At 39.5% G+C, this 67956-nt stretch overlaps 9 protein-coding genes and 1 long non-coding RNA gene across 16 annotated transcripts; 4 read left to right on the forward strand and 6 right to left on the reverse strand.

Moving 5' to 3' along the window:
• Window positions 1-683: 683 nt before the first annotated feature.
• Window positions 684-10284, reverse strand: cib2 (calcium and integrin binding family member 2; the record flags this gene model as incomplete). 2 transcript variants are annotated; one of them, XM_080874284.1, is made up of 7 exons in its annotated part: window positions 684-1488; window positions 3336-3531; window positions 3609-3756; window positions 5500-5611; window positions 7409-7443; window positions 8709-9110; window positions 10239-10284. In XM_080874284.1, the coding sequence occupies 6 exons, from the start codon at window positions 8757-8759 to the stop codon at window positions 1467-1469; spliced, it is 564 nt and encodes a 187-aa protein (XP_080730410.1). In that variant the 3' UTR covers window positions 684-1466. The 2 variants fall into 2 exon arrangements, with proteins under 2 accessions (XP_080730410.1, XP_080730409.1); XM_080874283.1 differs by lacking the exons at window positions 8709-9110; window positions 10239-10284 and having other exon boundaries at window positions 7409-7584.
• On the forward strand, window positions 9800-13817 carry lrrc61 (leucine rich repeat containing 61). 2 transcript variants are annotated; one of them, XM_080874281.1, is made up of 9 exons: window positions 9804-10047; window positions 11009-11104; window positions 11184-11330; window positions 11442-11502; window positions 11667-11752; window positions 11833-11898; window positions 11994-12062; window positions 12210-12335; window positions 12440-13811. In XM_080874281.1, exons 1-9 carry the CDS (start codon window positions 10020-10022, stop codon window positions 12544-12546), a joined length of 786 nt encoding a protein of 261 aa, XP_080730407.1. In that variant the 5' UTR covers window positions 9804-10019; the 3' UTR covers window positions 12547-13811. The 2 variants fall into 2 exon arrangements, with proteins under 2 accessions (XP_080730408.1, XP_080730407.1); XM_080874282.1 differs by lacking the exon at window positions 12210-12335 and having other exon boundaries at window positions 9800-10047; window positions 12440-13817.
• Window positions 13818-14238: 421 nt separating this feature from the next.
• idh3a (isocitrate dehydrogenase (NAD(+)) 3 catalytic subunit alpha) lies at window positions 14239-20354 on the forward strand. 2 transcript variants are annotated; one of them, XM_080875934.1, is made up of 12 exons: window positions 14262-14330; window positions 14653-14718; window positions 15198-15260; window positions 15389-15472; window positions 15669-15783; window positions 16083-16270; window positions 17896-18029; window positions 18115-18217; window positions 18327-18391; window positions 19132-19216; window positions 19336-19488; window positions 19580-20354. In XM_080875934.1, the coding sequence occupies exons 1-12, from the start codon at window positions 14304-14306 to the stop codon at window positions 19661-19663; spliced, it is 1167 nt and encodes a 388-aa protein (XP_080732060.1). In that variant the 5' UTR covers window positions 14262-14303; the 3' UTR covers window positions 19664-20354. The 2 variants fall into 2 exon arrangements, with proteins under 2 accessions (XP_080732061.1, XP_080732060.1); XM_080875935.1 differs by lacking the exon at window positions 14653-14718 and having other exon boundaries at window positions 14239-14330.
• An 820-nt stretch (window positions 20355-21174) lies between these two features.
• Window positions 21175-25810, reverse strand: acsbg1 (acyl-CoA synthetase bubblegum family member 1). Its single transcript, XM_080874579.1, has 14 exons — window positions 25682-25810; window positions 24988-25055; window positions 24634-24902; window positions 24439-24527; window positions 24166-24286; window positions 24012-24092; window positions 23773-23922; window positions 23408-23584; window positions 22944-23125; window positions 22594-22827; window positions 22244-22461; window positions 21934-22073; window positions 21526-21772; window positions 21175-21358 (listed from the first exon to the last, which is right to left on the reverse strand). The coding sequence occupies exons 1-14, from the start codon at window positions 25714-25716 to the stop codon at window positions 21282-21284; spliced, it is 2088 nt and encodes a 695-aa protein (XP_080730705.1). The 5' UTR covers window positions 25717-25810; the 3' UTR covers window positions 21175-21281.
• A 659-nt stretch (window positions 25811-26469) lies between these two features.
• Window positions 26470-29243, forward strand: dnaja (DnaJ heat shock protein family (Hsp40) member A). 2 transcript variants are annotated; one of them, XM_080862658.1, is made up of 8 exons: window positions 26470-26577; window positions 26927-27068; window positions 27526-27700; window positions 27807-27911; window positions 27998-28225; window positions 28322-28552; window positions 28675-28775; window positions 28881-29243. In XM_080862658.1, the coding sequence occupies exons 2-8, from the start codon at window positions 26937-26939 to the stop codon at window positions 29094-29096; spliced, it is 1188 nt and encodes a 395-aa protein (XP_080718784.1). In that variant the 5' UTR covers window positions 26470-26577; window positions 26927-26936; the 3' UTR covers window positions 29097-29243. The 2 variants fall into 2 exon arrangements, with proteins under 2 accessions (XP_080718784.1, XP_080718785.1); XM_080862659.1 differs by having other exon boundaries at window positions 26516-26596.
• Window positions 29244-29472: 229 nt separating this feature from the next.
• Window positions 29473-31801, reverse strand: LOC308384247 (small ribosomal subunit protein eS27-like). Of its 2 annotated transcripts, none has more exons than XM_080862715.1 (4): window positions 31695-31801; window positions 31122-31230; window positions 30230-30340; window positions 29473-29679 (listed from the first exon to the last, which is right to left on the reverse strand). In XM_080862715.1, the coding sequence occupies exons 1-4, from the start codon at window positions 31698-31700 to the stop codon at window positions 29651-29653; spliced, it is 255 nt and encodes an 84-aa protein (XP_080718841.1). In that variant the 5' UTR covers window positions 31701-31801; the 3' UTR covers window positions 29473-29650. The 2 variants fall into 2 exon arrangements, with proteins under 2 accessions (XP_080718841.1, XP_080718842.1); XM_080862716.1 differs by lacking the exon at window positions 31695-31801 and adding an exon at window positions 31487-31651.
• A 937-nt stretch (window positions 31802-32738) lies between these two features.
• On the forward strand, window positions 32739-35754 carry LOC308384239 (ras-related protein Rab-8B-like). Its single transcript, XM_080862703.1, has 8 exons — window positions 32739-33045; window positions 33586-33646; window positions 33750-33810; window positions 33906-33983; window positions 34133-34222; window positions 34336-34401; window positions 34495-34545; window positions 34641-35754. Exons 1-8 carry the CDS (start codon window positions 32922-32924, stop codon window positions 34731-34733), a joined length of 624 nt encoding a protein of 207 aa, XP_080718829.1. The 5' UTR covers window positions 32739-32921; the 3' UTR covers window positions 34734-35754.
• A 214-nt stretch (window positions 35755-35968) lies between these two features.
• LOC308384215 (transient receptor potential cation channel subfamily M member 1-like) lies at window positions 35969-43096 on the reverse strand. The gene is made up of 19 exons (XM_080862656.1): window positions 42993-43096; window positions 42761-42861; window positions 42092-42268; window positions 41859-41993; window positions 41690-41740; window positions 41432-41572; window positions 41308-41337; window positions 40920-41212; window positions 40573-40801; window positions 40355-40486; window positions 40135-40266; window positions 39918-40046; window positions 39572-39823; window positions 39303-39477; window positions 38614-38634; window positions 38389-38533; window positions 38087-38292; window positions 37463-37595; window positions 35969-37377 (listed from the first exon to the last, which is right to left on the reverse strand). Exons 1-19 carry the CDS (start codon window positions 43048-43050, stop codon window positions 36033-36035), a joined length of 3885 nt encoding a protein of 1294 aa, XP_080718782.1. The 5' UTR covers window positions 43051-43096; the 3' UTR covers window positions 35969-36032.
• A 1323-nt stretch (window positions 43097-44419) lies between these two features.
• LOC308384226 (transient receptor potential cation channel subfamily M member 1-like) lies at window positions 44420-46620 on the reverse strand. 2 transcript variants are annotated; one of them, XM_080862681.1, is made up of 6 exons: window positions 46487-46620; window positions 45986-46199; window positions 45553-45677; window positions 45300-45471; window positions 44799-44973; window positions 44420-44707 (listed from the first exon to the last, which is right to left on the reverse strand). In XM_080862681.1, the coding sequence occupies exons 1-6, from the start codon at window positions 46487-46489 to the stop codon at window positions 44563-44565; spliced, it is 834 nt and encodes a 277-aa protein (XP_080718807.1). In that variant the 5' UTR covers window positions 46490-46620; the 3' UTR covers window positions 44420-44562. The 2 variants fall into 2 exon arrangements, with proteins under 2 accessions (XP_080718807.1, XP_080718808.1); XM_080862682.1 differs by having other exon boundaries at window positions 44572-44973.
• Window positions 46621-46622: 2 nt separating this feature from the next.
• On the reverse strand, window positions 46623-49159 carry LOC308384262. The gene is made up of 3 exons (XR_013969288.1): window positions 48696-49159; window positions 47374-47450; window positions 46623-46682 (listed from the first exon to the last, which is right to left on the reverse strand). It is a non-coding gene; the product is annotated as an uncharacterized lncRNA (long non-coding RNA).
• Window positions 49160-67956: the final 18797 nt, after the last annotated feature.

The raw sequence follows: 67956 nt of genomic DNA on the forward strand, positions 1-67956 counted from the left end.
ATCAAACGGTATCTCTGCGTGTGACTTTTCTGTATTTGAGCACCTCAGCACTTGGCCAAGGCTGTCTTTCAACTTGTCAAGACCATTTTGCAATCATTGCACTTGCCAAAAAGAAAGAAAAATCAGATTTAAGCCTCAGCCGACCCAATCTCCTTAGTGACTGTGAAGGTCTGCATGTATGGCTATACCTATCAACCAATTCTGCAGTACGACTCATGAGAACTACCGAGCTAAACATCAAATCTAAAACACAATACACCATGTGTAACTGATGCAAATCTGTATCCTCCAGCCAAGAAACCACCACATGTTAATCATCAACCAACATAGCCAAAACCATTTCCTCCAGCTTTCTGCTGAAGTTAGCCGAATGTGCAGGATGTTCAGAGGCTGGTGAACGCGAGGCAGCTCTGTCTTAATAATCACATCCTCCCTAAAAATGTATTATAGCTCACATGAGAGGCTAAGCTGAAGCACATGCTTCCTAATTTTTAATGTGCAAACATCTTCATATTTTGTTATGAGTAAATTACAAGTGCATTAAGTCAGAGCACACTGGAAAACAACATTTATTCAAAGGAAGACAAATACAAGACATTACATGAAGTCCTATAAAATACATATCCAAAACATGGCAGTAACTGACATCTTGTGTAAATGGCAGATGATGAAAGCTACCACAAAGAGTTTGGATGACAAAGCCCTTCATCTAACTGGAGAACAGTACAACATGACTGTCATTATATTCAAGCAAAGTACAAGCACAATAACAACATAAATACTTAATTTATTGCATAGCTATAGAATATCCCCTAATCCTGCTGCTGTGCTTCAAGTTTTATCTGTAGCTCTATAAATACTGGATGTCTCTGGAGGTGCCACTGCAGAAAGACTTCACAGGGAATCATGTGCAATGTAGTTTCAATGATAATGGTTTTGAAAGTGTTCCTGAGACCAAGCAATGATATTCATTGCTGATATGTCTGGTTTTAACACAGTGTGCCGTTCAGTATTGGTTTTTAGTTTTGTCCTTGCATAGAGAGACATCTCTTTGAGAAGACAACATCTTCTCTGAACTTTTGATTAGATTATGTAGTACAATTAATAGCTAATGCATTTCTCCGAGTTGCTCTTTTTCATTATACCCGGTCACATTACTATTTAACTATGATACTTTGTAGCTGTGATAATTTTTTTGTGTTAGTCAGCTTTTCATTTTTCTAGCCCTTCTTCTTGTTTTTAGCATCAAATTCAAACATTTGATATGCTGCCTTTTCATGGTTTCAAAACAATTACAGGGTTTAGAAAATTTGCTATCATCAGAATCCATCTTCTCAAGTTCCGACTGCAGTAAAGGTCAGAGAGGGACGATGGATAGTGACAGACAACCACTGTGCTGTGATCAGGACATGGCTCAGGTAAAGTCTTGAGGTCCAGCCAACTTAGAAGCTGTCCATCCAACCCTCTCAGATTCTTATATGAAAGGTACTGAAAAAATAATAAAGTTGATTATTAGAAAAGTAACAATTACTGTGCATGAAACATTTTTATCCTTTACTCAACCTGAGAAATAAGATTCTTCATTTTTAAAATGTCATTTGCGAGAGTGTCCTGGCCAAGACAGACAAGATAACAGTTTAATCAACAGTGGTGACACAGACATTAATAGACACATAATTAAACACAATGTAAAATACACAAAATAAGTTTAAGCATATACATAAGATTCAATTCAATTCAGGCTTAGTTATTTTAGCAGCAAATCACAACAACAAATAAGATAAAGACCTTAAAGTATTCTGGAGAAAGCCCTGACATTCAAACAATCTCCCTTGGCACTTGGTGACAGTGGAAAGGAAAAACTCCCTTTTAACGGGAAGAAACCTCCAGCAGAATAAGGCTCAGTAAGGGGCAGCAATCTGCTGTGATCAGCTGGGGAGGGGTGATTATTCAAAACTGTTTAGGAGTGAGAAGGATTTCAAATTCAATTCTGTATTTAACAAAGAGCCAGTGAAGAGAAGCCAATATGGAATAAATGTGATCTCTCTGGCTCTTGTTCCTGTTTCTACATTTGCTGCAGAATTTGGATAAACTGAAGGCTTTTTACAGAAGTTTTAGAGCAGCATGATTAAATTACAGCAGTAATGAATACATGAACTGGTTTTTCATCATTTCTCTGTAAAGGGATAGTTCTAATTTTGGAGATACTGCACAAATAAAAGAAAGCAGTCATATCCTTTTCCTGGTACTGTTTTTGACCCAGCGTTTTGAGTTTATTTTGGATTCATGATTCTTTCTTTTGCATGATGAAGATTGTTTTAAGTTCAAGTTTTGTACAGTTTAGTCTTGAGTTTAGTTCCTTTATTGCCTCTAAGGTTTATTTGTATTTTTGGTTTCTTGTCTGTGCCTTTAGTCTTTGTCTCATCCCTCTTGTCTTGTGTTTATTTATCCGTTTCCCCGGTTATGTCTCTGTTTATTCTCTCTGTCATGTTTGTTTTCGCTCTGTTCCCCTCTGCCTCCGTCGCTCTCTCTCTCTCTCTCATCTCTAGCTCCCTGGCTCGCTCTGTCTTTCAGCTCTTTCATGTATGTCTGCTGTGTGAGCTATTTTTTTCCCACGTCAAGTTGTGTACCTTAGCCTGCGCCTTAATGAGTTTCCTGTCTTATTTTGATGGCCCTTGTCTCATGTGCTTGTGTTTAGTTTTGCTTCCTGTTTCTGTGTCTTATTTGTTTCAGCTATGTTTCCTTGCTGTCTCCGCTCTCTAATCACCTGTGTATTCATTGTGTCAGTTCCCTGTTGTCCCTTGCCGGAACGCAAGTTCATTTCCCTCCTTGCTCCATGCTCCATGCACAGTTTAGGTTGTTGTTAGTCTGAGTCTCATTTTGCCTTTTGTTTTGCGTTTTTGTTTGATTTTCACCCAGCCTAAATTAACGGCTCACTTTTTGTTAAGCCCAGTCCTGTCTATAAACGTCTGCAGTTCAGTCCTCTGTTCAAAGCGCAGTCTGCGCCAGCAGATCATGACAATCCTGGTCAAACAATGGCTCCAATATTCATCACAGTGTTACTTGAGGCCAAAGTAATGCCATCCAGAATAAGTACCTGATTAGGCACAATGTTTGTGAGATTTCTAGGGCCAATTATAATCACCTCAATTTTGATTGAAATCCAGGCCTTCTTCTTTTTACAACGTGTCTGCATGACATGGTTTAAGTAATGACATGCCACCCAGTTGTTTTATTTTAACCTAACAAACATGTCTTTGGACTGTGGGAGGAATCCAGAGTCCAATTCTGTTTTTCATTTATCAATGTTGTTGCAATAACATGAATTTATTTACCTTAAAAAATCCGGGGCCCTGGATATCATATTTTCAAAGTCAGCAAAAGAAAGTTTGTGGTCTCCGTCCAAATCTGCCTCCTCAATGGTTTTCTCACACACCAGCTCAACTTCTTCAGGAGTCAGCTCCTCCTTTGTCAGCTTATTCAGAGTCTTTTCCAGGTCCTCTTTGCACAGGTAATTATCCACATTGAAATCTATCAGCAACAGAAGTTAGAATTAGAACATTTTAATTAATGAAGTTCTATAACGTACTGATGCTTTGAAATGTTACCGTATATTTTAAAGGCATATATGGCCTTGAGTTCTCTAGGAGCCATTTCACTCAGGACTGAAAACATGTCCACAAACTCATTGAAGCTAAGATTTCCCATCCCGTCCTCTGAGAATGACTCCACGATCCTGTTGCGGAATGGATTTTCCTGGAGAGAAAACATGATTGTGTTTAACTGCAGAATTTTGTTTACATCTAAACATAAAAATCACTCATCAAAAAAGCCCTACACATTTGCAATGGCAAACATAAGATATTTTAATAAGAAAACGATTTTCTAAAGCTTTAGAGCACCCCAATTTTTCTAGTTATTTATTGCAATTCAGGTCGTTCAAGTCCAATGAATAGCTTGAAATGGTACAAAGGCAAGTGGTGAACAGCAAGAGGTAGAAAAAAAAGGTAAGGTAACTCATAACTGAAAAATAATGTATGTTTCAGAATTATACAAAAAGTCCTTTTTAAGGGAACACAAAATGGGTTAACAAAAATGACGAGAAAAAAGGCAATTAACAGTAAAAGAGGGTTGATGACACTTAAAATATGCAGGTGCCAGATCATTAAAGGATTTAAAAATCAAGAAAAGGACTTTAAAGTGAATCCTAAATTCAATTGGAAGCCAGTGCAGGGAGGCCAGAACTGGAGTAATGTGCTCTGAGTAATCAACTGTAAAATATGGAGGAGGAAGTGCGATGGTCTGGGGCTGTTTTGCTGGATCCAGGGTCAGTGACTTGTACAGAGTGAGACGCACCCTGAACCAATACGACTACCACAGCATTCTGCAGCGCCATGGAATACCTTCTGGTATGCGCCTAGTTGGTCAAGGTTTCAACCTACAGCAAGATAATGACCGAAAACACAAGTCTGGGCTATGCCAGAACTACATAAGGAAAAAGAACAAGGTAAGCTTAAAAACATGGAGTGGCCAGCACAGTCTAAAGACTTAAATCCCATTGAGCTGGTTTGTGATGAACCGGACAGAACAGTGAAAGCAAAGCAACCCACAAGTGCCACACATTTATGGGAACATCTGCAACAGACATGGGGAAGAACTTTCTGAAGAATATTTGACTTCTATTGTAGAAAGAATGGCACGAGTGTGTTCAGCTGTTATATCTGCCAAAGGTGGCAAAAGTTTAGAATACATTCTGGTCTATAAACTGATTGATTGATGATTTCCTTTTTAACTTCAATTGCTTATTTTTAAAATGCTTTCATTTCAGAGTGCAATGAAACATTACACTGCATAAATTTCAATAAAAAACTGGAAAAATTGTGGTGTTCTAAAACTTTTGACTGGTAGTGCATATTCACGATATTCAAGACAATGCTATTAAATCAGAGTTTGTAGTTCAGTGAGTCCAAATAAGAAAGTGTTATTGCCCAGGGTAAAGTTTGAGGTCAATAAATAATCAGCTAAATAGAAATATATAAAATAGGATGACAAATTTATAGTCATGAAGTTGTAGAGGACCAATTGTGTCTTTAGTCTTCTCCATCTTTTTTCTGCTATCCTTATAACCCAGCCTTATTGTGACAGTTTTACAGACAAGGCCCAATCATGCTGAGAGGAAGGGTGCATCGTGAGTGTCTGTGGTAATACTCTGCGGGGAATAGGGGCTTCATATTAAAGGGTATGGCATTCATGCTTGTTTCAGAGAAAAGCTGAGGTAAATGTGGCTGAGATGTCACAGTGTGCAAAATGGCATTTGAAATTTATTTTTGATTTACTTTTAGAATCAGTCAGAGCAATTCACGGCACATAAACTTTCAAAAGCTCACACAATGTAGTGGAGTACAGCCAGACGGGCAGTGTTAACAATCAGTTCTACACACACAAGCATACTGCTCACATTGACAAAACAGAGCTTTAAAACAGCGGTGGGGGGTTTACCTTTAATTCTGGCATGTTGACTATTAAGGCTAATGGGATTTTACAATCAGGTTCATTGGTGTAGTCCATTGGTACAAGATGTGGAGCCAGCTCATGGTATCTGCCATGCAGCCTAGGAAAAGAAAATAGACCTTTGACTTTTAAGTCAATACTTTCAGGGCATATCTGAGTATTCATCAACAGGGACGCTAGTCTTTGAGAACAAACTTACTACAATTAAACTAGATAAACCTGTCAAAGTGACTGAGTTTCACTGGTAGACTGCTAGGAACAAGTGAGGTTTACTGAAACAAGTAAACCTGTTTAAATTTAACTGTTTTTTCATATATGTCACATACTTCCTCTAATAAAAATGAACAATATATCTTCTTTTCCAAATTGCATTTTGTTTTCTGAATACTTTTGTGCAATGTCAATAAAGTTAAATCCAAAGAAAGAAGTGTTTTTTAGCACCCTATTGTGACCTCTTTTTAGTATCCAGCACTACTAGCTTTGGTCAAATTGATGTCAATGAGGAGAACCAAGTACACAAAGAATTCTCAAATGCCTTATTTTGTTTATTTTGTTGTAAAAATAAATGCAAATTAGTAAAGAATTTCTTGCTAAAAAAAGAAAAGAAAAAATCTAATCTAACATCTAGAACAAACCACAGCCAAAAGAGAGTGAAATGCAAAGGTACAGTAAGTGCTCACTTCTGTTAACGAAAAAAGCGAGTCATTTGTGCCTGTCATCAAGTGGATAAGCAACAACAGGAGAGAAATTAAGCCGTCCAGTGAGTCGTGACAACTAGTGTTATCATATTTATTTGATTTAGTTTTTTTAATGTATAAGCAGAAATGTGACACCCTTTTTGAATGGCTCTGAAAACGATACGGCAGTCAAAAGGTCAACGTGAATTTCAAAAGGTTTACCTAACATACTACAGCTACAGCTAACGGACAGAACCTTCTAGATCGTCACTAACAAACACCTGCATGTAACAGCACTGTTTACAAATCAGAAATCCACATACTTTTCCATTCATTGACTAAATGGTATATTTGCCTGTATTTCATACTTTAAAGAGACCAACATTCGACCTTTGTTGGATAGTGAATGAAGGAGGGAATGGAGCCATTACACTATAAATAGCAGCACTGTGCTACACTATGCAGATTTATATGCATTTTGTATATGAAATAAATCATAATCCACATTATGTTTACTGAGTGAAACATCTGTATATCCATTGTATGTCTGTTCTAGCTGCTCAGATGTCAAGCTGCATGTATTTCAGCAAATCTCTGAATCTTGTTCTAGGTCTGTTACCATGATTCAAACCAAAATATTACAACGAAATGAAGTGAAAACTTACAATATAGTGAAAGCTTTTAATGTTAACAAATATACATATATAATTGGGGTCATACGTCACTGCACATAAGTTACCATTAACACTCAGTTGGAAACAATTTTATGACATAAAACAACACAACGGCACACACAAATATATGCATGCCATTTGGTAAGTTACTGGTGTCTCTAGGCCAAAACTCAGCTTTTGATTTACTGTAAATCAGCAAATCAGAAGCAAACAGCCCAACCAACTCCAGGAATACCAAGGTAATGTTGGTCATGTATGCTAGCTGTAGTGTAGTGATCTATTTTATACAAAGCGATGTAATGAAAGAATGGATGAAAAAACTTAACATACAGTATTAATTGCCAAATCCTGACCCAGTTAAAGCACACATAGTCCAAAGAGCAAAGAAATACCCCAGGAAAATAAAAGAAAGGCTTATAACAACATATTTGCATCTTCTTATGGTCAGTGTAAGTGGTGAATTTATGTGGTTTAAATGAAAGACAGTGCAACATATATCTGCGAGTGATTTTTCAGAATAAAAAGGAAAAAAAATCAAAGTCTTACCGCAGAATTTCTTTCCGAGTAAAAAACGTGCAATCCTGCAATGAGAGAAAAACAGCATGTGAAAAACAAATACTTTGAATTGAAGGTTTTATAGCACTGAACATGATGACAAATCCTTTAAGGTGCAATCGAAATTTGCATAAAATGCTCACAATGACACATCTGTGAAGAATCATTACTGTAAAACACTGAGCGGGGTGTCTGGTTTCTCCTAAACGATGATGCGTTTAAGTACATGAGAACATAATCTGCTGTTGTCTGACATGCATGTGCTGGCACACGCATTATCCAACGGCTCTACCGGGGGCACCTCAGTTTACATTTGTCTTTTGTATGAATTCTGTCTGAGCTACTCCCCTGGGTGTTAGAGTGCAGTCAGATGAGCTCAAGGGACTGCACCTTTTGCTTTCACCGATACACCTACTAAAGTCAACCTTACCTGCTATGCTCCATAACACGAGATAACAATGTGCTGACACTTAGAAATGCCATTACAGTCATGCTTAAGTTATAGCTGTTGGGTTCTAGATTCCCCGTTGAATGAAGCACACTGATGCAGTATCCAATGATCTATTTGAGCCGAAGAAAGATATAAATTCAAGTGATACTCTAGAGATAACAACTGTTAGACAAACAGAAACGGTACTCTAGGAGTAGTTGAAGTAACCAGAGAAGCTCTTGAGAAACTGTGTCCTGAGAGTAGAGTTTCACGGCACATCATCGCTGGCTTTGGCATCAATTATTAAGCCCACAGCGAATCACATGATAAACCTGTGCATATGAGGATGTCTTTCTCTCTGGGAAAACCTGGATTTTTGTTACAGGGAACAAAAGGTCAGATCTTCTTAGATGATCAGTTTACATGATATCCTCCAGTTTGGAATGAAATCAAGACCTTTTGCTATCTGCTTATCAATATTTAAATAAAAATGTGGCCATAGCTGACGACACTATAGTAGGAAATTGTTTTTTGTCTGTCATAAATGAAATTGATGGGGGGACTAGGACCAACGAAACACCCTAGAGATGGTAATAATCAATATTTATAAAGTGACTTTCCCTCTTTTCAATATCTGAGAAAATAAAAAGATAAATAAAATGATGATTTGTGTTAGTCTAACAACAGGAGTGCAATAATCACACACAAAAAAAAACATGTTTAATTTTTACTTCACTTAGCCTTCAAAGTTTTCCAGTGATGTGTTTATTGGCTGCACATAATTAAGACATTAAAACATTATTCACTTGAATGAATTGCTTGACATCCAGATTCCAAACACAGGTATGGACACAAGCTTACCTGATAAGCATCAAGCTGCTCGTCGGTAAATATCGTTTGTTTATTACCCATCTTGATCAAGTAATTTGTTGCTTGTACACATTCACAGCACTGAATGTCCAAAGCCCTTTCTCAATGAAAGGCATTTAGAAGGTCCGCAGAGACAAAGTCTCCGCACAAGATGAATTTATGTCGTTGCAAACTCCTATCAAAGGGTATTGGTGTCCTTCCAGACGATGTCCTCCACGACTGCAAAAGTAGATGAAGTGCGTCAAGAATATATCTTAGTAATAAAGATTTTCGTTTAAGTCGGAGCCAGTGGATGTTGTCTGCTGACCCCAAGGAGTGCAAAGTGATCTGTTTCCCCTCCTTAAGTACCCAGATGGTGTCCACCGGAGTCCAGACAAACCAATGGGACCGGAGCTAAGAAATGAATAAATAAAAAGGCCTACTTGTGAACTAGAAACTGCTAGCAACAGGAATGATGTAACCTCACCTTGGGGCCACTTAATTACACACTAATTAAACATCTTTTTTCTTCTTCTATCTTACACAATATTGCGAACAGACTATTACTGATATCACTGATAAGATGCAATCTGTGCTTTAAACCAGTCCGCTATTGCTAAATTGTAAAATTTGGGCACTTTTTTTGCTCGTTTTTAAAAAAAAAAAAAAAAACATATACATTGTTAACCTGCAGTATGCACAGTAAATACAATGATAAAAGTTATCTTACAGGTGACTATGCCAATGATATTTAATATTACAATATGTCCACCTCAGATTTAATACAGTACAAGCCCAATATTATATTTATATGTATAGTAATTACGAGAAGAAAAACTTGTTTTTTTTGGCTCCGCTGCTAATTACCATTTGGTACAATGCATAACTATTCTGCTATATACGATATAGTAGTAGCATACCACAAATGCAGAAACCCCAGCATAGTTATTATCGACGGCACAGTAGCAAGACGACAACTTTTAATTGACCCGAGAACCTGTTGCACAGAAGCGGCATCTAATATATGTGCATTTCTTATTTATATATTTAATTAAGCAGGTGTGCAGCTTCTTTCAGCAGCCTGCACCGCAGATGATCGCCTCCCCCATCCCTCTGCCGGCTGCGGAGACTGAGGTCCGTCTCATCCACCTGCGTGCTATTTACAGCACGGCAGTACAGTGAGCGTATCCTGACTGCACACCAGGACAGATGATAATTTCACATTCACCCCACAGAGCCACTACCTCTCCTAACCACCACACTGGTTAAAAGTGTCGCTCTTTACCGGGTTAGGCAGCTTTGAAGGTAGCAAAGTTGCCCAGGATGGACTCCAAGCGAGAGAAGGACCAAGGTAAGTTGTGATGGGTAGCTTGTTGCTACGTTGCTTTGCTAGCCACTAGCTGCTTATGCTAGGTAGCTGTGCTTCCAGCTACAACATAACCCCTTTTTGTTTGTTACGCAACATTTTGCTTATATCATCTCATGACAAAATAAATAAATAAAACAGACGGGGAACGTTTTTAATTATATTCAAGAACCCACCCACTTTCATCCGGCTGAATCATCCTCATGATTTAATTCACGCAGCCGCTGTCTCACGAATATAGCTAACATGGGCTAACAAAGTCCCTTTAATGCCTCTGCTAACAAGTTGTAACGTTATTGCTGGCAGACTGTGCGGTAATCTAAACATCGTGACCTTTCTTTCTGCAGGTGCAGTGCAAAACATTAGTCCCTGCTTACACCCAATCCATTCTCTGTCATATTTAAGGATATAAATCCATGTCTGTCAGTGCTCATTTAGTTTTTAAATAAGTAAATAAAAATTGTGCTGCATATCTGAAAATATAATAAGAGGATCACCAAGAAAATAACAGAGCCCTACATCAGCATCATTATCATCATCATCTCTGGTCAACCGTGATTTCCTTTTACCTCTCTTAATAAGAGCTGGCTGACACTGCCTCAGGGAATCAAGCCAAATATAACTCCCTGGGTTTCTTTTATTTATGCATACAACTGGCGAGATAATACCACCCAGCAGCACATCTGTTTGTGACCCTATCCTCAAGAGGACATCCCAGCGTGCAGCCAGATATGAAATTCAGAAACTGCTTGTCTGAATTTTTTTTTGTCCCCTATTAGAGATGATTGCCTGGATTATTTGCTTATACTGTAAGCAGAACAGACACTGTGCTTCTAGCGTTTTCTTTTGCTGTGCTGACTCACGAACAATGACAGAGTGGGTGCATGCAAATAGAAAAATAAATATGCTTTGCTCTGCTGAAGTCTTGTGACTCGTATTCTTTCAGATGCAGACCATGAAAAGATAACTGCCGTGCTGCTCAAGTCACGTACCGGGGAATTTGATCTGGAGTCGATATTGTTTCTCAAATTAAGAAATCTCGGTAAGATGGAAATAATATATTAGCATTTCATTCTGCAAAATTTGCATTTCATTTATGATTTAAATTGTATGTCTTGTAGGTATACATGATCTTGGATGCACTGGGGAATGTATAAACCTGGAGAGACTGGACCTCTCTGGAAATAATATCACAAATTTGGCTCCTTTAGCATCTTTACGGCTTCTTTCAGTCCTCAATTTGTCTAACAACAGGGTCTCCAATTTAGGTACAATTTTAGAAGAAAAAGATTATTTATTTCTTGCATTATTAAGATGATTACTGTCATGAAAAGGCTTTAAAATTTCTCATAAATTGGTCACTGCTTTTGTATTTCCAGAGCCCCTGCGCACTTGTGACGTTTTACAGAACTTAAATGTGGCTGGTAATATTATATCCAGGTAAGACTAAATAACCACTGAATGTCTTTTTTTTCCTGCAGGTGATTAAAAATGTGAATATGTCACAAGCGGCTGTGTTACTGACATAAAAGCAGAAAAGCTTTATGCATAAGTTACTATGTTGTTAGGCATTTTAAGAGCATGTCTGTTTTGCTTTTCAACAGTATTGAGAACCTACACTGCCTTGTTTCTTTGAGAAAGCTAGAAAATATACGTCTGAAAGACAACACATATAATTACACTAATCCAGGTAATTTTGGTGACTTTGAACATATTCCAGTGGATGGAAATTCTCAATTAATGAACTCATGTTAAGTTTCTTTATGGCAGTGTGCAGAAACTCTTCATATAGAGCGGTAGTTCTCGAGATGTTCCCCAATATCAAAGTCCTGGATGGTAAGTTTTTTTTCCCCATTCTTTGGACATTTAACTGCTCAACATTAACTTGTAAGAGTTTCGTGTTTTAATGAATTAATCTGCTTAAATTGCAGGTGAAAGAGTTGTTGGGCGTGGAAGCGATCTGTATCAGTTATGCAAGGACATTGATGATACCATAAAAGGTATATTTTAATGAACTTGTTGTCACACTTTGTTTACTGGATTAATTTGGTGATTGTGGCACCGCTGACAGTTGTGATGCATTTGTGTTTGCCTCTGCTTGTATAATATACCGAGACTGATATTTACTTTTTTTGAATGATGATCAGCTGGTCTGTACAAGAATGGACAGCTTGTTGAACATTCTGATTGCAAGCCATGGGTGGAAGATAGTTACTGGGAGATAAAGAGATCTAATAATGCCATTATTGAAGAAGCCTATAAGCAATTTAATGGTAAGAGAATATCTGCAGACCTGTTCCTAGATATCTAGCTGGTTGCTAACAGTGTTAGATGCATAGTGCATTCCTTGACTTTTTATGTATTTTTCTTTGTACAGATGTTCTTCATGAATGCAGACTCCTCAACAACAGAGCCACTCATGTGATTTCACAAACTGAAAGATCCATGAGCCTGAAGAAGCAACCAAAACAATATGCCATCTGAGCCGGCCTATTTCGAACACATTTGTAGGCAACATTTATCAACTTCTCTGCTTGTGTGATATACCATGGCTAATGTACTGTAGATTTTTGCAGATTAACCACTCTGTATCGAAATGCTTGACATTTACCATTGCCTGACACACGTGCGCTGTCTTGCAGTGTGTGGCATTTGCTGACCTTGTACTCATCCTATGCATTGGGTATTGGACAAAACATGTAGGTGGTGTGAAAACCTTTACCCGTACCGACAGCCCTCAGTTTGGTTCAAAGATGTCTTTTACTTGCACAGTGTGCATTTTGTACCATATTGTAGCCTCCATTTATGCTGAGAGCTGTTTTATGCTGCTTAAGATTTTCTATTGGTTCTCAGTAATTTATAGCTTTTTTCCATTTTGCATTGCTGGAGAATTCGGGAAGTTATTGTGTCCCATGCTGTGTGCTTTCTTTGCAAGTTCAATTTCTGCAAAAAGAAAAAGGTGATTTAATGATTGCTTCAGCTGTTTCTACTTGTTTTATACCATAAAGTTTATTATATGTGCAATCAAAATGTGTAAAATACAGTGCGTATGAAGCTTTAATGGTGTACCCCCGCTTTTATTTTTACTAATATATCTGTATATATTATACAAAACATGTGTGTGATATGTATACAACTCATACATATATTCATACAGACCCATGTTTGCTCACTCTGAACCAATGAACATGATTTTAAAACATAAAGCAGAAGGTTATAGCCTGCAGAAGTTGTTCCTCGGCGTGTTAGAAGCGGTCCACTGGCGCCACCTGCAGGCGGTAATAGTGTTGCAACGCTAAGCACCTGCAGACATTCACTATTATTATGCTATTTACAATATAGCCCATATGAGAAGCTTGCATTTAGTTTTAGTTTAATTTAGTCTTTTTTCATTATCTTTATCCTGAAGTTAGAAAAGTAAGAGCCAAGAGAGATCCTGTCTTTGAGTTTTACATTCCATTTGACATAAAGACGTAATCAGCATACACAGGAGAAATACTTTCAATACTTTTAGTAGTTCAGTCGATGCAATCATAAGACAGTTAAAAATAACAGTAAGTTCAGATTCAGCTTTATCATTGGCCGCTTTACAGCACAGTTATTGGGACTTTTTGATAGTCAGCAAACACTTTATGGCTATCAGCACATTATGAAGTTAAAGGAAATGAAATGGCACATATGACAAAGGCCAGAAAACGTCTTTCATGTCAGTAGGACAGAGATAGAGGGCTTAATACGGCGGAAATGGAGGAAGGGGGATAAAAAAGGCAATGGGAGTAAGAAAGCAAAGGAAGCTGTTTTTACAAAATCTGAATGAAGGCAGGAGAAATGAGAAGCTCAAGTGGGAACAGGGGAGTCATATATATATATATATATATATATATATATATATATATATATATATATATATATATATATATATATATATATATATATATATTCTTTTAATTCTTATTCTTATTTTTATTTTCATGTCTATTTAAGTGTAATTTATGACAGTATGTTTGCACTGAAGCACCGCAGCAATTTCCTAATGTTGTAAACCTGCTCAACATTTGGCAATAAAACCCTTTCTGATTCTGATTCTGAATCCTACATATATACATAGGATTCGAGGTTGTCCACACTTCATACCAGTTGGTGGCAGTAATGCACCGTTTCGGAGGGTGTAAAATACCGCCAACAAGAAGAAGAAGCTCGACAGTTGCTACAGCTGTTGTGTCGACCTTGGTTCGTTCAGAATGGCAGGGAAGGCGTGGAGGTCAGCGGTATGTGCGTTGAAACTTATGGAAATGTGTCATAGTTGCACTAGATCAATTTTGTTTCAGTTCATCAGCGAACACTTATTGTCTGTCCCGCTGACAGCATACCAGAGGCAGAACATCCACTGCTAACTACTTAGCTGACCGCTAACGCACAGGCTATATGCCCGTAGTTGCTATAGCAACTCGACACGTTTAGCTAGCAGCTATTTAGCCAAGTGTATGTTCTCGTGTAATGCAATGTAGAAGCAATTTATGGCTTCGTTGCTCTAGTTGAACATGTTTTTATTAAGGTTGCGTTATGGAAACACATGTCTATCATCTACAGATTCTTAATCTACTAACAAAGTTGGGTTTATCGATCAATGGCAAGGATAAACTCAAACCACAGGAAGTAAGTTAAGTGTACCTAACTTTAAATACTGTATATCCTTGCTGCACTGGAAAAAGAGCTCGCAGGCAGTTACTCTCGCTTCTGATGTGACCACATCTGGAATAGAGACTCTGTTTTGTAATCTTTTCAAAGTCAGGGTTGCCTTCGGCTGTTTGTCTGTCTGCCTGTCTTCCTGTCTCTCTGCCTGCTCACATAGGAGCTTCATGCAGTTGCATTGTTTTACATATTTAGATCACACTGACAATGTAATCGTTTGCAAAGCCAATACAAACTTGCCAAACAGCTATACCAGTCAAAAATGTTTTACTGTTAAACACAGCAGTGCACAAATTTGGTCATCATCATTACTCAAGACATCTGTTCAGTTCACCTCACACTATACACAGACATGTTTTCAGTGCTTTTTCTTATTTCCATAAATAAACAGCAGAATAGTGTTGGGAGGAAAAAAATCAATTTGTGTTTTGTGTTTTTCTCAGTTGTCACAGGTAGTTGGGGCTTTGAAGAATGAGACTCCACAATCCAGGACTTTCATCCGTGGGGTATTTATTTTTCCTTGTAAAACTACAGACTTTTTTGTGTGAAGGTTTTTTCTGTAACTTCGAGGTTATATTAAATTTGAACTACCTCATCAGTGTGCAATAAAACTTGTGTTTGTCCTGCCTCACAGATTCAGACTGTCACTTTAATCCCCGGTGATGGGATTGGTCCAGAGATCTCCAATGCTGTCATGAAGATATTTGAAGCAGCTAAAGTTAGTACTGAAAAACAGTTTAAAAAAAAGAAAATCATTAACATGCATATTTATTTTTCAGATTTTATCAGAGAATAATATAATGCTTGAGCACTGATACCACATAAATCATATAACAATAGAAATATGATTAGTATAATTGTAGATAACAAAGGTTCTGGGAAAAAAGAATGAATTGAATGTCCTTTTGATATAGGCACCTATTCGGTGGGAAGAGAGAAATGTTACAGCCATTCGGGGACCTGGTGGAAAGTGGATGATACCTCCAGATGCCAAAGAATCAATGGACAAGAACAAAATTGGCCTGAAAGGTAACCTGATTGATTTATCTATATGGGGGTTTTTTTGTTTTGTTTTTTTAAGGCAAAGTTAAACAGTAGGACAGTTCTAGGTAATGGTGTGTATATTGGGAATATGTACTAATCTCTTTATTCCAGGAACTTCACTCTCATGTGTTCCCACATCAGCAGCTTGGAAATTAAATTTTATTAGGGGCATTAATTAATTTGGCATGCTTAAGAGAGAAAAACTTCCAAACCAATCACCAGGTTTTTAGATATATTCTTTTGGTTTGACATGAAATATTTTTGAATTCTTTAACAATCTAAAGGCCCTTTGAAGACACCAATAGCTGCTGGCCATCCCTCCATGAACCTGTTGTTGAGGAAAACCTTCGACCTCTATGCTAATGTGCGGCCCTGCGTGTCCATTGAGGGCTACCAGACCCCCTACACTGATGTGAACCTGGTCACAATCAGGGAGAACACCGAGGGAGAATACAGTGGAATTGAACATGTTGTAAGACCTTTATTAACATTACCTTTTGACAAGCTTTCTTGTAATTTCTTTAAACAGTTTTCAGGAATAGTTCTCTAGGCTTCTGGAAGAACATTCAAACCTTTTCTTTGGATGTTGGTTGAGCTGATCCTACACTGCTTCAGAAATGTTGCGGTCCAGGCTCTGAAGAGGCCAGTCCATGACCAATAGTGTTCCACTGTTTGTTTTTTCCTACCCAGTATACATTTACTGCATTGGCGGTGTGTTAGAGTAGATTTTTCCCATATCGTATCATTTGCAATCATACCGGTATAAAACTTTTACATCAAATAAAAATGTTATATCATGATATCATTGCTAAAGCAGTGACACTTGCATAACATCCCTGGTGTGGGCATCTGCAAGACACGCTTGGGCACATTAGAGAAAGAGTCAATCTCGGCCTCTGGTTATAATTTACTGCAGAAAAAAACAGAGCTTCTTAAAAAAAGAAAACATTTCTGAAAATTGTTTCCACTAATGTTGGAAGCAACAAACACATTTCACCACTTGAGTACAACTTGAATACAAATGAGGAAAAGGTAAGTTTTGCAAGCCAAAAGTAAACAAATGTCTCAACTGAACATTGCTTGCTAGTTACACTCCATATGATAGAAAGAGAAATGACTGAAATTACCTCTTAATAGGCCACAGTTATGATGCCAATCCAAACATGGGGAAAAAGGCCTTAAGCAAGTGGTTAAAAAACTCGAGCCCAGCTACATCACCCCAGGTAGAAAATATTGTTCAGTTTTATTATTTGACAGTATTGTGCAGCTACTCATGAGTTACAAGGTTTAGTTACTGCTACATTAGTTGTTGTTAAACTAAAGGGTTAAGCAGTTATTTATACTTTACATTTCCTGGGAAAACACTCCATGGGTTACTTTTGTGCTCATATTTAACTTGTCTCAGGGTCACAGGTGGGCTGGAGGCCATCCCGGCTGTCATAGGCCAAGATGTGATATGTACTCTGGATGGGTCCCAAGTGTGTCACAGGGCAAACACAAAGAAACAGACAACCATTCGCAATCAAATTCATTCCCAAGGGCAATTTAGAATCACCACTTACCCTAACTTCACTAATTTCATGTGTGGGCTCTTTCTGGGTACTCCTGCTTCTTAACAAAGTTTAAAGACAACAAAACACCCCTCTGAAAATGGTCGGGGACAAAGACTGAACATTGGCTGCTTTTTCACACATTTTCAGTCCAAAGATACACTTTGAAAGAAAACTCAAAGAACTACTGGTCAAGACCACTTTAAACATCTAAAGTAAAATATAAATTACCTAGCAGGGACCACATCTTCATTTAGGTTTGACAGCATTTCTTTAAGATAACAGCAGATGGCATAAGCGTGAATTGAGACTGGGGAAGGCCTCAGAAGGGATTGGCGGTGGGTCTCAGGCCACTAATGAGAGGTGAATTAATTTTGAAACAGGCAGGATAGGGCACGAAAACAATAACAAACAGCTTGCAATGCAGGAGGTTTATATATGAGGTGTGGTCCCACTCCTGAAATTTGGATAAATTATCTCCAAGTAATGAGGGGTGGCATTTGCACAGCACTGTAGTCGTGTTCACTCTTCATTCTTTTTATTTCAGATTGTTGATGGTGTTGTACAGAGTATTAAGCTCATCACCGAACAAGCCAGCAAACGCATTGCAGAGTACGCTTTTGAATATGCAAGAAACAATCAGAGAGCCAGTGTTACAGCTGTTCATAAGGCGAATATCATGTAAGTATATTTTAGCACAAGTTAAGTCATTTGTCATTGTGAAGCTGCTTGAAACTACATTTTTGCTTCTCTTTTTTTCATTTAGGCGCATGTCAGATGGACTTTTCCTACGAAAATGTAGAGAGGCCGCTGAAAAGTACAAAGATGTGAAATTCACTGAGATGTACTTGGATACCGTGTGCCTTAATGTATGTCCCAATAGCTTTGTGGTAAATTAGTCCGAATATGTTTTAGATGGCTATAAAAGAATGCTTGCTGTATTTTTCTTTTAATGTCCTTATTCATCCAAACTTATAGATGGTGCAGGATCCCACACAGTTTGATGTACTAGTGATGCCAAATTTGTATGGAGATATCTTAAGGTACACAACTGTCACCAGTAAATCTTTTATGTTAAAATACTCATAAGAACAAGGCAAATTATGAGTCTTTTCTTTTGCACTTTATCAATCAAAGACGACATTTTTCAACTGTGGCTCACTAGGAAAAAGGGAGGTAACAGAATGAACAGGAGAGTGCTGAGGAGGTGGATCCTGACTGTTCTAAATGAAGAAAAAAGTGTAATTAAATCCTATGTTTTCATACCAAAAATACAGTAGTAGTAGTAGCACCTCTAAACCTAGTGTCTCTAACAAAAAACTAACACCTAACTGGTCCTTACAGAGGCAGTATGGTAAATGTAGTAAACCCTATTCTTGTAGCCAACACCAAACAAAACAGTAAGGAGTTACTCGAAGTCACAGCCTGGTTGAATGAAAATTGGATATCCCTTTAAACAGCTGTGATGATTCGTGATGCAGCTTGGTGGTGCATAAGATCAGACACTTGTCCAGCCTGTATCAACAGTGGTTAGGTGGAGCAAGAGCAATCCATGGAGGTACTCATTGTGAACAAGAATACCCCTGCACACACTAGTTAGCATACAAAACAGAGAGCTGAAACACACATGGGCGACAGCAAAATTGTCTGGAGTTGTAAAAAAGCAACAAAAATATTGACACAATATTAAAAATGTGATTGCTCATTCATGTTATGAATTTATGTTAAATCCAGTATATGTTTTATGAAATCTAAAGGTAACCCAATGTGTTTACCATTACAGTGATCTTTGTGCCGGATTAATTGGAGGTCTTGGAGTGACTCCTAGTGGAAACATTGGTGCAAATGGTGTGGCCATATTTGAGTCGGTATGGGGTCATTTTTGTAAAGTTGCAGATACATGATCAACATACAAGTTGCACAGAAAATCCACAGTCTATTTGTGTTTGTTGTTCTTTAAAAATATCAACTTTTTCTGTAAAATCAGGTTCATGGAACTGCTCCAGATATAGCAGGAAAAGACTTGGCTAACCCCACCGCCCTGCTGCTCAGTGCAGTCATGATGCTGCGGCACATGGGTCTTCATGGGCATGCCAAGAAGATTGAAAGTGCCTGTTTTGACACAATTCGAGACAGAAAGGTAATTACTTCTTTTCTGGAGAATTGCAGTTTGGGTTATATGGTGTACACCTGTTTTCTAATTTATAATGCTTATGTTATTCATCTTCAAGGTTCTGACCAAAGACCTGGGAGGGAACTCAAAGTGCTCAGAATTCACAGAAGCAATATGTCAGAGAATGAAGGATATGGACTAAAAGGACATTAGTGAGATATGTTTGTTAATTGTTAGGGTTTTGCCCACTTGACCATATCATGCTGTATCCGCACATTTCAACCAAAAAAGAAAAAACTACTCAGGAGTTTGAGATCCTGAATGTTTAATTTTTCTCTCTGCACAATCCAAACAACTGTGTTAACAGTGGTTTGTGTATATGGAATATGCATATGTGATTTTCCTGTGTATCAGTGGTGAATATTATCTATTTATTGGTGAAATGTGTTTAATGTATTTGACAATAGTATTTGAAGACACAGCCACAAATTCCACTTGACAAACAAATCATATGCTAAGAAGTCAAACTCTGCTTCACATTTAGTTGCTTAGATAATCCATCTGTAAACACATTAGAGATTTTTTTCACTAAATGTTTTTTGAAAACTTACTGTTTGCTTATGTAATTATTGTAAAATTGGTATTACACTGACATGAGAAATGCCATAATTTTTATTCAGTGTTATTCAAATGACTCTGATAGCTGTTATAACTGATTTCTGGGTAGAAGCATGTCTTTCTCATCAATGTTATAAAGCACTTCCACCAATTTTCCTGTCAGGCAAGATGATTGGTATCATTTTAAAGAAGTCAAAATCAGTGTTGGTAAGGTAAAAGTTGCATTAAAATGGTGTAACTTTAAACTTATTAAATAAAATATCCTTTAAACACTATGTGTGGTTCTCTTTTTTTCATTCTGCAGAATAGATACAATAGTTTTGAGCCACCCCTCATTTCTTTATAGTATGCAGTGAAAATGGAAAATCAATTATTTTTTGAAATGTGCAAACTTACAAGAAAATACAGGATATAAGGCAAAAACAGTTTGTACAGTTCAAATTGGTATGGCCACAACTTTCTTAAGCAAGTGTTCTTGTAATTTATTTAAATAGTCTTCAGGAATATTTCTCCAGGCTTCTTGAAGGATATCTCAAATCTCTTCAGATTTGATCTCTTTGTTTTATTCTGTGTCAAGATGATCCCACACTGCTTCAAGAACGGTTAGGACCAGACCCTTGGGAGGCCAAACCCAACTGAAAAGTGTATTTTGTTTTTGTTTCTGTCTAGGAATGCTTTTACTACTTTGGATCATTGTCATGCTGAAAAATGAAGCCATTGTCAAATACTTTCCAGATGCTCTTGGATTATGAATCAGACTCCAATAGTACACTTCTGCATTCATATTTCCATCCATTTTGGAAAGATCCTCCAACACCAATGGCTGAAATGCAGCCCCAAAACATGACAGAGCCTCTATCGTGTTTTTCAGATGGCTGCAGACACTCACTGTTGCACCTCTCTCCTGACCTTCATTGTACATAGTGATGATTTGAACCACAAGTGTCAAATTTGGATTCATCATACCTTAACACCTGTAATCACAATTTTTCAGCGCAGTTCTTGTATAATCTGACCACTCAAGAACACTTCAAAAAATGACAAGAAAGTCTGACTCATTGGAACCAAAATAAAAAGAAATGAGGGTTGGCTCAAGACTTTTGTGCTGTACTGTAATTACATTTTATGCATGTTCACAGGGGATGAGATGAAGGAAAATGACACATGATTTCATACTAACAGTTACACAGTAGAAAGTGACTTTATCCTTGATAAAGGCTCTCTATAACTTTGTGGTACATCTCTAAGACAACTGGACGGCGAAGCTTCATTGTAGGACCTGGAACAAGAAAATAGTAAATCATTTATAGATTCTCTGCAATGTGCAACTGATTCGATACAACTTGCACCTGTATTGTGTTACATGGTCTTGATATTATGGTATACCAGCATAAACCTTTATTGTATAGTATTAATCTTTTTTTAACACTGTTCTGCTGAATTTACCCAGTTCTCCTCCAGAAACAGAGAAGTCCTTTCTCAGAATGGTCCATTTTTGTATGCGTTGGGCGTTTGAGGTGGCTGCAGAGTTGACTCTGTCAATCCCCTTTTGAATTGCCTGGTACACTTCTTTGTCTTTTCCACCGGTTATGTCAGACATTTTGCTTGCTTGGCTGCCCAGCTGTCTGCAAAACTCCACAGCTTCCATACTGAGTTCCTCTGTTGGCTCCATGGTTTCGGTATTGCTACAACACTGAAAAACGGGATAAATCCCAACATCATATACATAGAAATTATGACATTAGGGTTAAATTGATCATTGTCACACCTGTAAGTGAGAAAGACATTTAACAGTTCTCTTGTCACTATTCATGCTATGTTGCTGGAGAAATCAGAACAATTACAGCAGATTACCTTTAAGGTTAAAAGCATGGACAAAAACTTCTTTTTGTCTCCAATCAGCATGGCATTGCTGATGATGGGTAGCTCCTTCTTTACTGCTTCTTCTATGGGAACAGGTGGAACATTCTCTCCTCCAGCTGTGATGATCAACTCTAAATGCAAGGCGTAGACAACCTGACATTTCAGCTGTTTGTGACTCACTTCACAGAGAAAGAAGTCTTATTTCTGCCCAGAACACCATGCTCTTTCCACAGTGTGTGTCAGTGACCTAAAATGTCCAGTTACACTCTCACAATAGTTTTGTTTGATGGGATTATGCTACCTTTTATCCTTCCTGTGATGTACAAGAAACCCTCTTCATCAACCTTCCCCAAGTCCCCAGAATGCAGCCATCCATCTTCATCCAAAGCTTCTCTTGTTTTGTCTTCCATGTTGAGGAAACCCATGAAAATGTTGCGTCCCCAAAAGCAAATTTCTCCTGTCCCTTCACAGTCTACATTGGCCAATTTGTATCGACAGCCAGGCACCACTTTTCCACAGCTATAGGTCAAAAAAGGAGTTTTCTGTGTCTTAGACTTTATTACAATTCAAAACATAAGGACCACAAACACAAGTAATTTTTTACAATTCTTGATTTTGAAAAAAACATTATTATTATTTTTTTTTTTTTACCTCGGCAGTTTATAAGCTTTTGGACCTGACATGAAGTGAGGTCCTGTGCTCTCGCTCATGCCATAGGCTTCATACAAGCGGATGTTCAGACCCAGGAAAAACTGTACGGTTTCACTACTGATCGGTGCTGCTCCTGAAAAGAACTTCTGACAGCAAGACAGGCCCAGCTCATTCCGAAGCTTCTGCAGCACAAGGCTGTCAGCCACGTAAAAAAGGAACGGTTTTTCATCATCCCTAATAAAATTGCAAATGAAACTTTTGAATGAAATCATCTCTTCTGGGAAAATTCATCTATTTACACGTATATGCACATTTTATAAATAATTATTGAGAATCAAAACTCTACTCACTCATGCGTACACTTTTGATTTGTTTCCTGGCTGACTGACATTGCCCATGTAACCAGTTTCTTTTTCAAATATCCACACTGACTAATCTCCTGTTTTATCTTCTCCATCATTTTCTCCCATACCCGTGGGACACCCATGTGGGATGTTGGGCGAGCCTCCCGAAGTGTAGTTATCAAGCTTCCCTACAGAGCAAATGTGCAAAATGTGAAAAAAAATGAAGGGGGGGGGGGGGGGGGGGGGGAGACACCATTGTGGGTGTGGGAATTCAGTCTGCACAATACTGCATTTTTACAATATCTTATTCAAATGATTACCTCCACAATTACTAAAATGTTTATTTTTATCTGAGCCATGAAAGTGCACCTATTTTCATGTTAAACATCTTGTAGTACTGAATGCTGTCGAAATGCATATTCTTGTGACACATGTTAGAATCACATGATCAAATATTTTTAACTACTTACCTTTAAGGCATCTGGCTGTGCAAAGTATACCAGCTCACCCCAGTGGATGCCTGTCCAGAGATCATAGATCTGAGCAGCAATGTGGCTGAGAGGCAGGTAACTCACTAGTGACTCCTGTTTCGTGTCGGCTGGCTGCATTTCTCCAGCCCTGCTGGCATGAATGGCCGTCCATGTGATCTGTAAATTCATTCAGTGCAGAAAATTGTTTGTTTTACCTCAAACAACAACACATTTCTGAGGTATTTCTACGTTTTTGCATTTGATCTTCTTCGCTTTCAAGTAGCTTGTCATAGTTACAATAATAAGATTTGTTAATAGACACATTAGGCATACAAGCACACATTGATAGCCACATGAAAGCTTACATTGTCATGACTGAGCATGACTCCTTTCGGCTTGCCTGTGGTGCCAGAAGTGTAGATCAGGACACAGCACTGGTTAGCTCTCTGACTGCTGATAATGTCATCCAATTGTTTTTCAGAAACATCCAGACCCAGCTCCATGAACTCCTCCCACTACCCAAAAGCAGAAATATACCATTTGGAACACAGGCTCAACAGTCATAGTGGTCTGTATCATTTTATGTGCTGTCCTGAGGACTTACAGAGTAGAGATTTGAGATCTTCTGCTGAACCTGTCCACTGTACTGCACTATGGCTTTTAAATTGGGTAGTCTGTCACATATCTGTAATAGCAAGGGAGAAGATGTTTTCGCTGTGGAATCAAACCCACTGCATGTGCATATCATTGTATAGTACCTGCAATATCTTCTCCAGTTGCTTCTGATTTTCTACCACAATAATGTTGGCTTTAGAGTCACTAGCCACATAATGGCACGCGTCCGGTGAGTTTGTGGCATAAATTCCTGTCATTATTCCTCTGTTACAGATGTAGGAGAAACAAAGAAGTTATTGAATGTCTCACTGCAACAGGAGAAATACACCTATATGGTATTTATGTGCAGTGATTGGCTGAGTTTGATTAGTGCTTAATCCAGGTCCAGTTGTTGATGTGTAATGTGCGCTTCTCACCCTGCCATGATTGCACCGACTGCAGAGAAGAACCATTCTGCTGAATTGAATCCTAGTATTCCCACTCCATGGAATCGCTCTAAACCCAGCTGCACACATTAACAAAGTTTTGGACTTTTCTTTGTAAAAGTCTGATCATTGACAGTGTAGTCTAGCACGTACCTAAAATGTAATTAGTTCTTTTGTTTAATATACCTTTAGAAAGCTCTTGGCTGTTCTCCGGCACAACTGGTAATACTCTAGGAAAGTTATCTTTTCCCATTTGTTGTTCTTCTTGCTGGCAAGTGCATGCTTGTTTCCATATTTTTCAACTGAGGATTTAAACAACTGGTGAACTGTGTTGGGTTCCTCTGTACATCCTTCTTCTATTCTCAGCTTGACTGAACCTCTAGCATCAGTGGTCCAAAGAGAATGGGCTGGAGCAAGAGGTGTGCTGGAAAATGCCTGACTTACATCTACTTGTCCTGCGATAAGAAAAAAAATCATATCTGAAATGCAAATGCAATCACTGGGCACTAAAAGTCTTCTTATTCAGTGCTCATAACTCACCTATAAAGGTGAGCTCTTCACTATCTGTCTGCGTGTGTTCCGTAGTCTTCTGAGCTGGCAACATCACACTGAAACACACAGAGGAAACACGGGCTTCAAGCACACTCGCACGCACTCCACCTCAAATTCTGGCAGGGGTTTCATTTTAGCTTTGTTGATCCAACACAATGCCGGGGCTTTGCCACAGGAAAAGCCCCTTGCTTTGTTTGTCAAAAAAAAACAACAACTGTCTGCTCCCACTCGTCAATATTGTTGTCATGGTAGATGGGGAGGAGCCATTGCAAATCAATATAAAGACTGATCCAAACATTGATCACATTTCTCTCCCAATTGAGATGACAATGTATTCAAAGGACAAAAATAATCAAAATCAATTCAAATTAACACATCTGGATGATTCTGGAAAAGCACATCCTTGATCACCATAATAAAAACACACATGAGTAAAATCTTTTTGAGGAATTGGGACTTGTGGACTCAGTGCCAAGGTTGGGTGCAAAACTATATTATAATATGAGGAACATTCATTCAATAACTCTGGCAGAAGTGACTAAGTAGTTAAACCATCACCACATTTATGCACTGTGCATGCATGCTGGTGAAAGTATTAGAAGCTATCTTACAGTTAAACTGTTAGAAAAAAGGTGAAGGCAGGTGAAAGAAACCAAAAAACAGTTCATCTTAAGTTGCTTACCTATCCTCAAGTTGATGATCGACCTTCTTTTCCATTCTGAACTTGCTCAAAAATGCTGCTTTCAAAACTTGGACGAACGTGATTTATGGGAATATACTGGATTAAGAAAACAAAAAAACACCAAACAAACTTGCAGTTCAGCAAGCCTTCCCAAGTCGCTAAAGGTTGTGAAACAAACAGGAAAGACCATGTGGGTAGTGCATTGGAATCAGTTGCTCAAGAACATGTCCTGAATTCAAATCACCTTCGCTTTTCACATGTAAAACAGCCTTTCCCAATTCACACAATGACACGTTCAAAACTTAATCACACCACTCTGCATTTAATTTTAATCAAGCTTAATGCACATGAGTTACAGGGTGAAACAGGCTTTAGCACTCCTAAAAATGTAATAAAATGTGGAATTTAGGAGCACCTAATCTGCAATAAATCTGTCAATAATAAACAACAAGTATACACATTTGTAGCTCACATAACAAATATTGCAGTTATTTGGGATGGAGTATTGTTTCTGTTTTGCCAGACGTGTGGGTGTAATTAAAGAATATTCTAGAGAAGGTTATATAACATTTACAAAGCAGGCTGTATCTTATTAGAGATCATACATGCTATATTTGTTCCTTTTTTTCTTGCCCTTGCCCCACTGGACTCATAGAGACATCTAAGGCAATGTAACCATTCGAAAAAGTAGGTCACGCTATATAAGAAGGAGATCTAGTAACCTCCACCCCTCCCTCGTCCCCCTACTCGGGTCCCTTCTAGACTCCTCTCTCTCCGCCAACGAAACATCCGGTCCCGCTTCTCGAAGCTCTCCAGAAAGTTCTGCACTGCAAAGCGGCTATAAGTACCTCCCACTTTCGCTCCGCACTCTCACAGCAAAGGCGACTCAAAGCTTGGTAAGGCAGCATCTGGAAAGTAAGGCATAAAGACTTCAATTTAGAATAATAATTATCATTGTCACGAAGAAATACCAGCAGTTTCATTTAAGGTTGACTATAGCTAAGGCGAATATGGGCGACATCCGTGTGTCTTTTAATGCCGGTTGTATTGCTTTCCCGTAACGTGTGAGAGGCATACTGAAATTTAGCAGTCCGTTATCGCTGGGTTTAACGAGATAAAACAGAGGTTAGCCCCTGTTTTGCAGCTAGCGTGCGGTTTGCTATTTGTTTAATATCAGCTGTCAGTGTGTTTCAAGCTGTAACCTTGTGTGTAACGTGTTCGTGGTGTGTGTTATTTCCTCTTTAGGACAGTCACCATGGTTCACGAAACCGGCTACTACGATCTTCTGAGTGTCGAACCCAATGCTTCACAGGATGAAATCAAAAAAGCCTACCGAAAACTTGCCTTGAAATATCATCCTGACAAGAATCCAAACGAAGGAGAGAAGGTGAGTTTTAAACGTGTTTTATTGTAGCAGTTCAGCCGTTTACGTGCTATTGTTAAAGCCGCTTCTAATTTTAAACCGGCTACTTTAAAGACCAGTTGGAACTTTCTGGAATGATCTATGCGCAGCTGACTGCGTGTGGCTACAGGAAGACCTGCACGCTTGAACTGACTTGATGTTTTTTGCTACTGTGCGAAAGTAATGTTTAACATTAAATGTGTTGTTATTGTATTCTATTTTATTCATCATTTATGTGACTTTTTTAAGTAGCATTGTCACAACACAAGTCGTACGTTAAGTAAGCCTAATAAAGGGTCGAAGCAAATAAACTAACACAAGTTATAATCGACTTACTATGACCTTGATGACTGAAAATCTACACAAACTCAAGTTATAGCTTTAGTGGAGTCACTCATTCTCGCTTTTAAAAGTAATTCAATTATTTGTTTTATATCTGCAGTTCAAGCACATTTCTCAAGCATATGAGGTGCTGTCAGATCCAAAGAAGAGAGACTTGTATGACCAAGGAGGGGAACAAGCCATCAAAGAAGGAGGGATGGGTGGCGGAGGTTCTCCGATGGATATTTTCAATATGTTCTTTGGAGGTGGAGGACGAATGCAGAGGGAGAGAAAAGGTGAGGTGGCTCATTGAGTTTTCAAGCTAGATGCAGTTTGAAGTGATGTGTATTCCTGGCATTTATAACATGAATGTTGTGCTTTTTTTATTTATTTGTCCTTTAGGGAAGAATGTAGTTCATCAGCTTAGTGTCTCACTAGAGGAGATGTACAATGGTTCAACAAGAAAGCTCGGACTCCAGAAGAATGTAATTTGTGAGAAATGTGAAGGTGAGTACCAACTTAATTGGAGAAAGAAAAATACCAGTGTTTGGAGTAATAAAGATATTTAATTCCTTTTTTCCTTCTCATCATAGGCTATGGTGGCAAGAAGGGTGCTTTGGAGAAGTGCACAAACTGCAAAGGAAGAGGAGTGCAAGTCCGGGTGCAGCAGGTGGGACCAGGCATGATTCAGCAGATCCAAAGCATGTGTCCAGACTGTCAGGGACAGGGCGAGAAATTTAACTCAAAGGATCGCTGCAAGAACTGCAATGGCCAGAAAGTAGAACGCAAGAAGAAAATCCTTGAAGTTCATATTGACAAAGGTAAAGCTCTCACCTATCTGAGACATTTGTATTATAAAAATGCTTTTCTTGTTGTTTTCAAAAGCAAGTTTAGCTAATGATGCGTCTCTTGTGCAGGTATGAAAGACGGTCAGAAAATTACATTTCATGGAGAAGGTGACCAGGAGCCTGGCCTGGAACCTGGGGATGTGATTATTGTGTTAGATCAGAAGGATCACCCAGTTTTCCAGAGACGGGACAATAACCTAATAATGAGGATGGACATCAAACTTGTCGAGGCACTGTGTGGATTCCGGAATACCATTCAGACTCTAGACAACAGAACGCTTGTTATCAGCTCACAACCAGGTAAGTGTTTGAATTCAGCTGGCCTTGAGTGCTGGCTTTTCTGGTGACCGATTGTGAACAATGGTAATATAGATTCCAATTTTTTTTTAATTATTTTTTTTTTTCTTCCTTCAAATCAACAGGTGAAGTCATTAAGCACAATGACGTCAAATGTGTTATGAATGAGGGCATGCCACTTTACAAAGAACCTTATGAAAGGGGACAGCTTATTATTCAGTTTCAGGTAAGTTGAACATCATTTCAACAGTGTAACACAATTCTGGATTTAAATTGAAGCCACAGGGTGGGAAAACGTTTTCAGCTCACTTGAATTCATTTAATCCTGCAGGTGGAGTTCCCAGAGAAAAACTGGCTCCCAGAACATCTGATGTTCCAGCTGGAAAGACTTCTTCCGCCCAGAGAGGATGTGATGGTCACAGATGACATGGAGGAGGTAGAACTAAGCGAGGCCGATTTGCAGTCACAACAGAAACACTACAGTGGTGAAGCTTACGAGGAAGACGATGACAATCCCAGAGGTGGCGTCCAATGTCAGACACAGTGATTGTAGTCAAAGTCTATATGCAGAGCATGTGGGTTTTGTTTTGCAAAAGGAAAGGTTTAACCCATGCCTTTGGTCCCTTTCACACTGTAAATTTGTGACATCACATTTAAAACTGTTGCCAATCCCTTTTTTTTTTTTTTTTTTTTTTTATTAAACTCGGGACACAAATATGCAAGTGGAGAAGGGTGCACCTAAAGTTGTCAGTGGTTTGTTTGTTTTTGTGCATGTTATGTTCTTTTTAAGTGTGTATTTTGTTTGTTTTCCGAAATTTACAGTACAAATTTCTTCATATGAACCTAAATGATGACTTGTATGCTTTCTGTGAAGGTGAAATTCAAGTCAAATGCTTTTTTTGTACAATAAATACCCAGAATGCTTAAACTTTTTTATTGCTGTCTTTATTTACTGAGATTTGCGTATTAAATTCTGCCAGTAATTTTTTTGTCTACAAGTTAAAATTTGTATGATAACTAGTCATTGGACACCATTTAATCAATGGAAAGATTTATAAAAAGGCACTGCTTAAATTCAGTCATTAAGTTTCCAATGTCCATCTAATGTTGCTTCCTCCTAAAAGAGCAACCTGTGGAACAAAAAACATAATTACTTCATCTGTTTTCACATCTCATTTATGCGCAGTTAAAAGGCCCCAGTATACCTGCCACTGGTTGCATTGCACAGCAGTGGTAATGCATTACTGTTGCATCTAATTATGCTTACTGTAACAGCAGGCATCTGCTGCAGTATAGTGAGCCCACAGTATAACTACCTGATAACACCTCCACATCAGAGCTGATATGGAAACCAAAAAAGTATGACATATAAGACTATTCTTCTTTCAAAGGTTCTTTTTTCCCCGTAATGTTTTTCAAATTGTTGCAATATCTCTGAATCTGAGCTCCTTTACTGTTATTAAAACATCAGTAAAAACCACCACAATTGTGCACTAGTCTTCAACTCGGCTGCAGGGGTGATGACAATATTCCAGATTACAAAAAGCACCACTGGTAGAAATGGTGGCTTTGTTGTACAGTACGTTTTGCCAGGTGCCACACAGCAGGTATAATGGTGCCCATACACTTACGATCAAGTATTTACATCTCTATTGGTACAGAATGTTCTGGATCTTTTACCCTCTGTTAGTCTGGCCTTTCCTCCTTTGGGCTGGCACAGCACTGTTGAGCATCCCACACAAAGTACCACAGTCTGTGCATGACTGAACACAGTGGTGATCTTGTAGCAGCCTGCAAAGAAATGGTGTTAAATATTTACTGTTACATTTCTGTGATTGCCATATATGTAAAACGTGATTAAAAGACAGCCATGGAACGTGTGAATAAGAAATGGCTTAAAATCACAGCAGCTGCATAACTTATTACTCTTCTATGAGGACTTGGGAGTACATGTGTATTTTCAACTAAATTAGATCCAATCAAATACTGTATTTGTGTGGGACACATTGCTAACTGTAAAGCAGATTTTATGTGAGCTTCCCAACTCCCTTTTTAAGTATATACATCTAGAATAAAATTACTTAATCTTTTTAATCACAAGTGTTCTCCTTCTTACCCCAATAACCTTTAAAACTATTATTTCAGTTGCCGCTCTGCATAGTTATCAATTGCCTTTCAGTGCAAATGAATCATCAACTGGCTCATGACATTTTGAGCTATAGTCAAAAACAAAAAACAAATACTGAGAGTCGTCAGTCACCAGTTTCACTGGGTTTTTAGAGGTTTCTGAGCCTTTCCTTTTATCTCTGCCAATTTCACAAAAATCTGCTTAGCTTGTGTTTTTTGGTGACTTGCAATTTTCTACCATGGCCGTAGTAGGCAGCAAAAGACTGTAGCATATAAACCTGCAGGAGTGTGCTACTTTTCTTCCCAGTTGCTTTTGAAAACTAGATCCAATCAAAATGTGAGACACTATGTCCACATGTAGGATCAAAGGAAATAATAAAATGCTGTTAAGACCCACATAAAGAGGGACATCTGGTGACCATATAGTATAAACTTTATTGTATACCTGGGCATTTCACGTCCATAAAGTAGGAGTTGGGACTCTGAACAAGTCTTTTCTTTTTATGTTGTCGTCTCTCATGGTCAAGTGACGGGTGGAGAAGGTCTCTGGCCAACTGAAATGAAGGGAAAGGTCCAGTCAAATAAGTGGGATAAACCGTGTTTTAACTTTTTAGCTCACTTTGGTAAACCTTCTTTTAAACACTAACTATTGCATTTACATCTTAAGTAAGCACCACAGTTGTTCGTGTGTACTACGGGTGATTCGTTAAACGCAAAAAAATGCAGTCGTGAAAGTTTTCAGGCGATGACTACTTTTTGGTCCGACATGACTACGTTATAAGTTACATCACACAACTACTAGTTACATACCACGGTGTTTCAGCAAGTAGTCGCCACCCGTCGTCGGCTATTGTTAGCTAGCTAACCCCCACTCCATGTGTTGCTGCTGCAACAATGTCAACAACACAACTGCGAGGTTTCACGGTGTAAACACGGTAGGACATCGTCTCTGAAATGCACATATGGACCTACCATGTTGAAAAAAGCATACAAATTAATACGAAACTTTGTAACTTACAGGCATTTTCGCTGTGCAAATCTCTGCGCATACGTGCGCCGATTAAACAGATAGCATCTCAGAGCAGAGCAGCGGGGAATGACTCGCAATCATACAGTGTGCTGAAAATGGTGAAGAGCATGTAGAAAAATAAAATAAATAAAAAACAGAAAAAATAAAACTTCCAAATATATTATATATATTTTATTTTCCCCCAAAATATATAATATTTTAGTATACTAAACATTTATAATATCTTCGTATTAGGGTTATCACTTAAAAAATAAAATTATATATACACTAGTCAAAGGTTTGGGCACACCTTCCCATTTATTTATTTTTTTCTTTATTTTCATGACTATTTATGAAGATTGTAGATTCTCACTGAAGGCATCAAAACTATGAATGTATTGAACAATTATGTATTGAACAAAAAGTGTTAAATAATTCATATTTTTATATTTTAGATTGTTCAAAATAGCCACCGGTTGCTTTGATTACTGCTTTGCATACTATTTGCATTCTCTGAGCTTCATGAGGTAGTCACCTGAAATGGTTGTCCAACGAGATGTTGAGCACTTGTTGGCCCTTTTGCCTTCTCTCATCCCAAACCATCTCAGTTGGGTTTAGGTCAGGTGACTGTGGAGGCCAGGCCATGTGGCCCAGCACTCCATCACTCTCCTTCTTGGTCAAATAGCCCTTAGACAGCCTGGGGGTGTGTTTGGGGTCATTGTCCTGTTGAAAAAGAAATGATGGTCCAACTAAATGCAATCTGGATGGGATAGCATGTCACTGCAGGATGCTGCGGTAACCATGTCAGTTCAGTGTGCCTTCAGTTTTATATAAATACCCAACAGTAGCACCCCCACACCATCGCACCTCTTCCTCTGTGCTTCATGGTGGGAATCATGCATGTAGAGGCCATCAGTTCACCTCAGTTGGGATATGTAAACCCAGCGGACAGCAATATCAGGAAGAAGGCGCACAAGAAATCAAAAGTACCAGGGGCATTAGGAGCATTTCCAAAACTGGAAGTCTGTGTCCAGAAGTGATGGTTAAAATCTAATTGTCCCTTTAAACTACAAAGCCCCACAATGCCAAGCGGGAACTGACGTCACATTTCTCGGCACCGGGCTGTCGCTAGTCTGCCCGGGTCTGCAACAGACAGCTGAGGGGTTTCCAGACGGGGGATCCCAGCTTCATTGCGGCCTTATAATATCGAAACGCAGAAGTCTGAAGTTTATTTCAATGGCGAAAACGTACGATTATCTCTTTAAACTCTTGCTTATCGGAGACAGCGGAGTCGGCAAGACATGTCTGCTGTTCAGATTCAGCGAGGACTCCTTCAATACCACCTTCATATCTACAATAGGTGAGTATTCTGCTGACGCCCCCCAAGGATAAATCTAATAAAACGAATGCCGGCATCCACATAGTCTTGCGTTTTACTGCATTGATCTGTCAGTAATAGAAGCTAGTGAATTTTTTCATGAAAGTAAGGAGAAGGACAAACGACCTAAAAGGGAAATAACTGCATATGAACCAGACAATAGGAGTGTGAGACTAATGGATAATGCTATTCTGTCCTTGAAGACTCGGATGCCCTAGCAGGGTTAAATACAGAATGAAATCAAAGCCACAGTCAAGACTTTTGACTTCTGTTACACTGTAGCCTTTATGCTGAAAACAGTATTGTGATAATTATGTTATAAACCTGATCGGCGCTGCAAATTTACACTGCAGCTATTTCTGCTTATTCCTCAAAATATGTTCCTCTAAAACGTGACACGAGATCACATTTTACCATTAATTGCAGAAATGCCTGGTTTCCTGTGTATGTGAGGCATGTGACAAACTGGATAGTGTAAGGTAACCGATTAAGCTTACGTAGCTCTTACTTGCTTTAATACAGGAATAGACTTCAAAATCAGGACAATAGAGCTGGATGGAAAGAGAGTCAAACTTCAGATATGGTATGTGTAATTTGACTGAGCTTTTTCCCTTTTTTTTATTGGAAAGTCTGACTGACCTGCACTTTAACCTGCTGCCTGTGTTGTTGATTTGATGTGTAATTAGGGATACTGCGGGCCAGGAGAGGTTTCGCACCATCACTACAGCATACTATAGAGGAGCAATGGTTAGCTTTTTATTTCTCACCATGTTGCTATATATCTAACTTACCCTTGCACGTCGGGGTTCATAAATTGTTATTATTATTATTTTCCTTCCCAGGGTATCATGCTGGTCTATGACATCTGCAATGAGAAGTCCTTTGAGAACATAAAAAACTGGATTAGAAATATTGAAGAAGTGAGTTCCAAATTTAGTTATATTATTAGTATTTTTTTGCAATTTAAATTCTGTGATTGTTAATTATAAGTAAATTATAGTTGTTTTTAATACTCATAGTATCATACTTTAAATAACCATAAATAATGAGTCTTATTTAATTCTGCCAGCATGCCTCGTCTGATGTGGAGAAGATGATCCTGGGCAACAAATGCGACATGACTGACAGGAGACAGGTGTCTAAAGACAGAGGTGAAAAAGTGAGTCTGAAGCTAGTCGTTACCAAAAAGCAAGCATCAAGCTAATTCAGTTGAAGTTATTGCAATTTTCAGCGTTTGGCATAAATATAAATCTATGTTTTTATTTCACCTAGCTGGCTATTGATTATGGAGTTAAATTCTTGGAAACCAGTGCAAAGTCTGGCTTGAATGTTGAAGAGGTAAGCTGGATGTTTTACCCTTTACCATAAAGCATGACTTACACACAGTATATGGATGTGTAATATTTATTTTGGTCTTTTATGTCACACAAGGCTTTTTATACCATGGGAAGAGACATACTGCATAATCTGAGCTCAAAGTCGGTAAGTTGAAGAAAGTTTCATTAATTAGTCGCTATCCCGTACTTTGTGTCACAGTCTGTATTTACATTTCTTCACCGTCAACTCTTTTCTTGTAGACTGACAACAGTGCTGGAGGATCAGGCAAACCGGTCAAGATCACAGAGAAAAAGTCGAAGAGAATTAAATTCTTCAAGTGCTCGCTCCTCTAAGCTGCTCACGTATGTGGCGTGACATTGGTGTTTTGGAGGGTTTCCGCCTTTTGGCCTTCCTCGCTGCGGAGGCGGCCGTGGTCATATAATCATGGGGCCTTATTGCCAGCTGGACTTACAGGTTCAGGGGAGGCTGAGATGCTACCCTGATCTGCTGACCAGACGAGGATCAATGACGAACGAGGCTTTATATGTGTTCATGCAAAAAGACTGATGCATGAATATCAGCAGTGGTTTGTAGCTCACCCTGCAGTGCCTGCTGACTGTGGACATGTCTGTAGGATGTCTTAAAAAATATCTGTTACAAATATTGGTCTCATAAATGGTAAATGAAGTATTTCATACAACGTAGCATCATTTTATACGCCCTACCTATTGTTACATTTACTATGACGATGCTGTAAGATAATCATACGGAGTTTCAGAATTGGTTGTAATTGTGTGAATTCATATATGTTAAGATTGTGGTATCCAGTGTTAATGCCATCATTTCTAATTGCACATGTGTGCCTATTTAAAGTCACAGTATTGCAATAGAAAGACAAAAATATGTAAAGAAAAAATAGCAACAACAAAAGAAAAAACAACCTACTGTTTTTTTACTTATTTTTAATAGAACCTTTATTTGTACAGGGTTCTGTGTCAAAACAAAGCTGTGAAAGAGTTTGTTTCTTGGAAGCTTGTACTTAATACATATTGTTACACAGTTGTCAGTATTTGCATGAAAGCTGTAGGGAGACCTCAGACTATTAAGCACACAGTATCTGAAATAGAAAATGTTTACAGACAGTATTTGAAAAATGTTGAGCATATATAGGAAGTGAAAGTTTTTGCTGTTCACATATTTTGTGTGTAATCACAAGTAGCAGTTGTGTTCTTGCTTTTATTTCCTCTTGAGATTGTAGACACAGAGCACTTTCCCTTCACGCGTCCAATATGAAAACACAACGACTGGAGAAAGCTGTAATGTGAATGATAGTCCTTGTAAACTACTGTATGTTACATCAGTGAAGAGTAAAAATGGAAAAGAAAGTAGATCTTTATGGGAATGTTGATTTTTTTTTATACACAACTACACTGCATGGTTGAAAATGTTTAAAAAAAAGAAAGAAACTCTGGTAAAGCTTTTTTTCCCCCGTTATTGTCATTTTGTTTGTATCTTTGTATCAGAAACTCACTTAGTAATGATTTCTGATGGCAGGCTACATGTCCACTACTTTAATCATGGCTTTCTGTTTATCTTCTTGCTATTTTTTCCACTTCATGCTGGTTTATTTTCTCTTTTTAAGGCTCTCATTTTTACTCCTGGACATCGTCTTCCTTCTTCCCTACATCTGATTTTGTTTCCTCATCTGCCTGTCCAAAAGTTGACACCTTTCTGCTTTCGTTAAGGACTCTCTCGCTGCTAGATGCAGCTAGCTGCTTGCTAACCATCATGGACTTGGCTCTCCTGTCGCTTGCGTTCCAAGTCTGTGATCTGTGAGAGGGTAAATATTTTTCATCAGCAGCTGTCAGATACTCTGTGGTGTTCGAGAGGTTTCTCTTGATCGTTTTTGGATCCTCTGGAGTTTCTGTTCCTGGAAGAGTCCTCGTACTTTCTGTAGGAATTGCCTCAGTCTGAGTTTGATATTGCTGGGTGAGTGTTCTGACTGTTGATACTTTAGGCATTTGACCCAAAGTGGTAGGATGCACCTGATACGCTAAATTTGATGGCCACTGATTTGGAGTTTTATTAATGTGCTCTACCAGTGACCTGTACTCTGCAGTTTGCATCATATCATCACCAGCCTCAGCTGGAGTGTAGAGGATGCTGCTCATAGCCCTCTTCTTAGTGATGGGAGAAGTCTGGCTTTGGTTTTCAGTAGGGATGTACCTCAGAGATTTAGTCCTCTTTGGCGAAGAGGAGTTTCCTAGCAGACTCTGGACTTTGTCTATGGGCTCAGGAGCTTTCTGTGGTTCATCAGGGGGGTTCATAATGATGGTGCTCATAGACCTCCTCTTTGTCAAAGGAGAAATGAATTGGTCTTCAATTGGATAGTGTTTCAACGATTTTGTCCTTTTTGGAGGGGACAAAGGCCTCAGTCTGTTTTTGTCTGGTAGTCTGTCTAGAAACATCGTGCTGCCTTGTTTTATGTTTGTTATTGTTTCTTGACTTGATGTTGCAGAAGAGGGCCTTTGTTCACATGGAGATATGAGAATATCTACAACTGAGCTTGGCGGAGGTCTCTCGAAACCTCCGGACTCTGAGCTCTGACCACCTTCCTTGGTGTTGAGAGTGCACATACTTGAGGCTTGCCGCAGACTCCGCTGTCTTTCTAGGCCGGTTTTTGTTGTGTCTTCTGTGTCCTTCTGCCTGGATGCAAACTCTTCCATATCCATGTGGAAGCGGTAAAGACTGTAACCGTCAGCACTGTTAATACTGCCTTGGCGAAGGAGATTGGAAGGGTCGCACACCGATGAGTTTCGCGAATAGGTTCGAGTCAGCTCTAACCTGTCCACACCTGCAAGCTTTTCAAGGGCGGTTGCCATACGTCCATGGAGCTCCTCCAGCTGGGCCAGACGCAGATCCACCGTCTGCAGGGAGGCCTTCATCGTGTTCTCCCTCTCATTTACCTCTTCCAGACGCATTGACATATTCTCAACTCTGCCAAGAAGAGTTGAGAGAAAAATAGTTTTTATGGAAACAGGAACCAATTTGAAATATTTGAACTACTTTTAAAAGTTTGTACCTCTCTGAAGTAACCTTGATGCGTTCGTCACTGGAAGACTGTTGCTCGTCCTCTTTCTCTCTGAAATATTCCTCGACACACTGTTCTTCAAACTCGTACAGGAATTTTAGCTCCTCTGGATTCAGCCTGAGCTCTGAAGAAAACACATGACAGCAATTTTTGTTAAAAAAATCAGTTCCAGCAGTTTCTTCATGTTTATAGGCTACAGAATCATGAAATTAATATTTTGATGTGGTTTAAACGCTTAGTGTGTATTATTAACCACTGAAAAACTGCATAAACTCTTTACCCTCATAAAGATGGCATTTGAAAACCTCACCTGTATCCTTAGTGATGAATTTTAACACCACAGTGTATATCAATAAAGATGTGGTTTGTCGACCATTAGAATAGTTTCTGTTTTTTATAGGTATTTGCATAGACAGAGACCATCCCCACTAACTTCTGATGCACACACACATACATTTTGTTCTACAAGCACGCCTGAAATTTGATAGAAACGGCTCAATTTAGAAGGCAGTTTCAAAGGATACTCCTAGGAGGCTTTCAAGGGGTAAAGAGTTAATTGCACTTAAGTATTAAGTATAATGATAAAATTGTTTTGGTTTAAAAAAGGAGACTAACTGAGGCCACGGTCTTTCTCATCTAGCTCTCCCTCCTGTTTCTTCCTGGCACATCGCTTGAACATTCTGTTGAAGAGGATATAGAGGTGGCTGAGGATGATGAGAGGTGGCGGTAAAATGGGACGGTCATGGAAAGTCATGATCAGCTGATATCTCTGGAACTTCCACACTTGGTTGGAAATTGACTTGACTTCAAAGAAGGTGTTGCTGTGGGACAGGACATGCAGACCAGTGAGTAAAAACTGTAAGAGGAGATATTTTCTTAGAAACAATAGAACAAGTAGACATTGGAAGTATAGTTACTTGAAGACCGCAATGAGCAAGTTGACCAGAAGAATGTTTGCTACGAGAAGGTAACAGGCCATAATGGCAGGTGTGAGCCAGGCACCGGGGATACATGGGGGGAGTTTCTTCCCATCCTCATCATATAAATGTTCACCACATGGAGCTGCAAGAATGGGAGATTAAAGTTATACATTTATATAGACTTTAATGTAAATAATTAGAATACCATTCATGATGACTTACGGTTGATTTCCATTGCATAGACTTGGAAAAATCCCCGAAAACCACAGTTCCGCAGGGAAATGGAGAAAGCGTTAAAATCAATAGACATAAGACTTTTATGTCATATTTCTGTCAAGGTCAAGCTGTTTTGCTTTAAAGGGTGGACTGGTCTTATCAAATTGTTCATTGCACTTTTAAAAGTACTCAAACATACCTAGTTGCATACTTTATATCCTTGACATATTTTACATTTTTACATTTTTTTATACAACCTTGTTCATAAAATTAAAAATGAATGAAGACAAACATCCGAATTTCAGTATCAATTAGACCACATGTTTAACAGCACCTTCCAGAAAAGGTTCAATACCATCTTCAATATCATTTCTAATTGAGGCTTTTTAAATAGTTGCTTGTTGCCTTCACCTTGACAGAAGAAACATTAACAGGAGAAGAAAACTTGGAGGCAGATGATCATGACAGAGGAGATGACATACAGGCATCTATTCTGCTCTTAAGCAGTGAAACATTGTGTTGTACTGAATGTATGTATTGTAGTAAGTGCTATTCCAAATGTGCCAGCAGAGGGAGACAGAGTATGTCAAAGTGTGTGACATTGCTAAGACAGATTTTAAAACAGAGAAATAATGCAGTACTGATCATCTGCCCAGAATCAGGAAACAGAATCTTACTATGAATTCTAGTCTTACGGTCTATCGAGTCTGCAAAAACCTCCCCATAGATCATCCAATAAGGCATGTAGAAAATGTTTCTGGCCAGGCGCCATGTTGGCTCCTCATCTGGATGAAGTATGGCTTGTCGAGCCACTCCGAAGCTCATAAGCACCACCAGCATGATCACCACAAAGTACATCATATCAATCATCTGAAAGGAATCAAACAAAGAGAACATGCAAGCTCAGTGTGTTCTCTTTCTTTTTGTGTGTGTGCATGCCATCTGTGATTCGTTGAACTATTACCATTTTCCCTATCATCATCACATAAGGTCCCAGGTATTTGTTGACTCCAAAGATGTCCAATACACGAATGTACCAGAAGATGATGTCTATACAGTAGATAACCCTGCCATAGCCCATGTACGGTTCAGGCTGTAGCCGTAGCATTAGCCCCAGAAGGAACGTGGATATGGCAACCAGGTCTGTGATGTTCCAGTACTCCTCCATCCACACACTTATCTTTTGTTTCAGCTTCCCTGGTTCTGACATCAGAATCTAGACACCAGGATTAGGAGATCACACAGTATTCATTACAAGCCCATAAAACCGCTTGGAATTTAAGATATTCCGACTCTGTAAAGGCTCATACCTGTCGGACTTTTTCAGTGCCAAGTGTGAGGATGTATGCTATGACCATCCACTCTTGTATAGATGGCCATCGCTCCATTTTCACCAGGATAATGTAGTTGTACAGCATCAGATAGCCCAGATAGGAGATCTGTCAAAACAATAAGGTCATAAAGCTGTTTGTTGTTGTTGGCGGTCATTTTTGAAATGCATGCTTCACGCATCAGAAGGGAACTTACTGTGTTAAACCAGAATTTGGTGAAAGGTGCATTATAAAACTCAAAGAATCTTTTGCCAACTGGGATTTTATGGATTTTGGTGCTATCCTCTTCTTCGTCTCCTTTTCGGGAAGTTGCATCAGTGTTGGCATCCTGCAGCATCACAGCAAACAGCAAGCTTACAATCATTCACCCTTAAATTAGGCATATGTCTAATAAAAAAAAAAGTATGAACAAGGACCTTGCTGGATTTTGTGTCATCATCTTTGTCCTTTCCCTCTTCTTTGCGTGCAGGTGCCTGATAAGAGGCATCGTCTCCAAGGCGGAAGTCCAACAGCAGAATCAGAGGAGGGAAGATGATTCCCAGAATAACCTGAGTGAGATAATCATTTTTCAAGTATTTCCGCTAATAACATTCTTCTTGTAAATATTATTGTTTTAGAATTTTTTTAAGTTAACCTTCAGGCCCGGGCTTTTTCCAATCCTCAAGCAGCCCATCCACATATCAGTGAGCAACATCTGGCTGCAGGTGTGAGCGATGAAGTCACGTTGCTTAGCAGCCACAGCCAGCTTCAGACAGGTGGAGTTACTCCAGTTAACCAGCTCATATGTTAGGAGTTTCATGGCCACCTGTTCATCGTGCTTGTAGGACTGGTCCAATAATTCGTAGGCCAGTTGTCCAAATTCTCTGTGAGAGGGACACAACAACAATTATTTCTATATAGCACTTATCAAAGTAGTTTAAAGCAAGTAGAAAAAGACATACATCGTTACAGAAAGTATAAAAAGCATTCTGCATCACTCACTTGGAGTTGTTTTCCAGATCTTGGGAGATATCATCCACCAGTTCACTCTCAGAGCACTCATGAGCCATGGCCTTATACAGTTTACAAGCCACTAAAGCCTTTGCCATAGCCTCTTCGCCACGCTGCCAGAGAAATAGTGCCATCTTCTGGCGCTTCATCAGCACCCCCCACAGCATCAGCTCGTGGAAGGGATACTTGAATCGACAGACTTCAGGGTCATCCACATCAATTTCCACCTCCTCCTCTTTCTTCTTTTTGGCCTTTTTCTTGCCTTTTGACCTAGGTTCATCATCCTAACAAAAACAAAACAACAACAGCTAGATAGATTGTGCTTCTGTGTGGGTTTGATTAGTTAAACTATTTTAGTTGTTGCGAAAGAAAACCCTACCTCCATTCCTAGAAGCTTCAGAGCTTTGGGCTGCAAGAAGAGAACAAAGCGTTGCAATTAATATAAAATGTTACTTAATATGATGACAAACCACTGTCATTTATTTCCTTCCATCCATGCGTACCCTTTTTAGTCCATATAGATTATTGTAGAGGTTACGGAAAGCTTTCCTGGTGTAATTGCTTCTGTAAGCTCCGCCCATGAGGTATTCCAGCACAAGACCAATATCAATCAAAGTAATTTGATAATCTGGAGGAAGGTTTCCCTGCAGAAGTCATATATAAGAAAGCACGACCTTAACTGCTTTAAACTAATATTGAACCTGAAATAAACTGAAATGATTCTGCTGAATGTTTATTGTTATAAGCAAAGACTGTCTTACCTTTTTGACATCCCTAACCACAGCGTGCAGGGTATTTGCCGGGCCAAGTTTCTGAAAGATGTGAGAACAAGAAGGAGAAGTAGGTTCTGTATATTTTTATCCATCAAAACTCTGTGAATTAATTTTTTTTCCCTTTTGCTGGTGTTGCTCAGCATTGTAGAACTCTCACCGTGTTGTATAACTCTTCCAGCCTGGGAATGGTGAGGAAGTGGTGAATGTTGACTCCATTCTCGAGGAGCAGTTTGACAAAGTCCACTCTGTCCAGCACCAGAGCATCCATCATAGCCTGCTCCAGTGAGTTCACCTGATAGAATAGATATATAATATAATTATTTTCTCTATGTTCACTCTGTTGTCTCATATTTCCACATGTAACATTTGCATAAACTTCATTATTCCTACCCAGCGAATCAACTCCAACTTCCTTGGATCTGTTTCCTCTGGTGGTTCAGGTTTTGCCTTTCCCTTCCCTTTCCCCTTCTTGACCCGAGTCTTGCTGCGAGGAGCGCTCGCAGGGCTCTTCTGTTTCTCCTGAGACGGGGCTGCAGTGGTTGTAGTGTTGGCAATAGCACCAGCAGGCTGACCGAGTAATAATAGAAAAAAATATCAAACATCAATTTCTACTATGCCTCTAACTTGATCATATCAGTTGCCAGTTTTTGTGTTTGAGTGATATGACACAATTTATGTTTGCTTATATATGTATTTGCATGTGAGGTGTGTTTTTTTCCAGCAAGAACTGATATCACCAAGCTGAAAACTCTCCTTTGGTCTTCAGTCAATTCTTTTCACAATTTCTTCATCTCATAAATTCACTCTCCGTGGATACCTGCTGATTGCTTTGGGGTTTCACATCACACTTGTGTAGGCTGCTTCTTTCAGCAGATGAATTTGAAGCATTTGCAAATGCGTCATTCTAAACTTTCATCGACTCTGTTTCACACTTTTTTCTTCTTTTTTTTTATTGGATTTTCAAAAACAAATTATTTCCTTCAGTCTTGAATCCATGTAGTCACAAAGCACTGATGTGAAATGAATAATTTACACTGTTCAAAAGTGAGGAACACTCACTGGCAAATTGTGTCCGTAAACAAAGATGTGATTTCGTGCGATATCCACTCTGTTCCAGGCCAGAGCCAAACTGAGCTGGTCTGCTGCTGATGCGTTCGTTCCTGATGCAAGAAAAAAGACGGAGACGTGACGAGAGCCGGCATGTGTGGCACGTCGTAAGAGAATCTATTGGAAATATACAAGGAGGCAAGCTTCGAGTGGGATAACCACTGGTGTTGGTGTCTGATGATACCTTTTAACAAAGCAGTAAGGATGGCCATTTCTATATCCTGTTGTCCCTCAGACCCCATTCGAAAAACTGTAATCTATATGTGAGAATAAAAAAGGAAGCGAGGGAATGTTACACTGTAATAATTGATAACTGATAACAAACTACACAGATGAAATGATTGATGAAAGAATGAATTTTTGCCACTGATTTTCAGCAGGGCTTCTTTCTCCAGCACCCTGTGGTTGACCTTTCGAGCGCAAACAGCCAATTTAATCGTCAGACACGGCGATAGCGCTTGCCTTGTTACAGACTTGATATCAAATGAAATTACGCTGACGGGTCTGTCACATGCGCAGCCATGGTGAATGGGATTAGATTGGCACGCATATGTGGCACGGTGCCAGAGTTTTTCCAGCACCGGCCTCAGGATGCGTTAATAATGAGCAGTCTGCATCAGTATGAACACTGAACACTTTTGTTTCTCTTTCAGGAAGCTGCAGGCTGCCTTGTTTGTGTGCGTGCGGACACTTTTATGATAATAATTTTATAATTCGGTTAAATGTTGCATCCTGGTGTTACATCACAGCAAAATGTAGCCCTCTAAATCAGTGTTTTTATCTGCCCAGGCCAGATGTTCACATTGGATGCACTTAGGATGAAAGGATTATGTGTGGACTAGACAGTGACACTGATTCACCTGTAGGTTAGTTACCGCCCTTTAGTTTAAGATTTATACATAAAGAGCTCAGACGACTTGGTTGTTCTGCCGCTTTGTCTCGATAGAGAATCAAGGAAAACTAAATAGTGTTTAATAAAAAACAGTACAATTCAGTATGATCTTTCAAAAAGCATTTTAAGTTGCTTATGTGAGTGTTTTGGAGCATTAGGCAGTCTAATACGTCTGGGATTGAGAGTTTCAGAGTGAAGTGGTAAACTGATAGCACTCTGGGGACTGAAAGCCTGCGGAGTGGATAGAGCAACCTGGCTGAGGATTAGGGAGCTGGATCCTCTCCTCCATCTGTGTGCTGTATGCTTCCTGTGAGTAGATGAAGTACGAGCTAAGCAGTTGATAGTGTGTGTTGATCTTTTCCTCTCAAATGTATAGATTATAGAGATTATATAGCGTTACAAACTGTTTATCACATCAATTATGCCTTCGGGAATCTGCAAGAGATGCACAAATGCTGCTGCTACTTAGGCATTCATCTTGAAGAATTACTCTCAGCTCTGTTTTTTTTTTTCTTTTTTTTTGCTGAAAACCTTTACCAGGTGTGTGCTGAACTGAGTTGGAGTACATACCACCATTTGACAGCTACGCACTTGCATGCGTCCTTAACAGTTAATAATATCCTACAGTAAAGCTGTAAAAGTCCCGGATTACGATATAACGCACATGACCACAAAAGAAGGTGAAATGACATGCAGGTAGCGGGGATTATGTTTATTCAGTATGTTAATGGACATACACAAATGAGTGGAGTGGCGATGAATGACGATGGAGACCAGATGCTTCACAACTCAGAAATATTTATTGATTGACACAGACATGTTGCTTTAAAAATACATGGCTTCACTCCTACAATGGTTTCACTCACTTTGTTCCTCTACTTACCAATTCCCTTTTTTTCATGCACTCCATTACCATGAGCAGGATCTGCTGCGACTGGCTTTTGCTATAATTGAATGTCTTCTGAATAGTCACTAAAAGCTGGTCTCTGACATCGTCATTAACCAGGCTGCATGACAGGATAAAAAAAGCACATTTTTGTTTTTGGTTTTTTTAAAGGATTGATATCAGTGTAAAAGGCAAATCAACTGAAACCTCACCCTCCATCCTCTGAGAACTTGTGCGCAAAGGAAATGATGTCAGAAGCACGGCCGCTGCCATCGCACACCACCACAGGGATGGGGGGCTCATCTCTCAGACTCTCCAGGGCAATGGAGATAACGTTGGGACCTCCCTCTACTATTAAACACACCAGAGGAACCCCCTGACCCAAACCTGGAATGAATAGAGAGAAATAATCATTTGTTCCATCCTTTCTTTTCTCTGTAAAACAGTCTGAGAGTGAAATGATGAAGCTTATGTTGTGCTACGATGCCATGTGTGAACAGACAAACCAGAGGAAGGAGGAAGTGACGTCAATGGTGACAGCTGAGCATCCCTTTGCTGTCCCTGCCTTATCCAAGTTCCAGGCATAGGATGACAAAGGGAAGCCCACATGTCACAGAGGAGCTCTCCATCCATGTGTCCAACAAGATTTTAGCTCACATATGCACATCACAGTGGGCAGATTATTTAAAAATTCAGCACACTAAACAACTTACGAGTATTGATCTTCTGCAGAGAGATGTGCTTCTCCAGCAGTCTACGGAGTTTGACCTCAGAGCCGTACTTCCCGCAGGTTCCGTTGTCTGTGAGGATGAAGTGGGAATGGCTGTTGTTGAGCACAGCCAGCTTGCTCAGTGGGTTTGCCATCGTCTGATAGGGTCTTGTTACCTGGAAAAAGTTACAAGAAGAGACATTACTTTGAAAGGTCTTCTTTTTAAGGAGACCACATGCTGGTGCAAATGTCCTTACATCTTTTCCAATGAGGTCTTCTTTGTTTTCAAGGATCCCCCATGGAGCAATCCCTATAGCACACACCTTTCCACGTGACTTAGAGGAATGGTCCTTTAAGGCATCTCCAACATGGCGGATGACCCCTAAGTTAAAATTGGCAAAATAGAGCAATACAAATAAAGCTCTTTTGTGATGGGGCTGAATTATGGAGCATAATGTGGTAGTATTGCAGTAACCTCACGCAATATCCATCATTTGCAATGAATTTTTCCACTAAAGCTCTAATTATAGTGCCTAAACCTGTGACAATGGATTAGTCAAATCTCCCCCAGGAAATTGCAGAGTAGTGTTACGTAATAACAATTTGGAGCAAAGGTAATCTTCTAATGTCACAAGCTGATTGTTATTAAGTGAACATTAAAAGCATTATACTAAACCATCAGCGTCCTACCTGTGTTAACTCCACCCGTGAAGATCCAGGCTCCAGTTGTGACGGCCGCTTTAATCAGGCCTTTGCCAAACACTTGTTTGAGTTTGGGCTGGAGGTCAAAGTTCTGGAGACCCCCGTGTACAGAGATGAGCAAGGTAGGCAGCTCCAACTGCCAGTCCTTTACCATCAAATGCAGTAGGTTGTCAGGCTTGGTGTCGTATGAAACCCGGATATACTAGAAAAAACAAAGTTGGGAGGTTAATTATCACTTTTTTCTAGCTACGTCGTGTGCGTTAAGTACAGTTTAAAAACTCTAAAGCTCCTTGACACTGCATCGTATCCACTCACTTCTCTGATGTGAGAGAACTAACGGTATAAAAATGTGAGTAAATAATATTCCTTTACAAAGGAAAGGTCCCCACACTTTAAGATTCTACTTTAATGATTACATTCTGTTTTTAAGGCACTGCTTGTATCCACAGGATCGAAGATTGAAGCAGAACCTTTTTGACTGAGACTCACCATGGCTTTGTTGATGAATCCTCCTCCTTGGAACTCAATGATGCCAAAGGCGTCCGTCGGGTACGTCCTGGTGTGCTTGATCACACTCCATTTATCCTTTGGGGTATCAATCTGAACCAGCTGGTGGGTTTCCTCTAAGGAGTTGGCACCGGGAGGGATGGCCACGTGCTGTGTTGTCAGCTGACCACAGGCACATCTAGACAGATCAGAGGGTGTGAACTGCAACTTGAAGAAGCCAGTAAGACACACCTTGCACACATACTTTCATTGCTCTACCCATTTCTGGCAGACAAAGGGCTCACTGCCTGGCTGCTCTAGCAGCCCTGGAGTTTTCGCCGTGACTTACAGACGCATTGTTTAAATCCTGATAAATGCGGGATAGGCTGAAGTCAAGGGTGTCATGATTTCAGAAATTAATTAATTAATAAGAAAAATATTTGTCAGTTAATATAGACCCGAATGCCAGCTTCAAATGCTATTATATTATTTACAGGACATTATTTATATAACCACCACTGTCATAACTCACACAGCCCATTTAACAAGAAAAATGTACACCGATGCATGTGATCTAATTCTTAATGTTTTCAGCTTTTTTACTTTTTAACATAATTTAATGGATATTAATTTGCATATGGAAAGCATTTTTTTTTTTTAAAAACAACAACAACAACAATACATTTTATAAAAATATGCTAAAATACACTCTAAGAAAAATGAACATTGCATGAATTTGCTTCAAGCTAGAAAAAAACCTGTTGTAATTCTGGAATAATGATGTGGATAAAACAGCATACCTGCACTTGCAATCTGAGGACTTATATTTCTGACTTGTAATTTTTTTAAAGTACAATTTCAGGGTAAATTTCAAGAATTGAAGTAACTACCTGGTTGGGTCTTTGCTGGGAAATATGTGTATACATTCTCTTTTAAGAAAGGTCCTCTCAATCCATACTTTCTGTGCCTGGGAAGACAAAAAGAAACATAACAAAAGTGTTATGCAAAAGCCGTTTTCCAAAGAATCCAGAAGTTGTACTTGATATGCACAAAGACATGAGCATGGTGAAGGAGCTGTGGCACTAAAATCATGCATGCTCTGTCATTTCTCATGTTATTGCGCCACAGCTGATGCTGGTAAAATTGCCTCCATTGTTTGTTCAAGTTTCATAAGCAGCCAGTGAAAAGCACAAAAGTACTATTCCCCCACACTTTGTCAAATCCTGTTCTGATTGCTTTCTGATCTTTTTCCAGTTGCCGATCAAAAATAACCAGAGTTCAAGGCGAATTTTCTCAGAGGGCTATTGTTGACGGTGGAAGCCCAATTAACACCGAATCAGGGGAAGCAAAGCTTTCCAAGAAATCACCAGGAAGTGGGGTTGAAAACAGAATTTGAACCCTTGACAGCATTATTATGTAAAAACAAATTAAAAATCTGTTTAAACTTTACCAGTAAGCCTGAGGTCAGATGAGTAAGGATGAAAGACCTTATATAAACCTCACTGAAGTCTTGTGATGATCACAAGTAGCCATAACACAGAACAGTTACTGTTCTCGCCCTGTTTTTCTGCTCAAATGACCCCCTTTGAGAGCAGCTGGACCGCAAAACCACAGACTTTCCCGGAGTGTCTACTCGCCTCCGCTTTAAGAAAAAGGGAAACCTTTGCATTTATTTATTTTTGTTTTTTTGCCTGTGCAGATGTCATATGATCCAAACCAAAAATATACACGAATGCAAATAGATGCATGTATTACTTTTAATCTGTTTTTATTGCATGTATGCCATTTTCTATTATGACTGTTTTCCACCAGTAATTCTTCGTGGGGGTTTTTAACGCTTGTTTTTCAGTTCAACACTACTACTGTATACATTTGGTATAAATTGTTTAAAATTATACAAATACATAGATATCAGCCTTACATATATTATCTGCTGTTACTACAGTGCTCTTTCAAGAATGATGTTTTGGCGCAGCTTCAAAACAACTACTTTTTATTTAGCATGGGTTTTTGTAAAAAATGTTCCCATCTTTATTTCTCAGTGTCATCATGCATCAATAAGCACCTAGACGTCCCTCAGTGCTGCCTGCTCACATTTACCTCATCTGAACTCACTTTTCACGGTCTGCAATTAATACAACATCGGCCGCTGCTTGGTAAAATCCTAATAATGCAACTAAATAAAGTTTTTAAAGGGTTTCGACTCACGTACAATCCTCTTGACAGAGCTTCGAGGTCCTAGTGCTGCTGGAAATTAAGGCTAGGGAGTGCAGGGGAGCCAGAGCTTTCTCCTGGTGCTGCACTCCCAGTGAAGTGGCCTCATTGAATCCCACAGGACATGAAACTTCTTCACTTTATGAGGGCCAGTTAATATGATGAGCATGTGAGCAGGGTCTTTGTTCACCCAAGTCTCATGACTCCAGTTCAAGGTAATCCTTTTGGGAGTCCCATGACCCGTTCTCCATGCCCAGAGGGTATTTTCATCATTTGCTTGAACAAGGCACAATAAATCTACTTTGATAACCGGCTCCTAATCTCCCAATTTGTGTAAAACTCCTTTCTTTGTGCTCGCTTCACAGTTTAGAAAAACTTCGCCAGTGTGAGACGATGGAGAAGAGCGACTAACCTAAAAGTACTGCAGCCTCGTTCAGAGGGTCCCCAACTTCTCGTTTGAAAATTTTCACCCCCTCCAAGTACTTTGATTTCAACCCAATTTGCATAATTGAGAGAATTGGATGCAGGCATTCTTTTGGAAGGCGCCTTGTTAAGACATGACTGGTCTCCAGTTGGGGGTCAGTCAGTGCTAATTGCAGTTAATCTTTATTTCCACCCACTATGTTTTTGTGGAGAGAAAGAAAAGGCAGCAGTCCAGATATTCAGTATTCCCTTAATCTTCCTGTTTAATGTCAGGTATGTTAATTTGATCTACATTTGAAAACACCCTTTTTTCATAAAAAAAGAGACTCCCAGTGCCCTTTTGTTATCATATTTATCCTCCTGTTTGGGTATTTAATAAAAACAGTCGTCAAGTTATAAAGGGATTGCAGATGCATTCCTAATAACTAGAGATGGAGCGAACTGGCACTAAGTAGCAGACGTCTGCTTAAAGCCTTTCTCATGTGAATGATTTGATAAGCACTCCTTTTATGGTTGAAGTGAGCAGTTTTAGCTCCAGTAAAAAAAAAAAACAGCAGAGGCTGGTGGTAGATGACAGAAAGACAAAGAGAGAATCCTAGCATCCCCCTCCAGTTTCCCACTTTTCTTCGTGCTCCAGTAAAAAACGCACGTGGGCCAATGTTAATTATAGCCGGACAAAACAAAGCGCATTTCCAGAAGGGTTTGGCCAGTGTGACGCAGTTATTTCAGCTTACTTAAACTCATTAACCACAGCAATTAAAACCAAAATCCAGTCAGCAACCAGCTGGCTCGTTAAGAGCTGCCTTTGAGCACTTAACAAAGAAAAAAACAACAACAACAAAAAAAACATTTTAAAAAACTCTTGAAGAATGAGATAATGCAGGATCTGATTGTGTCACACCAAGCAAATTAACAGGACTTAAGACAAGCCTGAGAACAATCAACAACATTCATTCCAACATGCAGACTTTGGAAAATTAGTGCTTAAAACAAAAGACAGCTATATGAGACGGAAATTTAAAAAAATATATTTATTATTAGCCGTACTGATGCAGTGTTTTCCTGTCAAACTTTGACCATGCTTAGCACTTTAATACAATGCATTGGACATCGGAGCAACAATGTGTATACAAAGGTCACATTCACAGTATACCATACATTCATTCCTTTTTATACTGGAATCACATGGTCCTGGTCTCCTGACCCACAGCTTAGCAACAACTTGACCACAGCTAATTTGTTCCGGTAAAGCTTTAATTACACTACGCAGTCCCAAAGGCTCATATAGAGAAGGTATAATGATGACTTTATATCTGTATGTGGATACCTGACTGGCAGCACATGTTTGGTTAAATTCTGTAGCTATATCAGTTGAAAATCAACGTGTCAGATATTCACAATATTGCAGTAACAATGCAATTCATACAACAAAAGCTTTGTGAGCACAAGTGAAAGAAAGGATTTTGGGTTCCTATAAGGAATGTGATATTACCCGGGTTGAAGATCAAAGCAACTAATTGCTCCTCATTGGTATTGAATAGCTATGCTAGTTAGAGCTTGATGCATTGTGACAGGAAGAAAACCCATGTAGGCTCTGTTAACTGTCTAAAAAAAAGCGCTTCAGACTCATGGTAAACCACATGGGCTGAATATAAAGCTGCCTTTTACTTGTTTTTACTCGAGGAGAAAAGATATTTCGTCAAAGTGGCACACTCCACTTCCAGGGTCTGGATGGGCAAATTTGCATTAACAGTCAGCCCTGCTTGTAAATGCACTCTTTGTCCTCCTGAGTTGAAAAATCCAGTTAGCCATCACGAGTCCAACATGTCACTGATTATCCCCGAGATTTGAGGGAGTCATAAGACATGTTTTAAGGCTGCTGTTTTTCACTTTTTTCCCTAAAGCAGTCTGACTGAAATAGAGACCAAAATCAAGGAATCGCAATAAAGTTAGGGCATCCTAAAAAACTAGCGACATCTGAAATCTTTCTGTTGTGAAAGTGAAGGAACTTACTCATTATGGCTACAACAGTTTAAGTAACGTAATAATTATCAATCACGCAACTAAAAAATAACCAGGTTACCCAACAATTTTAAGGATTACAAGGGTTCATTTATAAGCCTTACTCTACATACATAGCAGCCTCAACAGATGTTACAGGGATTCGACACCCTGATGAATTCATGATTTGAACTACTTACAAAGAAATGAGCTGAATGCAATTTCAGTTGTAGATGTATGTTAAGAGTAAATGATAACTTTTCAACTAAACAAAAGAGAAAAAAATTGTTGTCGTTTGAAATAAATGTGCATTTCTGTTTATTTGGGTCAAGTATGCCAAGTTTTTCATTGGCAACAATTTAGGGATTAACAGTCACCAAGCCAGTATCCACAGTGGATTGCACTATTGTGTGGATTATAAATATACCTGGGCCCCTAAGCAGTCCCTAACCTCATCACCAAGGCCAAAGAGCTCTGGGTTGACCAGTACAAAAGCTGCAATGGGCTAATGGATCACCAAGGCAAGGCAAGGCAAGGCAAGGCAAGTTTATTTGTATAGCACAATTCAACAACAAGGTGATTCAAAGTGCTTTACAGAGACATTAGAAACAAAAACAAATAAAAAGCATGATTTAAAATTGATTAAAACAAGCAAACAAACAAACTAATTAACAAACAAACAAAACAGTATATAAAATCAAAACAGATCAAATCAGAACAATAGATAAAATCAGTAGTTAAATGTAAGTTTTGAAATTTAAGCTTAAAAGTGTGGATTTGGTGCTTTATTCAAATGCAGCTGAGAACAGGTGAGTCTTCAGCCTGGATTTAAATAAACTGAGTGTTTCAGCTGATCTGAGGCTTTCTGGGAGTTTGTTCCAGATATAAGGAGCATAAAAGCTGAATGCAGCTTCTCCGTGTCTGGTTCTGACTCTGGGAACTGATAAAAGACCAGATCCAGATGACCTGAGGGATCTGGAAGGTTCATACTGGGTCAGCAGGTCACTGATGTATTTTGGTCCTAAACCATTCAGAGCTTTATAGGCCAGCATCAGAACTTTAAAGTCTATCCTCTGACGGACAGGCAGCCAGTGTAAAGACCTCAGAGCTGGACTGATGTGGTCCACTTTTTTGGTCTTAGTGAGGACTCGAGCAGCAGAGTTCTGAATGAGCTGTAGTTGTCTGACTGATTTTTTTTAGGTAGACCTGTAAAGATGCTGTTACAGTAATCAAGCCTACTAAAGATGAATGCATGGACTAGTTTTTCCAGGTCCTGTTGAGACATCAGATCTTTTATCCTTGAAATATTCTTGAGGTGATAGTAAGCTGACTTTGTTATTGTCTTAATGTGTTTTTCTAAGTTTAGGTCTGCATCCATCACTACACCCAAATTTCTCGCCTGGTTTGTGGTTTTTAGGTGTATAGATTGAAGTCACCAGTAAGCATCTTGGTGACACATTGACAACTGTTGGTGTGATTATTCTCACATTTAAGACACGCAAAATTACAGTCAGTCACTCTCAGTCTGGTGCTCCACCCATGATCTTGTCTCATGCAGAATTAATGACCATAAGGAGGGCAAGGCATGACTCCCCAACACTGCATGGGAAAATGCAGACGGGACCACAGTCACCACCTTTGTTAGGAAATAAAACTTTTTGGAACAACTTCATTCAGAGTGTCTTAAGGGAAAAAATGCTGACTTTGACACCAAGAGCATCATCCCTACTGTCTCACGTGGCAGTGAAAGCATTAAACTTTGGTGGTGTTTTCCCATCAGTAGTACAAGATAACTTTATTGCAGTTTATTGCAACCTCATATACTCGAGCATTAGGAAAAGATCTGAAGAGAAGAGTGGTCGAATATATCTACAGAGACTGTGCTTGCCAACAACGGTTATTCCACCAAGTACTAAATCTTGTGCTCCAAGGAGATCAAATGCTTTCCGTCACTAAAATTCACATTATTTTGTAGCCATTATAGGATGATTTTGTCATTAAAATTTATCTTAGAGTTATTCTGAATTTATCAGCTGCCATATAAATTAAAAACTTTGTTTTTATGTGAGTGCTGTTTCTGTTGTTTCTGCATGTTTTTGCCTTGAGAGGGATGTATTCAAAGAATTTCTTTTTTGCTTTGACCATATCTTTTGTAATAGTCTTTTGGTGTGCGCTTAAATAAATGCCATTTAATTTCATCAGAGGCGAACAACTGACTGTGAAGGGTGGTTGGGTGACTCATACATCACAATCTCATATGAGGTGCAAACCCAGAGTGAATCTGGTAGGATATACAGATTCAGATTTTTACTGGTTGTTGCAGTTTTTATTACTAATGTTTAGTGTCTGAGTACAAACTCATCAAAAATTAGTCACCCCCGTTAACCTGCGGAGAATTCATGAATATTTCTTTTCAGTATTTTCTAGTGATTACTGTTTTTTATTTAACTAGACATAGATGGAGATGAATACTTTGCTAATTTCATCTAATTTATCAGGTAATATTTTGTGAACACATCTATCTAAATGTGTTCTCTGTTGGAGGTTTTCAACACACTTTACGTTTAAGGTGCTCTCTGGTGACTAGAGGCCAGCGTTCACCATGATTTCAGCTTTATGATATGATCAGCAATGATACTCAGGTAGGGTCTGGTATTTAAGTGATGCTCATTTGCTACTAAGGAGCCCTAAGTGTACCAAGAAATTATCCTCCACACCATTACACCACCACCACCAGCCGCAGCAGCCTGAACATCATGCTTTTATGTTGTTTAGACCAGACTCTGACCCTGCCATCTGAATGTTAAAACAGAAATCGAGACTCATCGGACTAGGCAACATCTTTTCAATCTTCTGTGGTCAGATTGTGAGAATTGTAGCTTCTTTTTCTATCCTTAGCTGAGCACTCACCAATAGTCTTGTGTGGCATCAACAACACATTGTTACCCAGAGAAAAGCTGCTCGATGGATAATTTCTCTTTTTAGGATCATTCTCTGTGAATCATAATGATGATTGTTTGGGAAAAATCCCCGTGAATCAGCAGTTTCTGAAATACCTAGACCAGCCTGTCTGGCACAACCATGCCACAATCAATGTAGTTATTTAATCCGACTTTCTCCTTCATTTAAATTTAAATTGAATTATATTTGTCCTTAAAAATTCTGTGCTCATGAGCCTACACAAAAATAGTGCAAACTCTCTTAATTTGCAGTTCACATGCTCTTCTTCTGGGATATGTTGCTCAAATATTAGGAAGAGAAATGTATGAATGATTACATATTTTTGCTTTCAGGGTCTTTTAAATACTTTTTTAAAAGACTTTACAAAGATATAAAAGTCAGTGGTTATCAAAGCTGGGTCATTAGGATTGAAGACTGTACTGGAGAATGTGGCTGCAGTTTTAAATAGCACTCAACTTTTAAAGGCTGGTATATGAGCAGCAGTTCTTAGAGACTTTATGCTAAAGAGAAAACCTCTAAAATGATTGGACGAGAAGGGCTGAGGCTAGATGACAGTGTTGGCACCATGTTGCATATCCTTAAACTGATGACTTGAGTAATCATACAGTTTGTGTTTGCAAAAAGTTTGCTAAAAAGCTAAGATAAACTTCCTTTTCTTGAGAACAACATCATTTATAAAAGTTCCATTAATAATAGATTACAATTCAATTTTAAAAAATCCTTTAAAACATTTTTTTAATCCTAATTAAAATCCCAGAGTGGAAAAACGTCTGAAAGGTAATAAAAATTAATAGCTGTTGAATGTGACATTGATGCCTGCACACTTCATCTTACCTTCTGCGAGCCAGATGTGCTGCGTTTGAGGGAGGATCTTTTAAAGGTGCCAGTGTCCATGCTGAAGACTTAACTCAAGAGAGGAACCCTTGGAGAGTGGCGACAGGTCAGGGGACGCCAGCAACGTCGACATTAGAGACGGACAGAAACACTCAAGAGCCACTACAGCACCAGGTGATGGCACCAAGCCCTGGATTTACACTTTAAAACTATTTTGCTTCACCTTCAGTAAAGGTTTCAATGCTTCTCTCTCCTCTATGCGGCTTATTCCCGACTGACAAGACAGAGATCCCTGCCAGGGATATAAATCACTCGATGACACACTTGACACATAGACCCTTTTCCACTGCCGAACATCCCATAATCAGGCTTAATGCAGCCAGCTCTTACGAAGCCTCAGAGTCTAATGGATAGAGATTTAATAAATGGTTATTGAAGGTAAATCTACTTTGGCACACCACAACCCCCCAAAAAGGCTTAGAGAGAGATCGTGCAAGCTGTGAAGCTAAAGTTAGCCAACAGAAAGCCAAAAGATATCCCACCAGATGAGATCTGACAAGGGAGACAAGAGGGTGCCATCAGGGTGCAAAAACATAGGTATGCATAAGCAGAGAGTACTTAGACTCATTAAGAAATAATAAACAGAAGGAAGGATAAAAATTCTTGAGTGTTTTTTATATTTGGGGATCTGAATAAAACGACACATTTAATCTCTCAGCATCTTACATGTAGGTTTTCCCACCACATTAAGTAGTTGTGCAACACATGTGGAGCAGCTTGTTTCATAGTATTAGTAAGAGTTTGACCTCTTACTAATACTAGTCTGCAGAGGGTCCCGGTGATGTGGAAGACATCATGCCTCGTCCCTGTACCAAAGACGCCTCGTCCCAGTGGCCCCCAGGATTACAGGCCCGTGGCACTGACCTCCCACATCATGAAGACCCTGGAAAGGCTCATCCTGGACCAGCTGCGACCCATAGTAAGACCACACCTGGATCCCCTTCAGTTCGCTTATCAGCCTCGTCTCGGAACAGAGGACGCCATCATCTACCTGCTCAATCGTGTCTACACCCATCTGGACCAGCCGGCGAGCACTGTGAGGGTCATGTTTTTTGACTTTTCCAGTGCTTTCGACACCATCAGGCCGACCCTCCTGGGTGATAAGTTAGCAGCGATGCAGGTGGATGCTTCTCTGGTGTCCTGGATTGTTGATTACCTGACAGGAAGACCACAATATGTACGTCTCCCACAGTGTGTGTCTGACAAGGCGATTAGCAACACAGGGGCACCACAGGGGACTGTCCTCTCCCCCTTCCTCTTCACCCTCTACACCACAGACTTCAGCCACTGCACAGAGACCTGCCATCTTCAGAAGTTTTCTGATGACTCTGCGGTGGTTGGATGCATCAGCAGGGATGATGAGACAGAGTACCGGGCTGTGGTCGACTCCTTTGTCACGTGGTGTGAGCAGAATCATCTGCAGCTCAACGTGGCAAAGACCAAGGAACTGATCGTGGACTTCAGGAAGACCAGGAAACACTTGACCCCTGTTTCAATCCAGGGGGTCAGTGTTGACATTGTGGAGGACTATAAATACCTTGGAGTACACATTGACAATAAACTGGACTGGGCTAAAAACACCACAGCACTTTACAGGAAGGGCCAGAGTCGTCTCTATTTTTTGAGGCGACTGAGGTCCTTCAACATCTGCCAGAAAATGCTGAGGATTTTCTATGAGTCTGTTGTGGCCAGTGCGATCCTCTATGCTGTTGCATGCTGGGGGAGCAGGCTGAGGGTCGCAGATGCCAACAGACTTAATAAACTGATCCGTAAGGCCAGCAATGTTGTGGGGATGGAGCTGGACTCCCTCAAGGTGGTGTCGGAGAGGCGGATGCTGTCCAAGATAAAGACAATGTTGGATAACACCTCCCACCCACTCCATGACATGTTGGTCAGTCACAGGAGCTCGTTCAGTGAGAGACTGAGATTACCGAAAAGCACCACTGAACGACACAGGAAATCATTCCTGCCTGTGGCCATCTCCCTGTACAACGCATCCACTTAACACACTGTTTGCTGCTACAGCTACACGTTTCTTTTCCAAATATTTATTTATAAGTGACTTATGTATGTATGTATGTATATATATGTATATATTGTACTATTCTTAGTTAGCGTATTGTCTGTCTTGTCTTAATGTTGGTTTAAAATGGAGCACTGTAACAAAAAATAATTTCCCCCAGGGATCAATAAAGTATTCTGATTCTGATTCTGATTATATAAGACTTTAAAAATTAATGGAAATTCAAACTATCACTTGTCAGCACTATAAAAAACACTGCATTTAGCTTACCCCGACCAAATATTTTTTGGGTATTCATTAAAATGGCTAAAAATATGGACAACAAAATCAAAAGCCTTTAGGTCTTATACAGAATCCAACACTTCAACACCTGCTCTGCTGATGTAATGTGATGATGACTTGTAATGTTTGTTGTCTGCACTTTTTTTTGTAGCAAAAACAAAACAAAAAAAGTCGACTTTGTTATAGACGGTCTGAAAGTCAAACCCAAGAGAAACCAGTTTAGGAGCATGAATTTCATGTCCAGCACCTCCCTCTGCTGGACACTAAATAGAACAGTTTTAAGGGTGATAAATAAGTAAAGGATTACCAAGCTCACCAAGATTTGAAAGTGGCAAGAAATGATGCACACAGGCTGGATGTAACAGTCTGTGTAACTCAATGTTTGCCTTACAGTAAAATAAGCTGTTAATGTAAAAAAAAAAAACAACAACAACAACAACAACAGCCCTGTCACAGTGAAGTGGCCTCCCACAGAGACACATTGCAACACAGGAAACTGCAACGAGTGTGAGTGAAGTAATGAGCTACCTAATCAGCTAATCCAAAGTATGCACGCACCAAGCATCTGCTTTACTCTTACAACTATGAGCTTTGGGAAACAACTGTACCTTGCGGTGTCAGTGAAGACAGCTGGATGACTTCATCAGGTCATAATCTCAAACAATAAACATGAACCTTGAATGAATGGTTACTTTTTCTCTGCTCGACTCCAGCCATGTGTCTAGGTGCTGTCTGCCTCTTAGAATGGATTATGTGTAATTTCTCCTTGTAAGCAGACACAAATGAGCTTTATCTTCTCCTGGTGGCTTTGTATTGGCCAGTGTGGGGAGATTATTTGTCTCCGAGAGAAGTTATAGCACTGAATGGAGCAGAAGAAAGAAGGAATGATGAAAGACCCCAAACCAGATATATTACTTAGACATGCGAGTGATGTCAGACAGAACTCCAAATAAACAACTAATTTTGATATCTGGGATTCTTTAAATTGATTTTTTAAACTATTAGTTTCTTTAAATCAGAGGTTCCCTAAACATACATGCAAGCTTTTACAAAACCTAACAGAAAAATTTCAACTTTAATAATAAGACTCTTCCACTGCTTTGATTGGATATAAAAAAGAAAATAAAAATAGATATTCTGTTGCACAGCACAACTTAAAAGTGTGTGTTGAAAAAATTCTGTAGTCAATCACTATCTAATCTAAAGACCCATATATGCTTTTTTAGAACTTGATAATGTTGCAGTTGATGATTACTCAGTTGCATCACAATTAGACTACGGTACTATGGACCTCGTGGGTTTCCCCTGCACGACCCTAGAAGAGTGTCAACAAGATGCTGATACTATTCAAAGTAAATCCAACTTGAGAAGAAAACAAATAATGTGATGACATTTCAATACATTCTCTGATCATTTTAATCTAACAAGCAACAGTTAGATATGTATTACATTTCTCTGCAGCAACCAGGTGCCAGCTTTAGCCACAAGAGGGCACTCTGATCCCTCGTATAGGCACAACAACAGAGTTCAAAGTGGTCAAGGTGGTTATCACTTTAATTGGGTCAAATGTTTTTGTTTATTTCTTTGTATGTTTTATATATCAGACCCATCAATACAACCAAAATCATGGGACGAAAGGAAGCATTAGTTCCATCTATGCCAGAGCTAACTTTCTCCTCAGACCCCCCCTCTCAGAAAACACACAATGAGTGAAAGGGTGTAAAATATTTGGGAACTGTGTTTGAATCTAACACAAATGTTAATGTTATAAAGACACTCACTGACAGTATGACCCATGCAAACTTGGCTTTTATGGTATAGCAAGGATGCTGAAGTGTGCTTTAAAGTACCACGTATATTTCAAATATTTGACATTTTTCTTTTATTTCCTGGGCCCCCCCCCCCAAAAAAAAAAAAAAAAAAAAGCTGTGTGCAAAGAGTTATTACAATAGGTTAAAAAAGTGGCACAGTTATATATAAAACACAAGCTCATTATGTCCTGATGTAATGAGTTTCTGATTAAATTTCATCTCACAAAACATATACAGGAAAGTTTTGCCTTATTCCTAAGACTATCAAATCAGTAAAAAAGAGAGATACCCTGATTTTGTAATACAAAGATAAATACATATAAGTATACATACAGCAAACATGTCCACTTTCTAGTGTGTGTTGTATAATCCCTGTTGATCGTGTAAAACCTGTCCTCACTTCCCATTAAGTGTCATGTGAGGGGTAAAGAAAACATGCTACACATTTGACGTTTCGCGTGCCAACTGCCTCAGATCAGGCTCAATGTACCTTCAGTTGTTTTACTTGATAATTTGTAAATGTCTCATGTGACTAATCTCATCACTTAAGCCAGATGGCATGAGGCCAGCAGCGGTAAAGAAGGTTAGGGTGAAACTGCTTCCACATGTGATTTTCTGGAAGGAGACACCACTTAAAGAAGAAGAGAGGTTTCACTTTGAAGACTTCAGCTGTGGAAGTCGCTCTTTCTTCCTAAACGTGCTTACTACCCCCAGCAAGGAAACCCAAACATTTTCATGCACGGAAGAAGAGTTCTGCAGAAACCTGTGGGTTTAAAACACTAAACAAAGCCAACCTGCCTCTCCTTCCTCTTGTGTCTGCCTTTCCGTGTTTTTGTTGCCGTTTCTGTGTAATATTCGGCGACCTGCACAAACAAGGCGATAAAACTTGAGTGTTTGTGAGTCTCCAAACAGCCAGTGTTTTTCCCGGTTGCCCAGGCAATAGACTACACCCTCACCTGAGACCTTTTTGCTGCAGGTGTGTTCAGTCTCTCAGCACTGCAGAGGAGGGCAAACACAGTCGGCTGATGCACACAGTTGGATACAAAATAATTAAATAAAGAGCTCTAGATTACGTATGTAGAAGGAGATAACGTGTACCTGTTCTGAGGTTTTGTTTCTCTGGCCGAAGTTCAGGCCAGGAAATGGTCTTAAGTGGTTTTGTACCAGCAGGTCATGTTAGGACATGTTCCCTGTGTGCTTTGCTTGCACATGAGAAGCACCTTGAGCTCCGCACCAGTTAAAAAAATGCAAGTTTAAAAGATGTTGACATTGGTTTGTTATTTCTTAAAAAAATACTTTTTGGTAGGAAATGAACAATTCTTGCAAAGCTGAATTGATATTTTCCTTGTTCTATTCTGCCTCACTTGGTGCGGTGTATTAGAAGCAGTTAATACCGTTACTACTCTTTCCACTAATTCCTACTTGTAGTTACACTCCCCGCTGATCTGAAGAAGCGCAGACGTGCTCTCGGTCGTCGTAAAAAAAAACAACCCATAATCTGGTTAAAGTCTGAAGTGCATTTTGTACTAATATGTGGAATTACAATAAAATTAAATCTAATCATCCAACCCTGTGATATTTGGCCCCTCTGTTCTCTGTTGTCAGCATAAAATGTATTTTAGGGAAGTAGTCGGGGAGGAGGCGTGGCACACTTATAGGTCTGCTTGTGGCTAACAGCTTCACTAGCAAACGCCCAGTCATCTGCTGCTGTGCACATGTAGCTAAGGGCACTCTGCTAGAGTAAAACTGTCTTCAGCTTTAATGTATAGCTAATGTGCATATCTCTATTGTGCTAGTCTGAGATCACACTGGTATAAAGAATTTCCGTGGTTGACCTGGGGCCCACACAGAGGTTAACAAGGAATCCATATGCAGCAGCGGGCTGTAAAACAGCAGCTCTCTTAACCTGCAGGAAGTTACTCCAACCACTGACTTTATTTCACAATCTGTCAAACTGAAGTGGCTCCTTCCTTTGATCAGAGGTGTTTCATAAACCTCCATGTTTGCGACGTGACTGCATATCTGCGCTTTCCCATGGTGCATCGAAACAGCTCTTTCTCACTGAAAGAGCGGGTGTTTTGCGTCTTGGGCTCAGCTGCATAAACTTCCAGAACCAGCTCATCGGCCAACATCCAAACAACCAGATGTGGGATTCACGCTAAAAAAAAAGAAACCCTGTATTTTCTCACATTTCCCCTGACCTTTTGAATGACTGACATGGTCGGGATCAAAGAAGATCTGACTGCCCTACAATAACATTCTAGGGATGCAAGATGGGAACAGACAGCCAGACAGACAGAAAAAGAGCACAACTGCTGATCATCACTTTTGCACCAGGAACTGAAGCCACATGAGGCAGCTGTCTTTGCGTCAGACTACGACCACAGCTTAATAGACGTAGATGAGTTTCAGAATCGCACAAAAACAAGCAAAATCAAAGCTCGCTGCCTTTTTTGTTTGATTACCTTGTCAACCAAACAGCTGCTGCGAGCATTGCTGAACATCACACGCCGAGCACGGTCACTGTTTACAGTGCTCCATCTGAGCCACAGGCTGCTGTTAACGCCAGTGCAACTTTCTGTAATCCGCAGAAATGCTTCTATTGTTGGATCATGCATAAACACTATTGCTTGGCATGAGAAAACCATGAGCTCTGACTATGATTTTCCAATCTCAGTGGACTAAACATTAAGATCTAGAACAGTGAGACTGTTCTGTTTATGTAAGGGACACTTATGGATGTTGATTAGGGCGATGAAAAATGATTTAAAAATTCAGAATAAACAGCAGTAAATAAAGCTTATCTTTCATGGCTCTAAACCAACAGTAGATTGCTAATCAACATAACCACACATTAATGTGGTTTCAGGCAATGCTTGAATAGTAATTTAAAAGTTGAAATCTGCATATGTAACCACCTCTTTTGCAATAAACATTTTATTTCTGGCTTGAGGGCCTTACTTTTGGTTTTTTGGGCTTGATTGATAATTTCTACCTTCAAGTGTGATGCAAAAAGGAATAAAACTGTCAGAAAACGAAAGAGATAAATGTTCACATTACGGGTTTCCTGGCATTTAGATTTTAGTGTTTTAAAGTCGTGATTTAAAATGTAGATTCTGCCACTAAATGAGGAGCTAAGGGTGAAAGTTCATCTTGTCAAAATCCCAACATAAGTTATTTACAGAAGTGTTAGGCAAAAATAGGTTTGGGATACCGTTTTAGGCTATGCGGTCTTAACGTTTTGGTGACTGATCAGAGTCAGGAACACATTTAGTTAGTGTCCATTCAGAGAATGGTGAGTTTTGACTGTTTGTTTGTTTTTTAAAACTGTTAAAGAAGTGCAGTGTCTTTGTTTCATTTCCACTCTGGAGTTGTTGCACTTGCAGGCCACACTAAATGTTACCAAGGACCGCTAATGACCCATGAACCACACTTTGAGAACTGTGATTTTTAGACAAATTATCACCATCAATCTCATGATTCAGGTGGCTGCGGCTTATCACACAGTAAGAGGAGTCGGTGACTTCACCTCTTTGCATATCAGAGAAGTTGCACTCTGTTGCACATAAATAGATGAGTATTGTTCTTGGATAAAAATCTTAGATATATAAATCCTCGAGCATTAAAAGATTAATCCATCATCTTGACCAGACTCTACTATGAGTCTCTTGGAAGACCACATGACAGGCCATTACATTTACTAAATAGAATTACATTATTTTATTCATGCCATAAATGACAACACACAGCTCTATAAATGTGACAAACACTTGTTTGTTAAAATAATCTCCATTGTTATCTGTTAGAAGACAAAGAGTGAGAGAAATTCTCCCCTGCTCGCTGACTGTTCAGGTTGCATTACAAACCATAAAAAGTCCAAGTCAAAGCAAGTCGACAAGCACCTGTCTAATCCTGCTGATCATAGCAGCATTGTCATTATCTATGGGCCCTAGCCTATGACTGTAATTAGAGCTGCCTTGGATGATCTGAAACACAGATGGTGGTGGGAGGCTAAGCAAATAGCACTAAGGTAATCAGTCGGGGTTGTGGGAGCAGACAAATCTTTAAAGACCTGAAGTGAGAGCCTAAACGCTCATTCAGTCGTGTCAGGACTAGCCGGCAGAGCTTTTCATTTTGGAGACATGTTTTCAAGAAGGCCTCCGCAGATTTGTTGGACGCTGCCTGATGATCCTCGTATGAAATTCAGGAAAGTGAAGTGCAGTTAATCAAATGAAACCGCTGATGACTAAATGGCATGAAGTCATGTCCTTGTGGTGTTCATTAACCTCTTCAACCTCACCACGCATATGTTGTGCATCTAGTCACCATTCAAAGCCAAAGGAATTTTAGTTGGACCCCAAAGTTATTCCTGGTTTTGAATGCAAGCACAAGTTCTGCTGACGCCCATCCAGTACGTTTCACGCAAGCCTCTTAATCTCTATAATTTCGTTGTCTTGGAAAAACGAAATTATTTCACTTATGGCAAACAAGCCGTTTTAATCACACTGGATCTGAAAGAATACAGACACCCAGTGCAGCAAAGCACGTACCTTCATGATCTGGCATGAATGAGCTAAACTCACTATTAAAGAATGTATGATTTCCCAAGCTCTCGACACTTGAAATTTTTTTTCAAGCATTGTTTATTTTTAACTTTGAAAACAGCAGATGATGAGTTTCTCCTGCTTTCCATAGTCAAGCTTAAGCATCAACTCATTATGCATGACAAACTGTCAAAGTTGGGTTGTCTGAATAAACTTACGGGGACATACGATCCAGCGCCAAGCTACAGAAGATGGGAATAAGAGTCTCGTACTATTTTCTATGCCTTTTTGCATAGCTTGTCCCTCTACTGCTTCATGCATCAGCGTTATTTCCGTTTCTGGGGGAACATTTTATTTGGCATCAACCTGAGCTGAAAGCCTCAGCTGCAGAGGTTGTGGATGCAGGTGTGGAGGTACTATGCAGTCTCAGTATGGACTGAATACAGGAGAGAAAAAATGACTGGAAGAAGGCACTCGCCTGTCACGTTTCTTTTTCTTTTACCAGCAATGAGTAAAAATCCCCATTTTTTCCCCAAAGACAGTACTTCCAGTGTGCCTTTGAGCTACCGATGCTGTTTTACTGTTGCTGACCTACATACAACTTGCCATGTCAGCCCCCCCCAAAAAAAAAAAAAAAAAAAAAAAATCAGCCTGAGCTAGATCCTCCAGACAGGAGACTCCCAGTGAACATAGCAACAGAAACTCTCCTCCCATCTCTCTCCCCACCCTCCCTGCCTCCCACTGGAGCGATGCGGGCCAGGCTCTGTAGCTACAGCCTCACTTGGCTTCAGGATTGGGGGAAGGGGAGTGAGTTAACATATGGCTTATTGTGCATTGTAGGCTATGGCTTTCAGCTCGTCAACACTGGCACGAGCTGGAAAATTGCACTTGTGTTCAGCAGCTGAATCTTTTCTTCTTCTTTTTTTCTCGCGATATTTGTTTGGTTAAATACCCACTCAGAATGCCATAAACCCAGCCGCTTTGTCACCAAAACTCCCTATAATGTGCAGAGTTATTGTCTCCCAGACTCGTCTATCATCACCTTAATAGCCACGTGTGTAACACTTAAAAATGGTAATCACCTCGGCTGTAACACCCGCAGACAGCTGCTGGAGAACGATGACTACCTGTTTTATAACCATGTTTGCTTTGGACGAGAGTGTGGTGCTGGCATAATTTGTGGTTCAGTTGCGTGTCAAGCAAAGCGGTCGGCCACAGTTTGGTGACGCAAGGGGAACTATTAATATCTCGGGAACGGGATGTTCTCGCTTCGGCATCGGGGTCATTCGAGGATAAACAACGTGTTGACGGTGTGGTTGTGGGGAGTGCGACAGAGCGATCGTCTGAGAGTTTTAAAGGGGGACACGCCGAAGTTTCCCTCTTTCCTTTTCTTTGTCCCTTGCACTGGGCGCATGCCCGCGGTCAAGCTGGTTCACGCTCCGTGCCGGGGTTGTGCACTTCAGTCCGTGTTGAGCCTCGCCCACTTGTGAACCCGCTGACTTCTGAGCACACTCTGGTCGAAGTGGTGGAAACAGTCATGTGATGTAACAGTGCCTCTTTGGAAGTCATATGTTTTGAAATTCTGCCTCGCTGTGTTTTTTTGTTTTCACTTTGAACTTTCTCTGCGCCAAATGGAATATAAAAGGGAGGCTTATGTGCGCATTCCGTCCAGATTACAGGCCCGCAAAGCATCATAACGGCGCACAACTGCAAACAAAAGTTTGGTATTGCAATTAAAATGGAAACCTGCATTAGTTATAGGCAAGATGGATTATTGTCATGTAGTGCACAAGTCGGGGGGCTTGCACCAGCAACTGGTTGTTTATCATTATTATAAGAATACATTTTTTATTTTATTTATTTATTGGCGTTTTACAAATGAATTATTTTGAGATAAACAGTCAAATATAAAGAAAGACCAAATTTTAATATGAGGGAGCTGTCCGAGACACAACAGGAAGAGTTTTCTTACCGTGTCAGCACTTATTAGGAAGTCTTCTACACAGAGTCGGTTCATCAGCGACTACCTCCAGAATTTGGGTGTTGAGAGGATGGAATGGCGTGCCTGCAGTCCTGATCTCAACCCCACTGAAACCTTGTTGGATCAGCTCGGAAGTGCCAGAGTGACCAACACAACCATGGTGGCTAGGTTAATCTTGGTTGAAGATGCCATCCCACAGCAATGTGTAACCAAACTGGTGACCAGCATGAGGAGGATGTGCCAGGCTCTTGTGGCTGTGTATTAGTCTTCCTCATGCTACTGAGGCCTCTGTTTGTTAAATGAATAAACTGTTCAATTACTAGCACGTCTTGTTTCTTCAGACTTAAATCCCCCAATCCAATAAACAACACCAAACAAGAGTCAATAGCAGAATTAGCAGCTTGACATTGGCAGAGAAAATTTGTCAAATTTCTCAACTCTGCTGCTCAACCCACAAATGCGTTTCTGGATTCCTCACAAATATGGCAATATTTAAGGGGACATAAACAGGCTTTCCAATTGTATAACATTTATTGCCGTAAGTGTATTTTGTAAGTTTATATACAACTTTCAGTTCTGTTTTTTATTGATCTTTGATTTTTGTAACCGTTGAGTAGATAAAACAAGTTCAAAGACATAAGCTCTGGGAAATGATAGTGAGATCTGTCATTATGTTCTGAGATTCTTTCCAAATGGTAATTTCATTCTAATGTTTTATTTCAGCTTACAGTCCATATAAAGAGAAGTGACAGAAAAAAAACATCATGACCTTTATTAGGCTACCACAAGCCATGAAAAGAGCTCCAGTGCAGCGTGGCACTGTTTCTCTTATTGTCTGAAACAATACTGGATATTCCCTCATTTATCATGTGGTAGAGAGTGCTGTCTTTCACTTCAGTCCAAAATCTCCCACAGGTGTCCAACTGTGTTACGATCATATGGCTACAAACACCACAGTAAACTGTTTATCATGCTAATGAACCCAATCAGTGACTCCTTGAGCCCTGTGGATGGGGAAGTGAATACTCCATCAGGATATAAATGTTCTTTCACTGGATACCAGTGATCAAAGTAACTGTACTGCAGTGATCCTCCCCTCTCAGTGAACCATGTAACCCTTATTGCTGGCATAAAGTATTTAGGCCTGCCCTCATCTCTGGATGTACACAACATGTTCACATCACTTGCTGATTGTAAGGTTGGTGGTTTGACTCTCACGTCCTCTAGTACATAAGTTTGAAGTGTCCGTGGGTCAGATGTTAAACCCCTCAGTCAGGGGCTGTACACAAAAACACAAAAACAAATAAGAACATGAAGTTCCAGAATAGCCAATAAAAAGAATTAATAGTACACAATAAAATAAAAAAGTTTTTAAATAAATAAATAATAATAATTCAACAAACAGAATGCAGATTTAAACAAAAAAGTTTGCCCGATTGTGTCTTGTAATAAAAAGTGCTTAGTACTCACTTAGAGCATAAAAGCACTGTAAGTACCAGCCCACTGGCCATTACTGTAATATCCCTATATAATTATGGGTGCATTGTTCTTGCAGACGAGTCTTTTCACACCCTGCATAGACAGCCTCACTCACCTGAGGAAGAGCTACTCTTTAGCCTTGCCTTGCATGCACCAATGCAGCATCGCAGTCATCAAAGCTGCACTGCTGATGACAGTTGCCACAGATTTAAATGTAACTTGTAGCCATTTTTTCAAAGTGAAAACTTGTCAGACTGAGAACTCTGTCACTGAAGCTCCTGTAATTCATCCCAACAGTGAACCCTTTTTCACCATCATAAGAAACAGCAAGTTTTTTGGTTTGAGTTTAACTTAATACTATGCAGTGCACCAGCTTGGAAGCATGCTTGATTTGCTTCTACACTCATTTATTTATTTTTTTCCTCTAATTTTAATCTCGATCGGTGTCAGTAGAAAATGACTGTACTGCAATGACCTGTACATCTTGCACACACTCAAACACTGACCATTAATAATGGACTGCATGCCATTTAAGTGCCTCTGCTGAATGTCCCACCAAAAGAGATGTTCATCTCAAAAGCATCAGCGCAGTGAGCTAATGCAGGCCCCCTGCAGACTCACCACCCAGATGAATAGTGCATTTCAAAGTGTTGTCCCCTCACCGGTGCCCGCGAGGCACATCCCTCTCCAGCCGTCACACCAATCAATGCATTTTGAATAGCACCAGCACTGACCAGCAAATGGGTGCAAAAACAAAACTGTGTCCGCTTCACATTGCTCTTTTGAGCTGTATTGTGTTGAGCAGACAAAGCCACCATGCCAAAGGAACAATGATGGCAGTGCATACTCATGGCTAAGCA

The sequence above is a fragment of the Rhamphochromis sp. 'chilingali' genome (genome assembly GCF_963969265.1).
Source record: "Rhamphochromis sp. 'chilingali' genome assembly, chromosome: 2".
NCBI lineage: Eukaryota > Metazoa > Chordata > Actinopteri > Cichliformes > Cichlidae > Rhamphochromis > Rhamphochromis sp. 'chilingali'.

Bases quoted from the DNA above. Each gene is read 5' to 3' on its own strand.
- lrrc61 (XM_080874281.1), top strand. From the start codon at position 10,020: ATGGACTCCAAGCGAGAGAAGGACCAAG. The intron at 11,331-11,441 runs GTACAATTTTAG...TTGTATTTCCAG, and splicing joins CAACAGGGTCTCCAATTTAG to AGCCCCTGCGCACTTGTGAC. The intron at 11,899-11,993 runs GTAAGTTTTTTT...CTTAAATTGCAG, and splicing joins CAATATCAAAGTCCTGGATG to GTGAAAGAGTTGTTGGGCGT.
- idh3a (XM_080875934.1), top strand. From the start codon at position 14,304: ATGGCAGGGAAGGCGTGGAGGTCAGCG. The intron at 18,030-18,114 runs GTAAGTATATTT...TTTTTCATTTAG, and splicing joins GTTCATAAGGCGAATATCAT to GCGCATGTCAGATGGACTTT. The intron at 18,392-19,131 runs GTACACAACTGT...TTACCATTACAG, and splicing joins TTGTATGGAGATATCTTAAG to TGATCTTTGTGCCGGATTAA.
- acsbg1 (XM_080874579.1), bottom strand. From the start codon at position 25,716: ATGGAAAAGAAGGTCGATCATCAACTTGAGGATAG. The intron at 23,923-24,011 runs GTAAGTCCTCAG...GCTTTTGGGTAG, and splicing joins AGATCTCAAATCTCTACTCT to TGGGAGGAGTTCATGGAGCT. The intron at 21,773-21,933 runs GTAATCTGCTGT...CCCGTTTTTCAG, and splicing joins CCATGCTTTTAACCTTAAAG to TGTTGTAGCAATACCGAAAC.
- dnaja (XM_080862658.1), top strand. From the start codon at position 26,937: ATGGTTCACGAAACCGGCTACTACGATCTTCTGAGTGTCGAACCCAAT. The intron at 27,069-27,525 runs GTGAGTTTTAAA...TTATATCTGCAG, and splicing joins ATCCAAACGAAGGAGAGAAG to TTCAAGCACATTTCTCAAGC. The intron at 28,776-28,880 runs GTAAGTTGAACA...TTAATCCTGCAG, and splicing joins AGCTTATTATTCAGTTTCAG to GTGGAGTTCCCAGAGAAAAA.
- LOC308384247 (XM_080862715.1), bottom strand. The intron at 30,341-31,121 runs GTATACAATAAA...ATTTCTTTGCAG, and splicing joins TATGGACGTGAAATGCCCAG to GCTGCTACAAGATCACCACT. The intron at 29,680-30,229 runs GTAAAAGATCCA...TTTGTTCCACAG, and splicing joins AAAGGCCAGACTAACAGAGG to GTTGCTCTTTTAGGAGGAAG.
- LOC308384239 (XM_080862703.1), top strand. From the start codon at position 32,922: ATGGCGAAAACGTACGATTATCTCTTTAAACTCTTGCTTATCGGAGAC. The intron at 33,046-33,585 runs GTGAGTATTCTG...GCTTTAATACAG, and splicing joins CACCTTCATATCTACAATAG to GAATAGACTTCAAAATCAGG. The intron at 33,811-33,905 runs GTTAGCTTTTTA...TTTCCTTCCCAG, and splicing joins CATACTATAGAGGAGCAATG to GGTATCATGCTGGTCTATGA.
- LOC308384215 (XM_080862656.1), bottom strand. From the start codon at position 43,050: ATGGGGTCTGAGGGACAACAGGATATAGAAATGGCCATCCTTACTGCT. The intron at 42,269-42,760 runs GTGAGTGTTCCT...TTACTCGGTCAG, and splicing joins TTTACGGACACAATTTGCCA to CCTGCTGGTGCTATTGCCAA. The intron at 38,635-39,302 runs GTAAGACTAGAA...GATTTTTCCAAG, and splicing joins TTTTGCAGACTCGATAGACC to TCTATGCAATGGAAATCAAC.
- LOC308384226 (XM_080862681.1), bottom strand. The intron at 45,678-45,985 runs GTAGGACGCTGA...ATTTTAACTTAG, and splicing joins CACGGGTGGAGTTAACACAG to GGGTCATCCGCCATGTTGGA. The intron at 44,974-45,299 runs GTAAGTTGTTTA...TATTCATTCCAG, and splicing joins TCTGCAGAAGATCAATACTC to GTTTGGGTCAGGGGGTTCCT.